The sequence below is a fragment of the Bufo bufo genome, chromosome 2 (assembly GCF_905171765.1).
Source record: "Bufo bufo chromosome 2, aBufBuf1.1, whole genome shotgun sequence".
NCBI lineage: Eukaryota > Metazoa > Chordata > Amphibia > Anura > Bufonidae > Bufo > Bufo bufo.
Genome location: NC_053390.1, coordinates 214,519,520 through 214,591,608, shown reverse-complemented (window position 1 = coordinate 214,591,608; position 72,089 = coordinate 214,519,520). Strand labels below are relative to the sequence as shown.

Below are 72,089 nucleotides of genomic sequence, written 5' to 3'. Positions count from 1 at the left end.
CAGCAGAAGGTGTGGGACAGAGAGTACAGAGTACAGGATGCAGCAGGGGGACATATTCCCCAATAAGCCACCAAACAAAGAACTCTAGAACTGAACAAAGCAAACCCAAAATAAGCAAAATAGAAAATACATCACTGTGAATGTCCCTGGTGCCTCAGCAGGGCCAGAGGAAAGATCAGTTCAGGGCCCTGCCATGGAGGGGAAACAGCCAATACGTTGAAGTAGCAATAAGTGTGCTACGAGGTACCAGTACGCCCCTCACCCACAGCAGATCACCAGCCATGAGGACACAATAGACAGAAGTGCGCAAGCATTTTTTTAATTGTGGAGAGACCGCCATAACATAGCAGGTGATAACTAAATGAAGACACGCTACTCCAATACTGAACAGCCATTCTGAAAGCGGGCCATGTGCCCGTTGGAGCGTAGCCTTCCTATATGTTTAGAGTCTATAACAGAAGATGGTGGAAGCTCTCTATGGGGGTCAGAGACACCAGACTCCTGCCTCTATGGGCACCTCTCTGTGGCAGAGGAGGCATAAATGGCAGATCACTCAGTGTTCTAAAGGTGTAGGTAGCAGAACCTTTGCGCACCTGTAGCTGGAACAGGTATACCCAAGAATAAGGAAGCTGGCGCTCACACAGCAATTCTAGTAAAGGATGGAGGGCTCTCCTCTTGGCCAGGATAGTGCTGGAGAGACCTGTTAGGAGTTGGATTTTAGTGCCATTAAACTCAATGTCATTTTTAATCCTGGCCTGACCCATTATGTCCTCCTTTGCAAGGGCCCAGCGTTCCTGGCGATCACTATAGGAGAATCCGGCGGTTTGTCTAGGAGGGTGTTGAAAATGGATTGCAGGGTCTGTGATATATCTGCAGGGCTGATCCCTTCAGGGAGTCTGCGCACTCTAATATTGTTACGCCTATATCTGGTTTTGTCCACTAAATCAAAGAGTAGCTGGATCTACTGGGTATGTTGATCCAGTACAAGCTGGTGAGAGTACTGGACTTGGGATAAGGCAGCAGATTTAGCGTCCAAGGATTGAACTGTAGCAGTAAGTTGAGAGAGGTCCTCCAGTGCCCTGATCTCCATTTTGCATACCGCCTCCAGTCTGGCAATATAGCCCTCCATATTGGTCTTGGTGGGGAACGAGTCCATTTGAGCCTGTAATGCTGCAATGTCTGGAGGTTGCTTGCATCAGGATAAGAAGTCAGCGGTGAACAGGGTGACCACGTTGAAGGACTTGGGGATGAGGACTCCTGAAGCTGCGGGTGGGCAGCGCATGACTGGGTCATTACAGGACTCGTAGACCAAGCGCTGTTGGAGGACTGGTCCATTAGAAAAGTCTGGATCTAGTTGAAGTGGGTATAGTGGGGGTCTAAGATCTCAGACAGGTTTTTTTCATCATGAAGGTAGGCTGTTAAGGCTTTAGGTCACTGTTTATCAGGTCGGAGGCATATCAAGAGATGGGAGAGCTCGGTGCCATGTCCAGGTCCGTGCTGTGAGACATTGTATGCCTAAAACCAGGCGAGCTCGATAAATATGCATCTAAAAGTTGCAGCCATATACATAGGTTTACGTTTGTGAAAAGGTGTACGTCTACCCCCTCAATGTGACTATCTTTTTCAAAATTGTTACACTGCCCAACACAAAGCAGACGAACAGAACTATGCCACCCCTTAAGTACAGTAAAAATAATGTTTTTCCACCTAATTCATGTGTAAAAAAAACAAAAAAAAAAAACTGACCTATATAAATAGGCTAAAAAAATGTGCAAGAATTAGTTTAAAACTGTAAATTGTCGAACAAGGCACAAATGCCTTCAAAACAAATGCAATTTCATTAGTAAATGTGCCTAAAATAATTAGACAGTATAGACAAAAACTGAAGAAATACAGTGTATTAAATTACCCCTAGTGTTCGGTCAGTGATTTTGAGCCAAAACCAGGTGCGGCTCTAATCACAGAACAGGTGCAGATCTTTCCCTTATACCTTATCTTGGTTTAGAGTCCATTCCTGGCTTTGGCTCACAATCACTGACAGAAATCACTTATCAAATCACTGGCTGTGTGAATGAGGCTTAATACAGTTTTAGCAAAGTGAATGAGATTTGATAAATCTCATGTACACTTTCCTTTTTTTCTTCGGTGTGGAAATTGACCTGCTCTGTGAATCTTTTAATCTGCAACATGTCAATTGTGAACACAGGAGGGAAGGGGAACAGTAACTGGCTTGGAAACTAGGGAAGAAACAGGTCACCTAGACGACCCTAATCCTGGCCCTGACTATCTATCAATATGAATAGACCTTGAAGGTAGAAATATTCATAAGCAGGATACCTAGGCCCTGATTTCCCTATAAGGCCCTGGAATAAGTATAGGACCAGAGACAACCCATTCCTCCCCAGATGGACGAATGGAAGTCTCTGTCTCAGGCCCAGATATAACAACAGGGAATATAACAAATACAAACAAATGCGACACTTAACTTCAGTAGAGATGGAAGAACAGGAACACCAGAGACAACCTCACACCAGCTCAGCCAAACCGAAAGGAAGTTATCTACCGCATAGTCAGAAGGGTGGGGTCAGACTATAAAGGGTAGAAGTGATCACCACTGAGCAACAGCTGAGAAAAGGGAAGTGGTAATTAACCCTATCAACACTGAATAAAGAGAAATCAAGGAGATTGTTAGATTCCTCCACGCTCAGCCAGTCTCTCTGATCTCCTGACACCAGTCACCTGAGGGACCGTGACAATTTCAGATTAATAGAACAGATTTTCAGTTGCAGAAGAAAGCCAGGGGATGTAATAAAAAGTACATAACAGCAATATAAAGACACAGTAGGGGTCATTTACAAAGATTGGCTTTTTACGCCAGTCTTTAACACCCCCATATATCCCCACCGCCGGTGCTACCAGAGGATTTTCCTAATTTATGATGAGGCATCGGTCTTGTCATAAATTAGATGTACCTTTTGCAGTCCGTGCACCTGGAGTAAAAACGACTCCAGACCGACTGGAGTAGTTTTTACTCCTGTTTTATGCCTGTTTTCTGGCATAAATTATAGTAAATGTGCTGGAGCTGGAGTCCTGGCCCCAGCCCGGTCCCCAACATGCCCAAGTGGCGAGGACGGTGTAAAAACACCCAGCCCGTGAAATATTGTCACACGGGAGTTAGAAAAATGCAGCAACACGGGGTCTTGAAACTTTTTGTACAAATGTTAGTAAATGACCCTCAGTATTTTCTTAATAAGATCCGAATTGTTTTGCAAGATCTAACAAAGAAGTCTAAAATGGAATACAGTGATCCCTCAAGATACAATGGCCTCAGGATACAATATTTTCAACATACAACGGTCTTTTCTGACCCATTGTAAGTTGAAACTAGACTCAACATACAATGTCAGACTCAGATCCAACTACTCAAGGTCACTTCTCTGGTAAAATAGCTATATTGGTCGCTAGTTAGCAGCTATTCCTGACAGTTATATGTAAGGACTGTGTTAGTTATCTGCTTATTTTCCATAAATATTCATTTCCTCTTCTTTTGGATAACATTTTGGGCCTTTGGAACTGATTACTCAAGTTACAATGGTTTCAACATACAATGTTCGTTCTGGAACCAGTTAATATTGTAACTTGAGGGACCAATGTATAAGGGCAGGAGTTGCTGGCAGAGGGCAGCAACGTATAAATGTATGGTGCATATTGATCCCTATATTTATCCTTTAGTGAATGCTATCTTTATGTACATACATACGTGAACAAAGCCTTTGCTTGCAGCTGTGACCACTAAGACTGGTGTTGGGGGACTCACTATACAAGCCTATTTAACTCTACTGGGGGTACTACAGGGGGACACAATAACTACTGGGGGCACTACAGGGGAACACTAACTACTGGGGGGCAATAAGGGGGGCATTATAACTACTGGGGGGGGGGGCAATACAGGGGGCATTATAACTGTGTGCACTATAGAGGGCATTATAACTACTGGGGGCTCCACATGGGGGGGTCTTATAGAAGGGCTCTATTACGACTAGGGGGCACTTTAAGGGGTCTTATTTACTTCTCGTGGGGCATTTAGGGGGTTCTTATTACTACTGGGGGCACCTTGGGGATCTTTATCTCTACTTTGGGGCATTATTACTACTGCTGGTACTGTGGGGGACATTATTATTATTGAGGGCACTACTACTAAGACACTATTAGTTATGAGGGCACTCTGGAAGAGAATTGTAATTGATGGGACTTTTGGAAGGTCTTTTACTATGGGGGAAGGGGGGATCTGTGTGGTAATGTTGATTCTTCACTATAGTATGTGGAGGCATTAGGGAGCACAGCTGGCACAGTATTGGGGGTAGCAGCTGGATAACACTGTTGGGGCGCCAGGAGGGGGGGATGAAGGAAAGTGAGAAATCTAGGATATCTGTGCATCAAACTGCAGAGACAGGACATGGCTGAAAGATGTTGATGTTGTCATGGTGGTTTTCTCCCAATAGAGATTAGGAAAGACACCACTGAATATAATACATATACTCTGTACTCTCCTGTATGTTTGGTAGTGCTGGATATAATGTCCATCCAAATATGCCATATTAGCACTGGAAAGAGGGAGTGGGTTGGTTGGATTTAGGTGGCGCACAATGGTACTTCATAATTACCACACAGTTGGCGAGCCTGTCTGTTTTAAAATGCCAGGGCTGAATTTCAGTCCCAGTCTGACTCTGATGGTACCCACTTGTACTGATCTGTTTTGACTTTGGTCACCTCTTTAAAAATTAAGGGGAATAAAAATTAAGGGGAATAAAAAAAAAAAACATTTTTAAGTATGCACTTGTTTTCCTCAGTTGTAATTTATGGTGTTATATTTGTATCCTATAAATCTCCTAAATATACTTTCCAGTACAACTCTGCTGAGTGGTATAAAGAGATTTGGTTTTCATAAGAGCTTCTAGATCAAACTGCCTATGTCATCTGTAGTAATTGGTCTCTGACCACACCTAGTCCATTAACTGTACAGACAGAATACACGATCATTATTGTGGGATTAGCAAAGAGGAAGAGGATCAGACTGCATTACCCCTGCCAGCCCTGGACACAGAACAGCAGGGAGTACAAGTCAGGCAGACCCAGGAGAAGAAGTCTGTAAGGTAAGGACTAGTACATAGTAATAATGTTATATTATCTCTGCTGGAAAACTTATGGTGTGTCTCACCATCAACTTTTTAGTAGTAAGAAGTCAGGCTCTTGTATTAACTCTATATTTACTATATGTAGCTGATCTTTATCTATTATACACTTTATTTTGCATGTTTAAATGGGAAACCGTGCTGCTTTATTTTACTTTTAATAACAAAGCATGCGGATTTTAAAAAGTAAAATTTGTATCTATCATTATCTGTCGTCTCAATATATATATATATATATATATATATATATCTCATTGTCAGCTCATTTATTTATCATCTCATTATTTATCTACTTATATCTATCTATCATCTCATTGCCTAGCATCTAATTATCTATTATCTATCTGTGTCTATGTATCGATCACCTCATCTATCTATCATTTAATTTATCTACCATCTATCTATCATCTTATGTATCTCTTTATCTACCAATATCTATCTATCTATTTATCTATCTACTCATATCTATCATCTCATTATTTATCTATCATCTATCTATCTTCTAATTATCTCATTAGCTATAATCTCATCTGTTAATCTATTTTCCATCTTTCTATCTATAGATCTATTTTAGATGTTCTTTTGATAAATGTCTTGCAGAATTTGCTCCTTTATCCCTGCACAGTAAGTGCATTAGGAGCAATTATAGCATTAAAAATTAATATCTGTGCCCTTACTTTCTGTGTTTATTGCCTTCTGATGTCAATAAACCTTCAACACAACAAAGAACATTGCCAGAAAGTCAGTAATACTGTAGACATTATGGTCAGCACTCCAGCCCAAGGACAACAAACAAACCCCTCATATGGCTAGATAATAATAATTGCATTTACACAGACCATATGAATCTAGAGTGAGCATTGTCTCCTGGACACTTTGAACCACGGATCTGGGTTGGTACCATGTACACTTGGTGTGACTGTGTGGCTGGTTTGGGGTTAATGGTGCACTTTGCTGACTCTGGTTTGTTCCTTTAGGCTCTGCTCTCCATATGGCTCCCAGGGATTCATTCGCTGTCCACTACCTGCGGGTGCTGAAAGAGATGCTGGCGTTCGTGCTGTTCAGCTACACGGTGCTCATCGGGGCTCTGTTTGTGGCTGGATGGACAACTTACCTTCTAGTCCTTAAATGACCACCTTCAATAAGACAATATGATGCACTTTATTATGCGTACAGATGTGTCCAGCTCCTGCACAGCACAATCCTTAATGAAGTGAAATGTATTTACCTGCTTCATGTTTGCCCTTGTACTGGTCACTGTAATATGGGATGTCGTGATCAGATTAATAATGTGGCAAGCTAAATACAAGTGGAGATTATAGTTTTTAGAAGACTATTCATCTTGTAAAGTGCTTCAACATTCATACATAACAAGGGTTATACCCATCTCAGACATTGATGGCATATTGCTAGAATATATCTCAGGACTGAGCTGGATTTCATGTCCTGTAATATTATTCATCTGAATCCACCTTCATATCATCAAAGATCTACATTTCTGTCATTAACATGTTCTTGTGACTTGTATAAGGGGTATTATATAAAGGTGGTAATAGATGCAGTGGGTGCACATATAAATTATAATACTGTACAATACTGGGATTATATATTTTTATGTATTCATCCTGTCACACATTATATAGATAACAGGCACCACCAAAATGTAGCCATTCGCAAGACATACTATTATTACCATTATAACACTGCAGTATTTGTAGCTGTGGCTTGTGGCTACTTTGTTTGTTTTAAAATTATTTTTATTGTTTTTACAACAATTAGGGTGTACATTCTTTGTTAGCCCTACAAGGGCGCCAATAAAAGAATACTTCTGATACAGTACAATCAAAAGAGAGCAAACAAATCACAGAATAACAAAAAAAAAAAGAGGAGGGGGGGTAGGAGAGCTTGAGGGAAGAGAGGGTGGGGGGGGGGGGAAGGAAGCATCCGTGGTGTTGCTGAATGGTAGGATTTGTTCCGGAAAAATAGTGCAATAATGCATTAACGCAATAATACTTTTGATGTTTACCAGTCATAATGTTATGTAATCAGTTTGAGAAACCTCAAAAAATTTTCCAAGGCCTCAAAATTGACTCAAATCTATGTGGTGTTCGGGCTTCCCAGTGAGCTATCTGTTCAAGGCGGTACAATTGATCGCATCTACTAATCCACTGTTTTATTGGGGGTATTTCAGTCTTTTTCCAGTAAACTGCTATGAGTATTCTGGAAGCTGCCAATAGAATCTGAATCAGCCTTTGCGAGTCTCTAGGGCACTTGAGATTCCCGAACACCCCAAAGAGACACATTTTCGGAGAGGCTGGAAACGGTATCTTACAGATCTCAGACAAGATCTTACATATCTCACGCCAATAGGAGGCAATTTTGGTGCAACTCCACCATATATGGCTGTGGGTACCTACGTCCTGTTCACATCTCCAACAATTTGGGCTGCATTCAGGGAACATGCGGTTAATTTTTTGTGGCGTATAGTACCATTGAGTGAGTACCTTATAGCTGTTCTCCTGTAGTTTGACACACCTGGACACCCCATGAGGAGCTTTCAAAACATTTTGTATTTCTTTTGCTGAAAGGCTTGTGGCTACTTTGAAGAATATTTTGACATAAACTAAAATGAAGCCTTTATCCGCTCATAGATTCTCAGCAAACAAGGAGGAATGAGCGACTGGAATGGCATGGATACTGATAGTATCATTATATTAGTAATTGTTACTGTAGCAATTTCTTTTCTGCATTCTGCAAATTTTTGCTTTATAAAATAAAGAATTGCCATTAATTGAACACTTCAATCAACCTAATCTTGAAGTCATACACTACAAATATCAATTGATGAAATTTAGAAAGGTGAACGTGATGACAATCTCAAGGGGGCAAAATCTGATATTAGCTGGGGGTAAGATCAGGAGGAAATATTATTTTACTAAAAGAGTGGTTGAAGCTTGGAACAAACTTCCAGCAGATGTGGTTGGGAAATCTACAGTAAGTGAATTCAAACATGCCTGGGATAAAGACACGTCTATCCTAAGATAAAAATAATTAATTATAAAAGGGCAGACTAGATGGACCAGGTGGTCTATTTCTGCTGACAATCCTCTATGTTTGTATGTATTAGCTTCATGTTCTCAAATCTGACTATTCAACAGTGTCCTTGGTTGTTAGTAATTTCTTTTAGCATAAAAAATGACATATGAAAAAGTGCATCATACTGTATATGTTAATAGGGGAGATATGTCAGCACTGGTACAAATAAAGAGTAAAGCGGTGGTCCATAGCAACCAATTGTTAGGAACCCTTTTGAAAAAGAAGAAATCTGGTTGATGTGCGCAACTGTTTTATTTTCTATTCACCATATTCTTTAATTCTATCATTTGCCATGCCGTCTTATGGAAAAAAGAAAGTACTGTGCCAAAGAAAAGGTAACACAGTGTGCCATTGCCACCAGTCAGCCTTCGGTTGGTCAAATTCAGACCCAATTCTGCTGACACTGTCTGCATTGTAATTTAAAGTGGTTGTCCAGGAGTTTAAGAAATTAAGTTAGGAATGTTGAAATCCTGCACTGGTCCAGGGCTTACACCCCGGTCCCCACAGTTTTTTTTTTTGCTGCAGTGGTGACGTGACCAAGTCACTGCTAAAGCTAATCACTGGCCTCGGTGATACTACCATGTAAAGTTTGAGACAGCTGAGGCCAGTGATTGGCTGCAGTGGATGTATGGCACATCACCACAGCAGGAAAACAAAGAAAGACTGGCAGGAAAAGAGTGTCAGTGCTGGAGAGGCGGAAGATTTAAAAGGGTTTTCTGGGAATAAAATATTGAGGACCTATCCTCCGGATAGGTCATCAATATTCAATCAGTTGGGTCTGACTCCAAGCACTAACCAGGCATAGTGCTGTTCATTGTATAGTGGCTGTCAGTGGCGTAAGTACCGGGGAAGCAGGGCCCAGCGTAAGTTTTTCAGGCCGGGCCCCTTCACAGCAGCAGCAGCGGTGCAGCCACAACCCCCCCCCCCTCCCGCGGGCCCTTTCACAGCAGCAGCGGCGCCGCCCTGATTTCACTGCCTGCCTGTGCCTACCAATACAGGAATCAGGCCAGTACAAGCCGGCAGCGAGCAGGCTGTATTACACCCGCCCACAGTACTGACTTGACTGAGGGAGCGGCTGCGGCAGGTGGGACAAACATTGCGACAGCTAGGAACAGCAGCACCACAGCGCAGATCGGTGACCGATCACTGGGCCGGCCTGGCAAGGTATGTGACAACAGGATGGGGCCATGTGGTAGGCAGGCACTATAAATGAGGGGGCATGTGGCAGGCTTTGTAGATGGTGGTCATGTGACAGGCACTATAGATGGTGGTCATGTGGAAGGCACTGTAGATGGGAGCATGTGACAGGTACGCTACACTATAGATGGTGGTCATGTGGCAGGCACTATAGATGGTGGGCATGTGGCAGTGGCAGGCACTATAGATGGTGGTCATGTGACAGGCACTATAGATGGTGGTCATGTGGCAGTGGCAGGCACTATAGATGGTGGTCATGTGACAGGCACTATAGATGGTGGGCATGTGGCAGGCACTATAGAAGGGGGGATGTGACAGGCACTATAGAGATGGTGGTCATGTGGAAGGCACTGTAGATGGGCAGCATGTGGCAGGCAGAGTATATGGGGGCATAGGGCATGCATTGTCTTTTCAGATCTGTGGCACACACTTAGTACATTGAGGCATGTAGACATATTTAAAAGGGCCATACGGCCATCTAGTTCTACTGTAATTTTTACGACAACGAGGGTGAGGAAGGACATGGTCTGCCTGCACTACCAAAGGCTTTATGGAACAACTTAGAACTGCTGAGTTAGCTGATTTGCACGGTGGGGAGAGAGGTGGTGGTCAGGGGCTGCGCTGACAAGGGCAAGGCAAGGGGGGCACATAGGCAGCGGACACAGACATTGTCACTCATTGTTCTAACGTCCCTAACAGAATTAATGTACAGCAAGAATCTGAACCATGTCTATACCTCCCTGAGTCCCTGGCTCTTTCAGCACAGCCCCTGACCCTTATCTGCGCCCCTCTGGGGCTTGTCTGTGCCCGCACTGGCCTGTGGCCCCCAGCCCACTGTCTGAACCTCCCCGGCCACTGTCTGCACCCCTTGCCCTTATCTGTGCCCCCCCCCCCCTGGCTTTTGCCTGCACCCCTGGCCCCTGTGTGCGCCACCCTGGCCCTTTCAGTGCAGCCCCTGGCCCTTATCTGCACCCCCTGGCCCTGGCCTGTGCCCCCCGGCCCTTGTCTGCGCCCCCCACCCTACACTACATGACAGACAGTGTGTGTGTGTATATATATATATATATATATATATAATATAATATAGGAAAAGGATGGCGTGGCAGCCTGGTCTGGTCTAGATCGTAACTAGCCAAAGGAGTGGGGTTTACACAGGAGGAGGGAGTTGCAAAGTGCATGCGGGAGGGGAGGAGGGGGGGGGGGGCACAGGCCAGGCTTCTAGCTATGCCCCTGGTGGCTGTGCTTGATATTACAGCCAAGGATCATCTACTAGAACAGGACTGAGCTGCACATAGGCCATATGACCAATAAATGTGACGTCAGTGACCTAGGAAGAGGCCACAGCTCTCCCTGGAGCAGAGTGACCTCTTCAAAGAGTTGATCCACGGAGGTTCCGGAGTCGGACCCCCACTGATCAGATATTGATGACCTATCCTGAGTATAGGCAATAAATACCATGCTTCCGGTAAACCCCTATAACAGGTGAGTAATAGTTATTGCAGTGATAGTAAAATCTAATTCCCCATAGCTTCTCCTAATTGAAAGTCTATAAGTTGATGTTCTAAGATCAACCAATTAAACTTCTAATTCTCTCCCATAGCCCTGCTCTGTGTTCAGACTGCCCTTACTATTAACAGTATATTAAAGTGACACATAATACAATTAAAAATAGATACCCTATACGTTAATATTTTAAGTTTTTACTATTTAGATATTCTATTAACCAAGTTTACATTTAGGGAAGTCTTTCACCACCGTTGATGACTCCAAAGCCCACAGAAGAGAGCAGGCGGCACAGGCGCAAACAGATGGGTGATTGCCACCTGCGTGAGATTTCAAGCGCTGCGTTTCTGACATCAGGAGCGGAGGGTTTATAACGGAAAGAGGTACTGGCAGACTCCCTTTAAGATTTTGTTAGTAGAATTCTAAAAAAATAATGGGAGTTCTATAGGAACTTCAACCCAGAATGAGGACCACACAGATCAGTCTTTAGAGTCTTTTATGTTAGAGATGTCTCTATAATAAAGACTTGGTTTCACAAAATATAGTTCCCATGTTCACCACACATTTTCACCAATTTGGGATGCAAACTGTAAATGCAAAAATTGATGTGTTTTTGTTTAGTAAAGAAAGTATCATCTGTATGTAAACTGTGGTCAAAATTAAGCCCTAACTGCTCATGGATGATGGACATTTTGGATCTGACTAGCGTGAAGATACCAGGCATTATGGTTTCCACTGCGATACAAGTTTAACCCAAATTTTTCAGGTTACTGCCTCTAAATTAACAAATCAGTTTTCTAAGCATCTGATGTTCTAGTTAGGCAGCTGTCACGATCAGTGTGGGGGGAAACTCCACACTGAACACAGGAGGGAAGGGGAACAGTAACTGGGCCTGGAAACTAGGGAAGAAACAGGTCACCTCCTAGACAACCCTAATCCGGGCCCTGACTACCTATCAATATGAATAGACCTTAAAAATAGGAATATTCATAAGCAGGATACCTAGGCCCTGATTTCCCTATAAAGCCCTGGAATAAGTATAGGATCAGAGACAACCCATTCCTCCCCAGATGGACGAATGGAAGTCTCTGTCTCAGGCCCAGATACAACAACAGGGAATATAACAAATACAAACAAACGCGACACTTAACTTCTGTAGAGATGGAAGAACAGGAACACCAGAGAGGATCTCACACCAGCTCAGCCAAACCCAAATAAAGCTATCAACTGCATAGTCAGAAGGGTGGGGTGAGACTATAAAGGGTAGAAGTGATGACCACTGAGCAACAGCTAAGAAAAGGGAAGTGGTCATTAACCCTATCAACAATGAATCAAGAAGAAATCAAGGAGGCTGTTAGATTTCTCCACGCTCAGCCAATCTCCTTGATTTCCTGACATCAGTCACCTGAGGGACTGTGACAGCAGCATTTTGTATAGGAGCCACCAATACAAAGCTGTCTGGAAGTACAAAAAATCCCCTGTGAAAATAATAATTACATACAAATGAAGGCACTAAAAAAAACACATGCAGTTCTAAAGATGGATTTTCAAGAAGTTTGAAATGGATAGCCTATGCTCAGGATATGTCATCAATATCTGATAGGTAGGGGTTCTGACACCCAACACCAATCAGTTGTTTGAAGTGGCACAATGCAATATATTATATAGCGGCTGTGCTTGGTATTGCAGCCCAGGCCCCTTCACTTGAATGGGACTGAGCTGCAAACAGGCCATGTGACCTATAAACATGACAGCACATGGCATAGGAAGAGGCTATGGTGCTCACTGGAGCACCATGGCCTAGGAAGAGGCTATGGTGCTCACTGGAGCACGGCGTCCCTTAAAATAAGCTGATCAGCAGGCTGGCCAGGAATTAGATCCCCACTGATCAGAAATCCCCTTTACCTTAAAATATGAAGCATATGTTTCTCAGAAGTGTAGCTTGTAGCTTCTGAGGCCCTGTTCAAATCATTAACAGGACCTCCATCCCTCATGCTTTGTTTATAGTACGGGTGTTCTTATGTGGAAGAGTGACCTTAGTGACCACCCATATGCCTTTTTACTGCGGTCACTGAGGGGCTTTAGTCTAAGCACTGCACGGGTCCCCCGTGCAGCGGGGAGCGGGGGCCCGGCTCTCACATGAGAGACGCCGCCCTGCTCTAACAGCCCGGACCGGCAGGATACTAAGTACTAACTATGTATTTTAAGAATTTTTTACCGTTGTTTCAAATAAAATATCTTTCTATCTTCAATTCCGGGTGATAGAGTGCCTGTTCCACCAGAAGTTATACAATTTTACAGTTCCTTAAAGAGTGTGGGGTAGCCCTGGAACATGAGCACCTAGGTCCACTAGTAGACTAGGGTGAGCTGCTAATTGCAAATTATATAACCTTATCTTCATTTAGCATGAGCAAGGGCTTTTTTTTACTACCAATGACATACCGGGCTTCACATGGGTATTCTAGGTGGAGTCTTCCGCCTACCAGTGATACCTTTAACGTCACTGGCACAAACAGGGCGGTCTTATAGCCTTCCCTAGGCTGTGTTAGAGCCTAGGGCAGCGCTATACACCACTCATTTGTGCTGGTGACGTCAACGGGATCACTTCTAGGCAGAAGCCTCCACCTAGAATAGTGAAGAGGTAAATAAAACGGCCCTTGCCCTGCGCGATGCAGTGCAGGGCAAGGGGTAGCATCGGAGCAAGAAATTCTCCGATGCTCCACTCATACATGCTAAATGAGTGAAGATGAGGTCAGCACTGAACCCGGACAACCCCTTTAAGGGTGAGGAATTGTCACTACCAGAGCTTTGAGACGTTCTCACAGCTCTGTTTCTCCACCCCTGTGATGATGTCACTACTAGAGCTTGGAGGAGTTCTCTCTGCTCTGTTTCTCCGCCCCTGTGTTGAGGTCTTTACTTTCTGTTTCCTTCCTCCCAGCTGTCCCTCCTGTGTTTGATTTCTCTGCCTTTAAATCACCCCTCCTCCTTTGTAGGGTGCGGATTATATTTTTCATTTGAGCTGTATCTCTCGCTTCAGTATCTTCACTGGTGTGATATCTTTCAATGGACCTGAGTTCTGCTGAAGCAAGTACTTCGGATATTGTCTGCTGACTTTGGATCTGTTTTCACTGCTGCTGCAGCTCCTTCAGTTAAGTGTGCAGACAGTGTATGTTTCTGTTTGTTTGCTGACTGGATCCGAGGTGACCCCGGTTCCGTCCATATTCTGAGCAGGGCACCGGTGGCCGTGCCCCTTCCACTATTGTAGGGGTTACAGTGGTCATCAGCCTTAGGTACGCGGGCATGTCTCGATCCACCATCTGGATCTGGACATGTGCTTAGCAGCATAGGGAGAGCTTTTAGGGTCTGACAGGGGTCTCCCTTTATCCTCCCTAGTTTGGGTCCGGTCAGTAGCTATTCACTGTGTATGCTCTTGTTGCTCACATACAGCCGTGACAGGAATGTCATGAATGTATGAATTATTCCCTGCTGCTAGTAAAGGGCAAGGTGCAGGGATTCAGGCTTTTAGCCCATTTTCCACATATTGTGCATCTGACCAACCTCTTACTTTAGCAAATAATTTACCATTCCTATAACTTTTTATATTTTATTTGAATGTTTACATTTATACTGTGGTTCACCTCTATATAGTCAGTGCAGGTAGCTGGAACCACAATGTGATCATGGAAAATTTACAAGCTTCTTTATGTAACTAATTTAATGATTTTAACAGCACTGGTTTTCATGAAGTATAAGAACAGAATTTTATTTTCATTGGATATTTTTTAGAAACATTTCCAGTATTATACAAATAATGTTTATAAAATGTATGGAAAACGACTCGTATAATGCTACTGTACAAAGCATTAATGTATTTACGCCATAAAAAGTGGCAGATTATGGCACATGCCATGGGGCTTAGTGGAGGGGCGGGGCTTCTATTTACTATAACTTTTGCCAGAAAGTAGCGTTAGTTATAACAGAAGTCTACGCCAGCCTGTAGCTGGCATAGATTTCAGTATCTGGTGCCCGGCAGGTATCTGCCTTTTAATAAATTAGGTGCATCTCACACCAGTGCAGAGAGATCAAGACTGGCGTATGGATATGGATACGCCAGTCTTGATAAATGTCCCATATTGTGTTTCAATATATCTTGATCTCCAGAGGCTTAACCCCTTCAGGACCCTGCCATTTTTCACCTTAAGAACCAGGCCATTTTTTGCAAATCTGTCACTTTATGTGGTGATAACTTTAAAACGCTTTTACTTATCCAGGCCATTCTGAGATTGTTTTCTTGTCACGTATTGTACTTCATGACAGTGGCAAAATTGAGTCAAATATTTTTTTTATTATTTATAAAAAAAATGCAAAATTTATAAAAAATTTGGAAAAACTTGCAAATTTCCAAATTTTAAGTTCTCTACTTTCTCTAGATAGTAATACCTCCAAAAATAGTTATTACTTTACATTCCCCATATGTCTACTTCATGTTCGGATCATTTTGTAAATGCCATTTTATTTTTTGGGGATGTTAGAAGGCTTAGAAATTTAGAAGCAAATCTCGAAATTTTTCTGAAAATTTCTAAAACACACTTTTTCAGGACCAGTTCAGGTCTGAAGTCACTTTGTGAGGCTTACATAATAGAAACCACCAAAAAATACCCCATTTTACAAACTACACCCCTCAAGGTATTCAAAACTGATTTTACAAACTTTGTTAACCCTTTAGGTGTTCCACAAGAATTAATGGAAAATAGAGATAAAATTTCAAAATTTCACTTCTTTTGAATCCATTTTTTCCAGTTACAAAGCAAGGGTTAACAGCCAAACAAAACTCAATAATTATGGCCCTGATTCTGTAGTTTACAGAAACACCCCATATGTGGTCGTAAACTGCTGTACGGGCATACGGCATTGCGCAGAAGGAAAGGAACGCCATATGGTATTTGGAAAGCAGATTTCACTGGGATAATTTTAAGATGCCATGTCACATTTGAAGACCCCCTGATGCACCCCTAGAGTAGAAACTCCAAAAAGTTACCCCATTTTGGAAACTACACCCCTCAAGGTATACAAAACTGATTTTACAAACTTTGTTTACCCTTTAGGTGTTCCACAAGAATTAATGGAAAATAAAGATGACATTTCAGAATTTCACTTTTTTGGCAGATTTTCCATTTTAATCCATTTTTTCCAGTTACAAAGCAAGGGTTAAAAGCTAAACAAAACTCAATAATTATGGCCCTGATTCTGTAGCTTACAGAAACACCCCATATGTGGTCGTAAACTGCTGTACGGGCACACGGCATTGTGCAGAAGGAAAGAAATGCCATATGGTTTTTGGAAGGCAGATTTTGCTGGACTGTTTTTTTTACACCATGTCCCATTTGAAGCCCCCCTGATGCACCCCTAGAGTAGAAACTCCAAAAAAGTGACCCCATTTTGGAAACTACGGGATAAGGTGGCAGTTTTGTTGGTACTATTTTAGGGTACATATGATTTTTGGTTGCTTTATATTACACTTTTTGTGAGGCAAGGTAACAAGAAATAGCTGTTTTGGCACCTTTTTTATTTTTTATTTACAACATTCATCTGACAGGTTAGATCATGTGGTATTTTTATAGAGAAGGTTATTAAGGACGAAGCGATACCTTTTTTGGGGTGCGTATGACTTTTTGATCACTTGCTATTACACTTTTTGTGATGTAAGGTGACAAAAAATAGCTTTTTTTACACTGTTTTTATTTAAAAAAATGTACGGTGTTCATCTGAGGGGTTAGGTCATGTGGTATTTTTATAGAGCCTGTCGTTACGGACGTGGCAATACCTAATATGTATACTTTTTTTATTTATTTAAGTTTAACACAATAATATAATTTTTGAAACAAAAAAAAATAATCATTTTTAGGCCCCTTTCACACGAGCGAGTTTTCCGTGCGGGTGCAATGCGTGACGTGAACGCATAGCACCCGCACTGAATCCTGACCCATTCATTTCAATGGGTCTGTGTACATGAGCATTGTTTTTCACGCATCAGTTCTGCGTTGCGTAAAAATCGCAGCATGTTCTATATTCTGCGTTTTTCACACAGCCCTGGCCCCATAGAAGTGAATGGGGCTGCGTGAAAAACGCATTGCATCAGCAAGCAAGTGCGGGTGTGAAGCGTTTTTCCACTGATGGTTGCTAAGAGATGTTGTTTGTAAACTTTCAGTTTTTTATCACGCGCGTGAAAAACCCATCAAAACGCATTGCACCCGCGCGGAAAAAACTGAACAACTGAACAACTGAACGCAATCGCAGACAAAACTGACTGAACTTGCTTGCAACCGTTTTTTTTTTTTTTACGGTGTTCATCTGAGGGATTAGGTCATGGGATATTTTTATAGAGCAGGTTCTTACAGACGCGGCAATACCTAATATGTATACCGGTCCTTTTTTATATTTACTTGAAACTTTATTTTTTGGGGGGAAAACTTTATTTTTTCAACTTTTTTTTCACTTTATTTTTTGTTCCACTTTGGTACATCAACTTTTGGGGGTCTGATCACCTTTACAATGCATTACAATACTTCTGTATTGGAATGCATTGGCTGTATGTGTAATACAGTGTGTATTACTCATACAGCTTCCTGCCTGTGAGATCCAGGGGGCTGGATCTCACAGGCTCTCCACTGGAAGGCAGCCCCGATGCCTAAGGAAGGCATCACGCAGCCTTCTATGCCATCGGTTCCTCGTAACAGCAGCACAGGGACTCGATGGCAGCTCCGATCCCCGCCCGACATCGCACGTGCCACGTTCAGCGCTGACTGCGTCTGCGGCACATAAAGGGTTAATGCGCATGCAGCAGGGGTCCGGCTATCAGTGACTGCCGAACCCCTGCCGCTGATCACCATGGAGTACATGTGCGTCACGGGTCTTTAAGTCCCGGAAAGAAATTACGTACATGTACGTCATGGGTCCTTAAGGGGTTAAACACCTGAAAGATCGAATCATACACAATTCCCTTATATACCATCCTCTTACAAGCAGCACCAGTCTGTAGCAGGTCAGCAGCATGAAATTCAATAACAGTTGAACTTAAAGGGGTTGTATATAGCACTGTAAATCTAATGGGCAGCAATATATAACTAAGGGCTCTTTCACACTTGCGTTATTGTCTTCCGGCATAGAGTTCCGTCGTCGGGACTCTATGCCGGAAGAATACTGATCAGGATTATCCTAATGCATTCTGAATGGAGAGTAATCCGTTCAGGATGCATCAGGATGTCTTCAGTTCCGGTACGGAACGTTTTTTGGCCGGAGAAAATACCGCAGCATGCTGCGCTTTTTGCTCCGGCCAAAAATCCTGAAGACTTGCCGCAAGGCCGGATCCGGGATCAATGCCCATTGAAAGGCATTGATCCGGATCCGGCCTTAAGCTAAACGTCGTTTCGGCGCATTGCCGGACCCGACGTTTAGCTTTTTCTGAATAGTTACCATGGCTGCCGGGACGCTAAAGTCCTGACAGCCATGGTAAGTGTAGCGGGGAGCAGTGTACTTACCGTCCGTGCGGCTCCCCGGGCGCTCCAGAGTGACGTCAGGGCGCCCCAAGCGCATGGATCATGTGATCGCATTGGACACGTCATCCATGCGCATGGGGCGCTCTGACGTCATTCTGGAGCGCCCGGGGAGCCGCACGGACTGTAAGTATACCGCTCCCCCGCTCCCCGCTCCTACTATGGCAACCAGGACTTTAATAGCGTCCTGGGTGCCATAGTAACACTGAAAGCATTTGGAAGACGGTTCCGTCTTCAAATGCTTTCAGTACACTTGCGTTGTTACGGATCCGGCAGGCACCTCCGGCAACGGAAGTGCATGCCGGATCCCAACAACGCAAGTGTGAAAGAGGCTTAAGCTAAGCAAGTTTTAGGCAAAAAAATTAAAATGTCCTAATTTCCCTGGTTCTCTTCTGGCCCTTTGTTTACCTTCAGTAACAACAATCTCTGCCCCTCCCCCTGCTCTGCAAAGGGAGTAAATACAAGTGCTGCCCTGAGTGACATGTCTGCCTGCTAGAATACTCAGCAGCATGTTGTATGTGTAGGACTACAAGTCCCAGCTGTACAATGACACACAGGATCTTCCCCCAACCTGTTCTTGTGCAATGCTCTGTAGAACTCATCTGTCAGCTCCTTTTCCCAGCATTTGTCTCCTCACTGCCTGCAGCTATTCAGTAAAGCCTTTATCCATGAGTCTGCGCTACTGAAGGGGTTAAAGTTTTTTCCTGAAGAATCCAGGGAGAGAGCAGGCAGCAGCAGCCGGCAGTGTGGGGTGTGGAGCCGGCAGTGTGGGGTGTGGCCAGCACAGTGACATTTCGTGTACAGACACATATCTTCTCTCTCAGGCTTGTGCATGAAACATCATCATAGCAGGAAGAGAAGCTGACATCACAGGTCATGTGACTGTCAGTTAAATCTGAGAAAGCAGCAACTGTAGATGCAGTAAGTGCATAGTAAAGCTGTTACATTTGATTAGTTAGAAACATTCAAAGAACAAAAAAATAACTCGGACAACCCCTTTAAAAGAACGCTTTTGTCAGAAAGTTTTTTTAAAATAAATATTCATATCAAACATTTTTTTAAAGAATTTTTGTTTTTATTTCTCATTTCAGCAGTACTATACAATTGAAAATGAAATACAAAATATTGTCCTTCTGTAGCAGTCAGCACAGAGACAGAAAACTCCTATACAGATAGGCAGCCCATTGTCAGTTTAGGGGAAAAAGTAGACTTAGCAGTGTAATGTTCTAATTGAGTCACTCATCCCGTTCCTTCTTTGTTCGCAGTGAATGGTTTGACTGAGAAAGTCAAGCGAGACTGTTTGCATGTTAAAGGGGTTCTCCGGGAATTAAGAAAATGAAAATACAATAAATATTACTTATTATAAATGGATGGACAGGACAGACTGTGGTAATGTGGGGCTGTGGTAATGGAGACTACATGCAAGTGCTGCTGCTCATTATCCACACCCCCACCATCCTCTCTGTACTTCATGTCTCCTCATAAACTCCGTTCCTACAGAGATTCAGCTAAAGATCATATTAAACTGTATTCAGGCCCATAATCCTTGACAAGTAGATCACAGAGGAGGATGAGGCAGCTCTTATCTCAGTGTTTAGAAGTAATTTGTCCTGCTGTGTGATTAGGACAGGTTTTGTGTGTACTAATAGGACGGCAGCCATTTTATTTCTCCTAATGATTGCTTCCCCCACAAAACAAGCCATTATAACTAATGAAAGGTATTTGGGAATATATTAATAGTAAAGTAAAATTTTTGTATTTTCATTTTCTTAATTCCTGGAGAACCCCTATAATAAACAAAAAGGAATTTAAAGAGTCAGAATTGTAAGTAGAATACATGAAGTGACTTCAAAAAATTATATCCAGAAATCCATCTGCCGGTTTATTGTCATAAAAGAAAACAACAACAATACATAGAATATTAACATAGGCTGTTAAAACCCCTTAGTGACCACCCATACGTGTTTTTACTAACGTAAACAAAGGGGGTTTTAGCTAAACGGCTGGCTTTAATCAATCATTACATGTACTTAAAATGGTGTATTAAAAACTATAACTTGTCCTGCAAAAAATAAGACCTCCTACAAGTACATTTATGAAAAAACAAAAAAGTTCTAGCTCTTGGAATGCAATTTTTTTTAAAAATGTGCTTGGTCACTAAGGGGTTAAAATTAATACATGCTAAAAAATTGATGGTCATGTGCCTTTAAATCTTGTAATAGACTATCTGCAGGTTAACTACTATATTAAAATTGCTATCCCTCAAGTAGTGTTACCCTATGCAAACATGTAGACTGCTTGCTCACTTCTAAGTAGGGATGTCCCGATACCATTTTTTTAAGACTGAGTACGAGTACCGATACTTTTATTTAAGTACTCACCGATACCAATTACCGATACTAATTTTAACAATAAAATACACACACATGTATTTTCTGACCACTGACCAACCAAAAGGCCCAAAAACAGAACTATAACATTCCAAGGAGACGTTATACTGTATGGGGGCAGCCACAAGGAGACGTTATACTGTATGGGGGCAGCTACAAGGAGACATTATACTGTATGGGGGGCAGCTACAAGGAGACATTATACTGTATGGGGCAGCTACAAGGAGACATTATACTGTATGGGGGGCAGCTACAAGGAGACATTATACTGTATGGGGCAGCTACAAGGAGACATTATACTGTATGGGGCAGCTACAAGGAGACATTATACTGTATGGGGGCAGCCACAAGGAGACATTACACTGTATGGGGCGGCCACAAGGAGACATTATACTGTATGGGGCAGCCACAAGGAGACGTTACACTGTATGGGGCGGCCACAAGGAGACGTTACACTGTATGGGGCAGCCACAAGGAGACGTTACACTGTATGGGGCGGCCACAAGGAGACGTTACACTGTATGGGGCGGCCACAAGGAGACGTTATATTGTATGGGGCAGCTACAAGGAGACGTTATACTGTATGGGGGCAGCTACAAGGAGACATTATACTGTATGGGGGCAGCTACAAGGAGACATTATACTGTATGGGGCAGCTACAAGGAGACATTATACTGTATGGGGGCAGCCACAAGGAGACGTTACACTGTATGGGGCGGCCACAAAGAGACATTATACTGTATGGGGCAGCCACAAGGAGACGTTACACTGTATGGGGCGGCCACAAGGAGACGTTACACTGTATGGGGCAGCCACAAGGAGACGTTACACTGTATGGGGCGGCCACAAGGAGACGTTACACTGTATGGGGCGGCCACAAGGAGACGTTATATTGTATGGGGCAGCTACAAGGAGACGTTATACTGTATGGGGGCAGCTACAAGGAGACATTATACTGTATGGGGGCAGCTACAAGGAGATGTTATACTGTATGGGGGCAGCTACAAGGAGACGTTATACTGTATGGGGGCAGCTACAAGGAGACATTATACTATATGGGGGCAGCTACAAGGAGACGTTATACTGTATGGGGCAGCTACAAGGAGACATTATACTGTATGGGGGCAGCCACAAGGAGATGTTACACTGTATGGGGCGGCCACAAGGAGACATTATACTGTATGGGGCAGCCACAAGGAGACGTTACACTGTATGGGGCGGCCACAAGGAGACGTTACACTGTATGGGGGCAGCTACAAGGAGACGTTATACTGTATGGGGGCAGCCACAAGGAGACGTTATACTGTATGGGGGGCAGCCACAAGGAGACGTTATACTGTATGGGGGCAGCCACAAGGAGACGTTATACTGTATGGGGCCAGCCACAAGGAGACGTTATACTGTATGGGGCAGCCACAAGGAGACGTTACACTGTATGGGGCGGCCACAAGGAGACGTTACACTGTATGGGGCGGCCACAAGGAGACGTTACACTGTATGGGGCGGCCACAAGGAGACGTTATATTGTATGGGGCAGCTACAAGGATACGTTATACTGTATGGGGGGCAGCCACAAGGAGACATTATACTGTATGGGGGGCAGCTACAAGGAGATGTTATACTGTATGGGGGCAGCTACAAGGAGACGTTATACTGTATGGGGGCAGCTACAAGGAGACATTATACTGTATGGGGGGCAGCTACAAGGAGACATTATACTGTATGGGGCAGCTACAAGGAGACATTATACTGTATGGGGCAGCTACAAGGAGACATTATACTGTATGGGGGCAGCCACAAGGAGACGTTACACTGTATGGGGCGGCCACAAGGAGACATTATACTGTATGGGGCAGCCACAAGGAGACGTTACACTGTATGGGGCGGCCACAAGGAGACGTTACACTGTATGGGGCAGCCACAAGGAGACGTTACACTGTATGGGGCGGCCACAAGGAGACGTTACACTGTATGGGGCGGCCACAAGGAGACGTTATATTGTATGGGCAGCTACAAGGAGACGTTATACTGTATGGGGGCAGCTACAAGGAGACATTATACTGTATGGGGGCAGCTACAAGGAGATGTTATACTGTATGGGGGCAGCTACAAGGAGACGTTATACTGTATGGGGGCAGCTACAAGGAGACATTATACTATATGGGGGCAGCTACAAGGAGACGTTATACTGTATGGGGCAGCTACAAGGAGACATTATACTGTATGGGGGCAGCCACAAGGAGATGTTACACTGTATGGGGCGGCCACAAGGAGACATTATACTGTATGGGGCAGCCACAAGGAGACGTTACACTGTATGGGGCGGCCACAAGGAGATGTTACACTGTATGGGGCGGCCACAAGGAGACGTTACACTGTATGGGGGCAGCTACAAGGAGACGTTATACTGTATGGGGGCAGCTACAAGGAGACGTTATACTGTATGGGGCGGCCACAAGGAGACGTTATACTGTATGGGGGCAGCCACAAGGAGACGTTATACTGTATGGGGGGCAGCCACAAGGAGACGTTATACTGTATGGGGGCAGCCACAAGGAGACGTTATACTGTATGGGGCCAGCCACAAGGAGACGTTATACTGTATGGGGCCAGCCACAAGGAGACGTTATACTGTATGGGGCCAGCCACAAGGAGAGGTTGTACTGTATGGGGGCAGCCACAAGGAGACGTTATACTGTATGGGGGCTGCCACAAGGAGACGTTATACTGTATGGGGGCTGCCACAAGGAGACGTTATACTGTATGGGGCCAGCCACAAGGAGACTTTATACTGTATGGGGCCAGCCACAAGGAGACATTATACTGTATGGGGCCAGCCACAAGGAGACATTATACTGTATGGGACGGCCACAAGGAGACGTTACACTGTATGGGGCCAGCCACAAGGAGACGTTATACTGTATGGGACAGCCACAAGGAGACATTACACTGTATGGGGTCAGCCACAAGGAGACGTTATACTGTATGGGGCCAGCCACAAGGAGACGTTATACTGTATGGGGCCAGCCACAAGGAGACGTTATACTGTATGGGACAGCCACAAGGAGACATTACACTGTATGGGGTCAGCCACAAGGAGACGTTATACTGTATGGGACAGCCACAAGGAGACATTACACTGTATGGGGTCAGCCACAAGGAGACGTTATACTGTATGGGACAGCCACAAGGAGACATTACACTGTATGGGGTCAGCCACAAGGAGACGTTATACTGTATGGGGCCAGCCACAAGGAGACGTTATACTGTATGGGGCCAGCCACAAGGAGACGTTATACTGTATGGGGCGGCCACAAGGAGACATTATACTGTATGGGGCAGCCACAAGGAGACGTTACACTGTATGGGGCGGCCACAAGGAGATGTTACACTGTATGGGGCTGCCACAAGGAGACGTTACACTGTATGGGGCTGCCACAAGGAGACGTTACACTGTATGGGGGCAGCCACAAGGAGACGTTATACTGTATGGGGGGCAGCCACAAGGAGACGTTATACTGTATGGGGGCAGCCACAAGGAGACGTTATACTGTATGGGGCCAGCCACAAGGAGACGTTATACTGTATGGGGGCAGCCACAAGGAGACATTATACTGTATGGGGCCAGCTACAAGGAGACATTATACTGTATGGGGGCAGCCACAAGGAGACGTTACACTGTATGGGGCAGCCACAAGGAGACGTTATACTGTATGGGGGCAGCCACAAGGAGACGTTATACTGTATGGGGCCAGCCACAAGGAGACGTTATACTGTATGGGGGCAGCCACAAGGAGACGTTATACTGTATGGGGCCAGCCACAAGGAGACGTTATACTGTATGGGGCCAGCCACAAGGAGACGTTATACTGTATGGGGGCAGCCACAAGGAGACGTTATACTGTATGGGGCCAGCCACAAGGAGACGTTATACTGTATGGGGCCAGCCACAAGGAGACGTTATACTGTATGGGGCCAGCCACAAGGAGAGGTTGTACTGTATGGGGGCAGCCACAAGGAGACGTTATACTGTATGGGGGCTGCCACAAGGAGACGTTATACTGTATGGGGGCTGCCACAAGGAGACGTTATACTGTATGGGGCCAGCCACAAGGAGACTTTATACTGTATGGGGCCAGCCACAAGGAGACATTATACTGTATGGGGCCAGCCACAAGGAGACATTATACTGTATGGGACGGCCACAAGGAGACGTTACACTGTATGGGGCCAGCCACAAGGAGACGTTATACTGTATGGGACAGCCACAAGGAGACATTACACTGTATGGGGTCAGCCACAAGGAGACGTTATACTGTATGGGGCCAGCCACAAGGAGACGTTATACTGTATGGGGCCAGCCACAAGGAGACGTTATACTGTATGGGACAGCCACAAGGAGACATTACACTGTATGGGGTCAGCCACAAGGAGACGTTATACTGTATGGGACAGCCACAAGGAGACATTACACTGTATGGGGTCAGCCACAAGGAGACGTTATACTGTATGGGACAGCCACAAGGAGACATTACACTGTATGGGGTCAGCCACAAGGAGACGTTATACTGTATGGGGCCAGCCACAAGGAGACGTTATACTGTATGGGGCCAGCCACAAGGAGACGTTATACTGTATGGGGCGGCCACAAGGAGACATTATACTGTATGGGGCAGCCACAAGGAGACGTTACACTGTATGGGGCGGCCACAAGGAGATGTTACACTGTATGGGGCTGCCACAAGGAGACGTTACACTGTATGGGGGCAGCCACAAGGAGACGTTATACTGTATGGGGGGCAGCCACAAGGAGACGTTATACTGTATGGGGGCAGCCACAAGGAGACGTTATACTGTATGGGGCCAGCCACAAGGAGACGTTATACTGTATGGGGGCAGCCACAAGGAGACATTATACTGTATGGGGCCAGCTACAAGGAGACATTATACTGTATGGGGGCAGCCACAAGGAGACGTTACACTGTATGGGGCAGCCACAAGGAGACGTTATACTGTATGGGGGCAGCCACAAGGAGACGTTATACTGTATGGGGCCAGCCACAAGGAGAGGTTGTACTGTATGGGGGCAGCCACAAGGAGACGTTATACTGTATGGGGGCTGCCACAAGGAGACGTTATACTGTATGGGGGCTGCCACAAGGAGACGTTATACTGTATGGGGCCAGCCACAAGGAGACATTATACTGTATGGGGGCAGCCACAAGGAGACGTTATACTGTATGGGGGCAGCCACAAGGAGACGTTACACTGTATGGGGGCAGCCACAAGGAGACGTTATACTGTATGGGGCCAGCCACAAGGAGACGTTACACTGTATGGGACGGCCACAAGGAGACGTTATACTGTATGGGACAGCCACAAGGAGACGTTACACTGTATGGGGTCAGCCACAAGGAGACGTTATACTGTATGGGGCCAGCCACAAGGAGACGTTATACTGTATGGGGCAGCCACAAGGAGACGTTATACTGTATGGGGGCAGCCACAAGGAGACGTTATACTGTATGGGGGGCAGCCACAAGGAGACGTTATACTGTATGGGGCGGCCACAAGGAGAGGTTATACTGTAAGGAGTCAGGACAACAATTTTTGAAGCCCCTCCTCAGTATAATAGTCTTGTGGCCATCATACAGTAATGTATATTTCTTCTTGCCCTAATGCCTGCTTTTAGAGATCAATGTGCAGCTTGCAGGCAGAAAGGGAGGGACCAGGGCCATAGAAGACAGACACTATCACCTTTGGAGGGACTCGCTCCTGGCAAACACAGCTCTGCTGCAGTGAATGCAGTGGAGCAGACTGATGTAATTACAATGTATAGTTATTGCAGGGACTCAGAGAATCGTCTGAGAGTTTATTAGTTAAAAGAATCGAATGAGTCAGAGACTGTGTCACCGAGTCCCTGCCAGACTTCCTGCTCTGCTACATGCACCTGTACACACACAGCTCCACTACATGCTATGCTAATAATGCCCCCCCCTTCCCCCGGACGGACTTATAACTAATAAACTGTCAGACGATTCTCTGAGTCACTGCACAGTGCTGGCTGCCTCTGATTGGTTGGAGGGAGGGGCGGGGCGGAGCTAGCTTCCACTGTAGGCTCCTATTACACTGCCTGCTGCTGCCTCTGAAGCTGTTAGCTGTGCGAGGTGCAGGGGCAGGCCGCGGACAGACACAGAAGCGGTGCACAGGTATCGGCAGTGGTATCGGGGACATTTGCACGAGTACATGTACTCGTGCAAATGCCCGGTATCGGTCCCGATACCGATACTGGTATCGGGACATCCCTACTTCTAAGCTTAGGAAGCTGTAAGGCCCCTTGCAGACGAGCGTTCATCCCGCAGCGAGTCCGCAACGCAGCTCCAGGTCTGACCTCTCAGCACTGATGGGATTCACATAGCATTATATTGATTTATGATGCTATGTAATCCTTACAGTTCTGGAATGTATTGGATAACACTGGCATAATGCTGCCTGTGTTATCCAATACATTCCAGAACTGTAAGGGTTACATAGCATCATAAATCAATATAATGCTATGTGAATCCCATCAGTGCTGGGAGGTCAGGCCGGGTGCTGCGATGCGGACTCGCAGCGGGAGGAACGCTCGTCTGCAAGGGGCCTAAGAGTTGCCAGTAAAAATGTATTTAAGTTAAAATGTAACATTAGCTTCAGGAAATCTGCCATGATGTTCTGCAGCACAATAACCTAACTGATACCAATAAACTAACCCCCAAATTGCTATCTTTCATGTTTTTATGGTCAAGAACCCCTGCTACCTTATAGAAATCTTCCATATTAACAAACCTTTTAATGGCTGTCCCCTACGCTTTCATCATCTTAACAACCACGGAATGTGTGGAGTAATTAGTAAGGCCTCATGCACACAACCGTGTCCGTTTACCAGGGGCCAAACCGCGAATCCGCAAATATGACAGCTGTGTGCATCCCGCCCTTTCCCGTTCCGTAGTTCCTGCACTATTGTAGTAATGTCTATTCTTGTCTGCAATAGGGACAAGAATAGGACATGTTCTATATTTTTCGTGGGGTCGTGGAACGAACATAAGGATGCGTACAGCACACGGTGTTCCGTCCTCATCTCTTGCAGTCCCATTAAAATGAATGCGGATCGGATACAGACAAAGATACGGTCGTGTGCAAGGTGTGTTCTCATAGCCTCTTCCAGTGCAGGCTTCTCCCAAATTGTGGCCAGTGTCTTTCTTCTAAAGTTCTCTTTTTACATCTCTATTTTTTTACCTTTATACTTTGTTTTCACTTTATATTTACCATGCAATGCTTAAAGGGGTTATCCCATCTTAGACAATGGGGGCATATCGCTAGGATATTATCAGGGGGAGAAACAGAACTGGATCGCACATCCACAGTGCTATGCTTTGATCTAATTAAACTCGCTTCGCAGCGCCATATTAAAGTGTACAGCCCCCCATACTTCATGCTGTACAAGAGGCATTAGTGTACATTTTGATCAAAAGGCATAAGCCCACTCACCACGCCAAGGTCGCCTCTTTGAGTGGGACCTACTCTGACAAAAAGGCGCAGCGACAATGCGGTGACAAAGCGGCACTGCCCTAGTAGGCGGCGGGACCCAGGAGTCAAACAGCACCTCTGCTGTCTGACAATGCCACCCATGGCACTGGGTCCCACCAACCCACCAGCACAGTGCCACAAAAACAAAGGCCACCACGCAGTACTGCACCATGTGAACAGTTGTCTAACAAAACATGTCCATTGCTATCAGGAGCTGCATGTCAATGACCACTTTTATGCGAACTACTGTGATTAAAACCACCTGTGCCGAATGGGAGGAGTGCCGATACCAGTAATATCGCTAGGATATGCCCCGGGTCCCACACCTACAAGGAGAACGGAGCGGAGAAAGTGGAGGAGGGCGCACTGCACATGCGCAGTTGCCCTCCATTCATTTCTATGGAGCCGCCGAAAATAGCCGTCGGCCCTATAGAAATGAATGGGAGCGGTGGCCGCGCATGTGCGGTGCGCTCCCATTCACTTCAATGGGAGAGGCGGGGAGCTGCGCCTGGTGGTGGACGGACCCCGGCTCCGTTCTCCTTGTAGGTGCGGGTCCTAGCGATATGCCCCCATTGTCTAAGATGGAAGAACCCCTTGAACTCCTGTTTCATACTATTTTATCATGACCTTGGCATATGCCTTTTAATATTTTGTACTGGTACATTACATTACTAATAAACATCTATTAAATAATTGAAGCTTTTAATTTTGCCTTTCTCACCATGTCAATTATGTTTGTGGTTTTAGCTGCGGATTTCACCCTTTTCCAATGAAGGATGTGATCTGCAGCAAAACGAGTCACTAAGATAATTATATATTCATTTCAGTTGTTTTTTTTTTAACAGCTTGCCGACCTAGGACAAGAATGCTTGTCCTAACTGGCCGGTACTTAATGCCTTAGGCCCCTTTCACACGGGCGAGTATTCCGCGCAGATGCGATGCGTGAGTTGAACGGGGCTGTTCACATGAGCGGTGATTTTCATGCATCACTTGTGCGTTGCGTGAAAATCGCAGCATGCTCTATATTCTGCGTTTTTCACGCAATGCAGGCCCCGTAGAAGTGAATGGGTTTGCGTGAAAATCGCAAGCATCCGCAAGCAAGTGCGGATGCGGTGCGATTTTCACGCACGGTTGCTAGGAGACGATCGGGATGGAGACCCGATCATTATTATTTTCCCTTATAATGCACAGAATGCATAGTAAAATAGCGCTGGAGGGGTTAAAAATTTTTTTTTAACTCACCTTAGTCCACTTGATCGCGCAGCCCGGCATCTCTTTCTGTCTCCTTTGCTGAACAGGACCTGTGGTGACGTCACTCCGGTCATCACATGATCTTTTACCATGGTGATGGATCATGTGATGACCGGAGTGACGTCACCACAGGTCCTGTTCAGCAAAGGAGACAGAAAGAGATGCCGGGCTGCGCGATCAAGTGGACTAAGGTGAGTTAAAAAAAAATTAACCCCTCCAGCGCTATTGTACTATGCATTCTGTATTCAGAATGCTATTATTTTCCCTTATAACCATGTTATAAGGGAAAATAATACAATCTACAGAACACCGATCCCAGGCCGAACTTCTGTGAAGAAGTTCGGATTTGGGTACCAAACATGCGTGATTTTTCTCACGCAAGTGCAAAACGCATTACAATGTTTTGCACTCGTGCGGAAAAATCGCGGGTGTTCCCGTAACGCACCCACACATTTTCCCGCAACGCCCGTCTGAAAGAGGCCTAAGGTTAACCGTCTGCCCAATATGCGCTGCCGCGATCATCAGCGGGCCCCTGCTGTATCCGCCAGCATTGGTGAAAACACAGATGTCGTCGGATTAACCCTCCCCCCCATTTTTTTGGCACCTTTCATCACAAAAAGTGTAATACCAAGCGATCAAAAAGTTATATGTACCCAAAAATAATAGCAAACAAACCGTCATCTCATCCCGCAAAAAATTTGTTCGAACATAAAGCAATCGGCCAGAAAATAAAAAAGATATGACTTTCAGAAAATGGAGACATAAAAACATAATTTTTTTGTTTAAAAAATGCTTTTATTGTTGAAAACCAAAATATATTAAAAAAACAAACATATTCGGTATCGCCGCATCCGTAACAACCTGCTCTATAAAAATATCACATGAGTTAACCTGTCTGGTAAACACCAGTCCCCCATACATCACTAAAAGTGTAATACCAAACGATCAAAAAGAAGTATGTACCCAAAAATAGTAACAATCAAACCGTCATCTAATCCCGCAAAAAATGGGACCCCAAGGCCCCTTTCACATGCGTGAGAATTCTGCACGGGTGCAATGCATGATGCAAACACATTGCGCCTGCACGGAATCCGGACCCATTCATTTAAATGGGTCTGTGTACATGAGCGGTGGTTTTCACGCAGCATGTTCTATATTCTGCAATTTCCACGCAATGCTGGCCCCATATAAGTGAATGGGGCTGTTCATAATGTATGTCACTGCATGCATACCATGTTTCTTTTTGTGGATTTGTGCACATTATATAATCTGTTTATTATTAGAGACCCGGGCATTTGTACCTACATCGGGACTATATCGAACAACTATAGTAATTTGTATGTACTGTTGTTTCCCAAGGACATCTTCTCATTGTTCTTTATACTGCTAAAACTCTCAATAAAAATCTATCGAATATTATAAATGAATGGGGTTGCGTGAAAATCGCATCAGCAAGCAAGTGCGGATGCGATGCGATTTTCACGGATGGTTGCTAAGAGATGTTGTTTGTAAACATTCAGTTTTTTATCACGCGCATGCAAAACACAATAAATCGCATTGCACCCGCGTGAAAAAACTCAACACGATCGCAAACAAAACTGAATGGCTTTGTTTGTGAAATTGCGCAGTTTTCACTGAACGCATCCGCATTGCATTCGGACATGCTCGTCTGCAAGGGGCCTAAGACAACTCCCCCAAAAAATAAAAAAGGAGACATAAAAACATGATTGTTTTTCTTTCAAAAATGCTTTTATTGTGCAAAACCAAAATAAATATAAAAAATAAACAAATTAGGTATCGCCACTACTGTGATTCACCCTGTCAGGTGAAAACCATAAAAAAAAAATTTTTTATAAAAACCGTGCCAAAAAATACATTTTTTGTCACCATACATCACAAAAAGTAGTATGTACCCCAAAATAGTACCGGTCACCTCATGCCGCAAAAACTGAGCACCTACATAAAATAATTGCCCGAAAAATTTAAATAATATGGTTTTCACAAAAAGGAGACACAAAAACATGATTTTTTTCAAAAATGCTTTATTATGTAAAACTGAAACCAAAGAAAAATAAAAGTAGACATATCTGATATCGCCTCCATAACAACCTGCTCTATAAAAATAGCACATGATCTAACCTGTCAGGTGAACACCGTAAAAAAATAAATAATATTTACTTGTCAATGGTTTTTTATTATACTGGAGCAAATAATAAAGATAAAATGCATTCTGTCATCACATTTTGTTTTACATAGTAAATCAAATAATAGATCAACAAGGTATAAAGGAGGGTGGGGGATGAAGGGGGGGAGGGAGGAAAAGGAGGGAATGGGGTGAATGAGTAGAGTGTGGATATCATAAAGTCACAACATTACATATGAACATAATCACAGTAGACAAGCCATTATGAGAATGCCTAGATGGGGATAATTCTAATTTTAAGGGGACACCTTAAGGTATGGATTGGTTCGGGTTCTTCTGTTTATCAGGATGGTCTCTCGGGGTGAGCCTGGACGACCTCCCATTTGGCCCATTCTTTCTCAAATTTATGTATCCTAAAATCTTTATACGCCATTATTTTTTCATAAACAGAAGTGGTGGCCACTGATTCTATTATTTCTGAAAGGGATGGTATCTTTGTACTTTTCCAGTAAGTCACTATACGTAACTTTGTAGCAAGAAAAATGTGTAAGCTGATCACGTAAGCTGATCACATTTTAATGCATTAAAATCTGGATATCAAATAGTGTCAAGGAGGGCCCCAACGTTGTCCAGCACCCTGTCACCCTCATTATTCTAATCCAATAAGAATGCCAATAAGAAATACAACTGGCTTAGTTATAGGGGTTTCACCAAATAAACCCTGTAAAACTTGTAACTATGTTGTTCCAATACAAACCTTTGAGAATTTCGACCATTCTTGTAGCTTCTCAATTAAGAGCTATATTAATTGTAATACCACTGGCGTGGTATATATTATCCGCTGCACAGAATGCGATCTCATATATGTAGGAAGTATCGTACGTAAATTTAAAAATAGGATACTGGAACATCTTAGGGCTCTTTCACACTTGCGTTATTGTCTTCCGGCATAGAGTTCCGTCGTCGGGGCTCTATGCCGGAAGAATCCTGATCAGGATTATCCTAATGCATTCTGAATGGAGAGTAATCCGTTCAGGATGCATCAGGATGTCTTCAGTTCCGGTACGGAACGTTTTTTGGCCGGAGAAAATACCGCAGCATGCTGCGCTTTTTGCTCCGGCCAAAAATCCTGAAGACTTGCCGCAAGGCCGGATCCGGGATCAATGCCCATTGAAAGGCATTGATCCGGATCCGGCCTTAAGCTAAACGTCGTTTCGGCGCATTGCCGGACCCGACGTTTAGCTTTTTCTGAATAGTTACCATGGCTGCCGGGACGCTAAAGTCCTGACAGCCATGGTAAGTGTAGCGGGGAGCAGGGGAGCAGCATACTTACCGTCCGTGCGGCTCCCCGGGCGCTCCAGAGTGACGTCAGGGCGCCCCAAGCGCATGGATCACGTGATCACATGGATCACGTCATCCATGCGCATGGGGCGCTCTGACGTCATTCTGGAGCGCCCCGGGAGCCGCACGGACTGTAAGTATACCGCTCCCCCGCTCCTACTATGGCAACCAGGACTTTAATAGCGTCCTGGGTGCCATAGTAACACTGAAAGCATTTGGAAGACGGTTCCGTCTTCAAATGCTTTCAGTACACTTGCGTTGTTACGGATCCGGCAGGCACCTCCGGCAACGGAAGTGCATGCCGGATCCCAACAACGCAAGTGTGAAAGAGGCCTTAGCTATATTACAAATCCAACTGCTATAAATATTTCCAATGTAGCGAGAGACACTGTGCAGGTTCATGCCCGCAGGACAAAGGGCTTTTGTGCCTTTGCAGTGGAAAGGGTCTTTGCACCTTTGAGAGGTGGTGACCACCGCAGAAAACTCCTCCTTCGTGAGGCGTATTGGATATTTAGGCTCAACAGCAGAGTTCCTGCGGGTCTAAACTTGAAAAAAGAGCTCATGTATATTTACCAATAATATGTGGCAAATGTAAGGGAATAGATGCTTTCCCAAGCTGGTCAAATGGATCTCTGTATAGAGGATTTCTATGGTGTAGGGTTTAGGCCATATAAGTGTTAGTTACCGTTTGTTGTTCACACAGTGCGGTTTTTTTCTAGCCAGAGTTTTGAAGCCCAAATGTGGAGACAATTGTTGTCTCATGATTAGATAAAACAAGGGTTAATCTGGTGAAAAGACTTCAGCGTGGTGTGATAAGCATCTACAATTTGATGAGGTGTGTTTAGGTAACAGGTGAAAATCATGATGGAGTGACCAATGGAGGAGGCTTTTCCCTCCCCTTGGTTTTTGAGAGGAGGGACTAATGCACATTTAAATTCATGCTCTCCATCGTGATACTTTGTTACGACTAAGGACGATATGTCTGAAACGCGTTAACAATCACTGTATGCAAAGTGGACGTGTCTGCTGTACCATTTATTATACAAAATAAAGGAGAAGTTTTAGAGGACTATCATTGAATCTGAAGCCGTTTTTCCTCATATCTTCTGCGCTGCCTTAATTGGGACTCACCCAAGGCTTCAGGAGTCGGGAACAATACAGACCGGACAGGTGAGCTGGAAAAAGTATGTGTGCAATTAAAGACAACAGAGTCTAACCTGGCCTGAACAGGTTCTGGCCATGAAAATTGGCATCAAAGTGGGCAGATGGACACGTTTCACTGATTTGAATAATTGTTTTTAAGGGGTTAAATGAATTCGAGCCACTGATCTCGCACAGTGGAATTCAGTGCAAAAACTACTTCAAATCAGTGAAATGTGTCCATCTGCCCACTTTGATGCCAGTTTTCATACCCAGAACCTGTTCGGGCCAGGCTGATCTCCACTGTTTCTGACCCGGGCCATCACCCACTGTATGTTGGCAGTGAGAGATCACTGCACGAATTAATTTAACCCCTTAAAAACAATTACTTATTGAAATCCGTGAAACGTGTCCATCTGCCCACTTAGATGCCAGTTTTTATGTCCAGAACCTGTTCGGCCAGGCTTAACTATTTACCATTTTATTTTCTATTATGGTGATAAGGTCTCCTTACAATTCATTAAAAAAATAGAAATGATGTGAATAAGAAACTGATGACTAAGGCTGGGTTCACATCACTTTTTTATATTTTTTTATAATGGAACTCTATGGGGAACGGATGCCACTGTATGGCATGAGTCTGAAGCATCCGTTTAACACATACATTTTTTGTAAACGTTAAACGGACAGGAAAAATGTGATGGGAACCGAGCCTAAGAAACCAATTTCAGCCTGGTAATGAAGAGGCAGAGATTTCCCTGCTTTTCCATCTTTTGAGACCCTTCCACCAAGACACAGAAGTCTTCAGTCTATGTCAGCATTTCACATTCACCTCCAAGAGGTCATGATTTGAGTAAGTCCCATACAGAGAACGTCACTGGCGATGTGCTGCCCATACTTCTAACATGAAAAACACTGCTCTGGGTCATCGTGAGATTTATTCAATGCTCCCATAGTCCTGCAGTTAGGGTTGCCACCCGGCCGGTGTTTTAGTGGCCCTGCCGATGCCAGTAATCATTTTCTACCAGCAATGTTAATTGCTGGTATTTTCCGACAACGACTGCTACTAATGAGCGCTTCCATTGTGGAGCACTGATTAGTGCAGCCTTAAACCCCCCTCCCCTGTGTTAATTATATTTTTAAAAAAAGCACTCACCTCTATTTGCTCACGCTGCTGACTGGAAGCTCAGGACAGGACCTGCGAGACGTCATCCCGCTGGAGTGCAGGTCCTGTCCTGAGCTTCCAGTTAGCAGTGAGCGTTCACAACAGCGAAAACAAATGGAGGAGGTGAGTGCTTTTTATTTTTTTTGGCAGAAGCAGAGAAGGGGGAACTATTGGAGGCGTTAATTTTCCTGAAGGGCACTAATGGGGCATTATTCTTACTGGGGGGCACTAATGCGGGCAAGTTTTTTTTTACTGGGGGGCACTATTGGGGCCATTACTCTTATTGGGGGGCACTAATGGGGGTGTAATGTTATACTTCCCTACTTCGTGAGATTTCCCTACCCTCCTCACTTCCGGTCGCACCGGACATGACGTGAGGATGCGTGCAGCGCACGACGGGTTAGGGAAATTTCACAGCAGAGTGCGCATGCACGGGAGCCTCGCCGACGGTTAGGGTAGGGAAAAATGACGGACCAATGCGCAGGCGCCGTGATCGGATGGATGTTCTCACCTGGACACCGGCTGACACTGCGCATGCGCACCCTGCTGTGAAATTTCCCTAACCCGTCGTTGTGAGCCTGCCCAGCTGCACACCTCCTCACGTCATGTCCAGTGCGACAAAGTGACGAGGGTAGGGAAATCTCACGAAGTAGGGAAGTATAACGTTACACCGGCATTACTATCCCTGGGGGGCACTAATGGGGGCATTATTAATTCTGGGTGGCACTCATGGGGGCATTACTATTACTGGGGCCATTATTAATTCTGGGTGGCACTCCTGGAGGCATTACTATTACTGGGGCATTATTAATTCTGGGTGGCACTCATGGGGGCATTACTATTACTGGGGCATTATTAATTCTGGGTGGCACTCATGGGGGCATTAATATTATTGGGAGCCACAATACCTGTTAAGCCACGCCCCCGCAACCACACGCCCTTTGGGGTATGGCTTAACTTGGCCAGTATTTTTTGTTGGGAAAGGTGGCAACCCTACCTGCAGTATATTCTGCACCTGCTGGTTCAGGTTCTCCCAATGTGGCCCCATGTTTTGTGCAGATATCCATATTGCGACATCTAACCCAGACTCCACGAGACAACCGCCCTGTGGCATCCTCCTCCATCTAGTATACTGTCAGCCAGTTCAGAACAAGAGCGCGAGCATCACGTGACCCAAACCTCTCAGGAAGTAGGGTAACGTAACGTTACACCCCTACTCTCTACGCGTGGAACGCAAGCTACTTCCGGTTCCGCGCCCTCTACCTCCATACCTATTTCCGCTGACGTTACCAGTTGCTGTACGGAAGGTGGTTCTTATTTCCTGCTGCCTCCGGTAAGATGGCGACGTTCAGTAGAAGACTCTTTTGGAGTTTCTCCCGTTTCCTCAGGTACACCGGGCGGCTTACCGAACCGACATGTTCTGCGCTATGTAATGTAGACGGTAGACCATGGTGTAGTTATGGCGTGCTCGTCCTACCTTGTGTCTGTCATGGGGGAGCTTCTTGTTTTAGTTCTGTAAGAGGTTATGTATCTACCCATGACACTTACCTCTGATGTGAGACTGTAACTCCCATCATCCCCCTGACCGGCTACTGTAGGTTGAGCATGCGCATACTGATAATGGCAGCAGTTCAGATGTCGCTGTCACACAGACTCTTCCAGCATGGCCTCAGTATTCGGTCTTTGATATCTTCCTGTCTCTGTCTCTAGACAATCCAGCCCCATATTCTACAGAAGGCACGTCTTCAGCGTCTTTAGAGGTTCATGGCGTCAAGTTCTGTCAGTGGGATTGGGGGCCAGTCTCTGTGCTATCCCAGTGGGACAGGTAATGTGGTTTTCATTTATTCAAATCGCAAAATCAACCAACAATATATTATGTAAGAGAAATGTTTTGCAGATGATCAGATCCCAGTGTGTGTAGGACAGGGATCAGCAACCCCAGGAGGGAGGGAAACCCAAAGGGAGGAGAATAACACCATGTAGATAACGCAGGAACTGATCACAGATGAGCGAGCTGTAGGGTGGGCATCACACACACTACTTCAAAGGTCAGCAACCTCTGGCTGTTGTTAAACCACAACTCCCAGCATGCTCTATTCAATTCTATGACAATTTCTAGAGCAGCTGAGCAAATGTGCATGCTGGGAATTGTAGTTTCACAAAAGCTGGAGTGCCAGAGGTTTCTGACCCCTGGTGTTGGACATCAAGTGGTGCAGAGGTACGCATCGGTCGACTCCTAGCACCTCTGCCGATCAGCTGTTTAAGGAAGCCATGTTGCTCACTTGAGCCCTGGTGAGCGCTGTGGCCTTTTCGCAGTTTACCAACCACAGCGCCGTACATTGTATAGCGACTGTGCTTGGTATTGCAGCTCAGCCCCTTTTACTTGAATGGGGCTGAGCTGCCCTTAGGTCACATGACCTAGGAAGAGGCCTAAGCGCTCACGGAGCACTGTGGTCTCTTCAAATAGCTGATCAGTAGGATACCGGGGGTCGGACCCCTCCGTTCTGATATAAGGCCCCATTCTCAGGACTGTATTTTTTGGATACGGACCCATTCATTTCAGTGGGGCTACAAAACGCAGACAGCATTCGTATGTTCATTCCGCAGTCCCACAAAAAAGATAAACGTGTCATTGTCTGTTTTGTGAACAAGAATAAGCATTGTTAGGCTACTTTCACACTAGCGTTTTTTGCGGATCCGTCATGGATCTGAAAAAAACGCTTCCATCACGATAATACAACCACGTGCACCCGTCACGAAAAGGATCCGTTTGTATTATCTGTAACATAGCCAAGACGGATCCGTCATGAACACCATTGAAAGTCAATGGGGGACATATCCGTTGTCTATTGTATCAGAGAAAACGGATCCGTCCCCATTGACTTACATTGTGTTCCAGGACGGATCAGTTTGGCTTAGTTTCGTCAGACGGACACCAAAACGCTGAAAGCAACGGAGCCAAACAGATGCATTCTGAGCGGATCCTTTTCCATTCAGAATGCATTAGGGCAAAACTGACCCGTTTTGGACCGCTTGTGAGAGCCCTGAACGGATTTCACAAATGGGAAGCCAAAACACTAGTGTGAAAGTAGCCTTACAAAGGGTCCGCAAAATACATAGGGTTGCGTGAATGCCCCCTTATCCTGAGGATAGACCATCAATATGGAAAGCCTGGAAAATGACATTTCTAGGAACTGGAGAACCCTTTATAGGTCGCCATCTGATGTATGATTTATACTAAAACACAGATTCTGCTTTTTCTCCTCATATATTCCTGAAGAGATCAGAGCCTTCACTGTCAACTGAGCATCTGATAAGAAGGGCGGCCTCCCTGGTAACAGACAGTACACAGACCCTCCTGTCACAGACAACATATGCTCTTATTGACTCCCTCACAGAATACACGAAGGTAAAAAAAATAGCAAATGATGGGACCACTGATTGTTGTATGTTTATTTTTGTTTATTATCCAGATTTTCACTTTTTGATTTATTTTGTCATCTTTTTTAAAGGAAACCTTCCCTATGCACTGAACTACAGTACTGGCTGAAAAGTTCAAAAGACGCGGATTCACAATATGTTGTTTTTTGCCTTGTCCTTTCTGCCATTCAACCACAGACTACCTGCAAAAGGCCCATGTGCCGAAACGCTTAGGAGTCCTATTTGGGACAAGCCTGAGTCTTAGGGGTCTGTTTGGGCTGACTGTGCGGTAATGCAAGTGAGTAGAAAGATAAAAATGACATATTGTGAATCTGTGTCTTCAGAGGTATTCAACCATTACTGTAATTCAGAGTGTTTTCTGTTGTGACAGATTGTATTTATCATCTTGAGGAAACTCTTTTTAGTTGGCACAGACTATTGACCCTATTAAAGATGGGGCTACACAGCGTTCTTGCCCGCGACACCCATCGTGCTACCATAGATTGCTGTGTAACAGTGCAGCTCCAAGTGGCGGGGGTTGCAGCACAACTTGTCAGGATACACTTATACACAGCCCTCTATGGTTGCATGATGGGTGTTGCTCTCAAAATCACTGTGAATAAAAGCAGAAATATGATGCTTGAGGGCATACAGTGGATATAAAAAGTCTACACACCCCTGTTAAAATGTCAGGTTTCTGTGCTGTAAAAACATGAGACAAAGATAAATCATTTCAGAACTTTTTCCACCTTTTAATGTGACCTATAAACTGTACAACTCCATTGAAAAACAAACTGAAATCTTTTAGGTGGAGGGAAGAAAACAAAAATAACTAAAATAATGTGGTTGCATAAGTGTGCACACCCTCTTATAACTGGGGATGTAGCTGTGTTCAGAATTAAGCAATCACATTCAAAATCATGTTAAATAGGAGTCAGCAACTCAGCATACACCTGCCATCAGTCAGAAGAAGGGTACAAAAGATTTTCCAAGGCATTAGATATACCATGGAACACAGTGAAGACAGTCATCATCAAGTGGATAAAATATGGCACAACAGTGACATTACCAAGAACTGGACGTCCCTCCAAAATTGATGAAAAGACGAGAAGAAAACTGGTCTGGGAAGCTACCAAGAGGCCTACAGCAACATTAAAGGAGCTGCAGGAATATCTGGCAAGTACTGGCTGTGTGGTACATGTGACAACAATCTCCCGTATTCTTCATATGTCTGGGCTATGGGGTAGAGTGGCAAGACGAAAGCCTTTTCTTACGAAGAAAAACATCCAAGCCAGGCTACATTTTGCAAAAACACATCTGAAGTCTCCCAAAAGCATGTGGGCAAAAGTGTTATGGTCTGATGAAACCAAGGTTGAACTTTTTGGCCATAATTCCAAAAGATATGTTTGTCCCAAAAACAACACTGCGCATCACCAAAAGAACACCATACCTACAGTGAAGCATGGTGGTGGCAGCATCATGCCAAGGGGCTGTTTTTCTTCAGCTGGAACTGGGGCCTTAGTTAAGCTAGAGGGAATTATGAACAGTTCCAAATACCAGTCAATATTGGCACAAAACCTTCAGGCTTCTGCTAGAAAGCTGAACATGAAGAGGAACTTCATCTTTCAGCACGACAACGACCCAAAGCATACATCCAAATCAACAAAGGAATGGCTCCACCAGAAGAAGATTAAAGTTTTGGAATGGCCCAGCCAGAGCCCAGACCTGAATCCGATTGAAAATCTGTGGGGTGATCTGAAGAGGGCTGTGCACAGGAGATGCCCTCGCAATCTGACAGATTTGGAGTGTTTTTGCAAAGAAGAGTGGGCAAATCGTACCAAGTCAAAATGTGCCATGCTGATAGACTCATACCCCAAAAGACTGAGTGCTGTAATAAAATCAAAAGGTGCTTCAACAAAGTATTAGTTTAAGGGTGTGCACACTTATGCAACCATATTATTTTATGTTTATATTTTTTCTTCCCTCTACCTAAAAGATTTCAGTTTGTTTTTCAATTGAGTGGTACAGGCTACCACTGGTGCCTCGAATCCAACCAGGGACAACATCTGCATGGATTTGTATGTTCTCGCTATGTTTGTGTGTTTACTCCAAAAATATAGGCAAATTGGCTTCCTACGAAATTGACCTTTAATATGTGTTGTGTATTGCGGTGAGCGTCTAAATGGCAGCCACTGACTTTCCCTGTGCTTTGAGTCTTTGTGAGAAAAACGCATTACAGATGTTTGTCAGTGTCTTAAAGTTATCGTGTATGTCAGGAAACCTGTACTGTTGAAAAATGTCGGTTCTCCCCATAAGAGTAACTTTTATCTTTTTATTGTTTCTGATTCAGCAACTTATGATCATAAGCTGTAGTTTTGGATGGGTATCTAATGGCATTATGTAATAACACAAAACCTCATATTACAAGGGAAGGAAATAGAGGTAGTAGATTGTGAAATCTTTTGCATAATGTAACATTTTTCATTTCCTGTAGCAATTGAACTGGTCTATAGAGCACATGCGCATTGACATTTTTCCTTATGCATATAGGCCGTGTACACACTTCTATCCATACATAAAAAATATACATCTCTTCTGGATAAGATGAACTCAAGTGAAGAAAGTGCAATTTGGCAGGTGATCATTGGGGCACGTGTGCAGGTACGTTTGGCTGAAGTTTGTTGAATCAGTACAGGGCTCCACAGGTGCAAGAAATCCAGCAGGTTGGGCTTTCTTAGCATTATGGTATTGTAAGTTACAGGTTGCAACAAGACCCCTTTCACTTTCTTTAGTTGCGATGTAGGTGTTGCCTCACTGCAATATTTGGCCATGGTCACGGTGTAGCCCTAGCTACAGCTTGTGTGAAGGGGAGATGCATACTATTCACATATGGGTTAAAAGGGTTTTTTCCGAGACCTAAATACTGATGACCTATCCTCTAGTCATCAGTATCTGATCGGTGGAGGTCTGACACTTGGGACCCCTGCTGATCAGCTGTTTGAGAAGGCTTTCCCTAGGCCATGTGACGACACGTTCATCGGTCACGTGGCATAGTCATGGCTCAGCCCCATTGGAGTAAATGGGGCCGAGCTGCAATATGAAGCACAGCCGCTATACTATGTACGGCGCTGTGTTTGGTTAGCAGGGGGAAGGCTGTGGTACTCACAGGAGCATCGGTGCCATCTAATAACAGTTGATTGGCAGAGTCCCAGATGTCAGACCCCCACTGATCAGGTACTGATGGTCATCTGTATTTAAAGGGGTTTTCCAATCACAGGCAATGGGGGCATATCGCTAGGATATGCCCCCATTGCCTGATAGGTGCGGGTCTCAGAGATGGGAGCTGGGAAAGGTGGTGGAGGGCATACTACGCATGCGCAGCCGCTCCCATTCATTTCTATGGGGCCGCTCGGCTATTTCTGTCGGCCCCATAGAAATGAATGGAAGTGGTGGCTGTGCAAGTGCGGTGCGCTCCCATTTACTTGTATGTGGAGAGCGCTTGGCAGTGGCCAGACCCTGAGAAACCCGGGGTCCTCCAGCCATCCCTCTCCACGCTCCGTTCTTGGCATAGGTACGGCTCCCAGAGGTGAGATCTGCACCTATCAGACAATGGGAGCACATCCTAGCGATATGCCCCCATTGTCTGTGATGGGAATACCCCTATAATTCTGGGAAAAACCCTTTTAAAAATAGTCCGATAAGGCCTGATTCTTGCATTCCTAGATGACCAACGACCATATAAGGATGTTTTCCACCATGTCACAGTTTTGAGGGGATAATTAAGTGATGTTTCTGTCTACACCTTCACCTAAATACTATTATAGTAATGTTTTGCTGCTTGTTGGGAAGTGTTCATCATGAAACTACCCTGCTTACGATGTGCACGGTAACATATGTGAAGCCGACTTGTGATAATTCTATCCTTGAAATTTTTTTCTTATGTAAAGATGAAAAAGTTACAAGAAGAATACCTGAAGTATGAGGCCAGCTGGGCACGTGCTGTCAGTCTTTCAGAGATGGCAGCAGAAGCTGCTTACCACGCTGGTGAGTATTCAGTGCACATTCATTTTTTTACCCTTTTAGCAAAAAGTGTTCAGTGAAAGGGGTTTTTCCCACAATACAAACTTATCCTCTTTCTACAGAATAGAGTTAGATAAGTATCTCATCGGTCCAGCTGATGGTACCACCACTGATCACAAGAACAGTAGACTCATTCTCCTGAATAAATGGAGTGGCAGGTCATAAAACCCCTTGTTCTTGTGATTGGTGATGGTCTGACCACAGGGACTGCCACTAATCAGTTACTTATCCGCTTATCCTGTGGAGAGGATATAAGTTTGTATTGTGGTCAAACTCTGTTACGTTTGTAACTTCTGTACTAGCTCAGCCCTGTCAGTCAATCTGAGTAATCTCGGGACATGTCACTTGGGTTTTCTTGGTAGAATTTTAAATAGATGTATATTAGAAAACTGTATGGAAAAAATAAATAAAAAAATGGACAATTGTGTTAGTGTAACTGTCATTTATTATTTCTTATAAGGGTCCATTCACACATCCGTAAGTGTTTTGCAGATGCGCAAAACACTGACACCGGCCATGTGCACATGGCCGGCACTATAATAGAAAATGCCTATTCTTGTCCGCTATTGTGGACAAGTATAGGAAATGTTCTATTTTATTCTGGAGCCGTGGACCGGAATCTTTTCCGGCCCCATTGAAAATGGATGGGTCCGCATTATTGCAGAACGGATCCGGACCATTCATACGGATGTCTGAATGGAGCCTTATGTGTAGAAACAGTAATAGAGAACATTTAATTCTTATATTACATTTTATTCTTTTTCATTTAGTGAACCTGTACATTTATATTAGAGAACTTTCCCTGAAATGTCCCTTAGCAGTGCTACTAAGGCATGTCTGTCTTCACAATGCACTGCAGTACTGACTGTGAAGATGGCTGTGAATTCTGCCATCACTTCCCTGTCATACATAGGATATCCATGATCCTAAATTGTACGCTATATATGCTTTCTGACATCTGTCATTTTGACACAGCCAGCGCTGACGGTGAATAATTCTTCTGTATTCCTGGCACACTGTGTAACTAACCAATCACCAGGAGATGCATAATAGCGGGCAGTAAGTGCTTGCTATTGAGAATGCAGGGAAATGGGGAGAAGCTGTTCTACAGTATATAGGTGCAGTAATATACTATAACTAACTGGAACTTTGAAGGGAAGCATACTTACCTGCCCCCTATCACTTGGTTCTGGCTCTGTGGGTCCCAAGCAGTTTTCACTGTGCTTCTGCTCCCACTTGTTAAAGGGTAACTGTCATGTTTTCATCAAAAAATTTATTTTAGCATATGTTACTACTGCAGCAGCATTATCCATAAAGAAATCTTTAGTTTCTTCACATACCACAGTTTTCCTTGAGTTTTTCCTTTAGTTACGGCTGTTTAAACATTTACAATATGAGGACCTTCTCAAGATGGCTCCTCTGCCAGTTCTCTGAGGCCAAAACTGCTTTCCCTCACTTCCCATACATAGTTGCTGTAGCCAGCAGCTCCCTGCCAGCCAATCAGATTGGATTACTGAGAGACACGCCTCCTCACTCTGAAGCCTAATACAGCCATGCAGTGTGAAGGACCGCCCCTCTTCTGTTTTAGATTAAAGGGAACCTGTCATTAACTTTATGCTGACCTCACTGAGGGCGGATTTCAGCGGTCTGTCACTCATGAGCTAAAAGTAAGTGGTTGCCGAGAACCACCGTAATCATTGTAGCCCAGGGCTTGAAAAGAGTCAAATCTACTTGAGAAGAGTCACGGTTATTCATAATGTCCTGCACTGTCACCCATCTGCTGGTGATTGGCAGTTCTCTTCTAGGGAGAAAACTAGGTAGAAGCCTGTCAGACATCAGCAGGAAGAGCAGGAGCCTATGAATAACCATGACTCTTCTCAGGTGGCCGTGACTCTTTTCCAGGCCCGGTCTGCAATGATTGTGATGTTGGTTCTCGGCAACAACTTACTTTTAACTGTTAAATGACAGACCGTTGAAATCAACTCGCCTGTCTGTACTTTATTCTGCTGTTAGTATGGACAGCATAACGTTGATGACAGGTTCCCTTTAAGTTGGGAGACAGATGAGCCCTAGCAACGGTCTTTTAAGGGAGCAGTGGAAAGGGACAGAGGACATTAATGAAAGCTGTTATTATAAGGTAATTACAGATCTTTTGACAATGATTGACAGACTAACTCAGCTATACATGCCTAGCTCTAATAAACTAGCAAATAAAATAAAAAATATGACAGTTACCCTTTAACTTCCATCATGGATGTGGTCAGGTGCGCCGCTGCAGCCAATAACTGGCCTCAGCTGTGATGTGTCCCCAAGTGGCACGTTAAGCAGCAGTGATGTGCCGCTTGGAGACATGTCACCTCTGATGCCAATAATTGACTACAGAGGTACACATGACCCCATTCATGCAAGAAGTTCACATGCAGAAACCAAAGCACAGTGAATACCGCAGGTAAGTATACTGGGAGGGGGATTTAATTTAGTTCTGGCTTGTCTAGCTTCATATTCACTGTGGAGATGAATCTGTTTCTAATGTGCAGGAGCAGACCATGCCGCTGTAACGGTAAGGAACCACATACAGTTGGTGCAGATTCAAGTGCAAGAGACCCGTGAGCTTGCTCAAAAAGCAGAGGCCCTACTGACTGCCTCTCAGTCAGAAGAAATTATGAAGACTATTACAGAAGACAAAAACCATTCACCTGATGGAGGCAGTCCTTCTGAAGAAGTTCCTGAAGCTTATATGCGTGAAGATTGAACCATTTTTTATTATTTTGTTTTTTGCTTCTCCCAAACACACAGAACAAACTACTAATTTTACGTTGTACTACTGATCGGCTATGTACTAATAATGAGGACACAGTCCCTGCTGGATTCCCTGCCAGTGAAAATGTATCTGCCTCAGAAGATCCCTCCCTGTGCTGTGATCTATTCATGGAAACTGTCACATTGTGCATCCCTTGGTGCTGAAGCCGTATATGATGTTTTCTTACTATTTCTTCTCTTCTTATAACCTATGTCCTTCCTTCACCCGCACAAGCACAGTTTGCTATAAAATGTGGGTGTTTTGCTGAAGACAATGAGGGCAGTTGCACTTATATGGTACAGTTTGTGTCCAGTCCATATGACCGCCTCACACAAGAGACTATGGGGGTCATTTATCATGACAGCCCCCCCCCCCCCCCCCCCCGCGCCTCCCTAGGCCAGAAGCTAGCTTGCACGGACGCATTTTGTGACTTTTTGAACATCTTTGTGTTTCAGTTTATACTCGTAGCATTTCTACACCACCCTTGCCACTGGGGAATGGTAGGAGCATGCACATTCACTATCATTTCCACCAGTTTCCTTGCGTAAATGACAATTGAAATCTATTCCATCCAGGGGCTGGAGTATATTTTAATCTAGGCGCACGGCGTGTTGAACGATGTGCCTAGTTTATGATGAAACCTGCACCTCGTCATAAATTAAAAGGGTATTCCCATCTTGGACATTGGGAGCATATCATTAGGATATGCCCCCAATGTTCGATAGGTACAAGTTCCACCTCCGGGATCTGCACCTATACTTACAATGGCTGCCCTCCATTTAATTTCTATGGAGCGCGCACTCGGCTATTTTTAAAAAGTCCCACAGAAATTAATGGGAAGCGCACCGCCACTCCATTCACTTCTGTAAGACTTATTATTTGGCAGTCTCATAGAAATAAATGGAGGGCGGCCACGCATGTGCGGTGCGCCCTCCAGCACATTTTGAGCTCCGTTCTAAGTATAGATGCGGGTCTAAGAGGTGGAATTCTAACAATAGGCCCCCAATGTCCAAGATGAGACCCCTTTAAGGTTGCACAGGCAATATAAAATACCTTTGTAAAATGCTGATCTTTGATAAATGACCCCCCTTTTTGGGTCTAGTGAAATTAGGAACTGATGAGCCCCTGACTGTATTTTTTCTTTCTTCTACAGCTTATGGTGTGCATTTATTGTTGTGTTCATTATGGCATAAATGAGCTGAATGCTAACCACTGGAAGTATTTTATTGATTGTTTTATTAAAATGGAAATTGTATGTGACATCTCTGCTTTAACATCTTGCTGCTTATATGCGATTTTGTAGTTGTCGGTAAAGAAAGCTGCAGTGTTTTTCACCTACACTAGGAGGCAGAACAAAGCAGACCTCATGAACATGATTTCGTCTTGTTGCAACTCCTTTTACATAGACAGCACTTAGAGAAGAATGTTTCTTGAGCGTTTGATTTAGACTAGATTGGCATGTGGGTTACTGCAGTGTGAGTACCCAGTTTGTGTAAAGGGTACAGCTTATTTTGTATGACTGAAAGCTGTTCTTTATTTATGGCATTGGCATGTGGCACACTCAAACATCTACTCAAAACTGCCCCCCCAAAAAGTGGTGTGTATGAATTGTACCAAAATTGAGCACATTTTGCACCTTCCTCAGTGTTAGTTTTTTTTTTTTTTTTTAAAGGAATTTAAAGTTATGCCAACTTTCTTTATGTGCACAATTTTTTAAACCACTGCACCATGGTTCCTAGGACTACACCATCTAAATATCCACACCCAAAAAGGAACAAAAATACAAAAAAGGGTCCAGTGTGTTTCCGGAATATAAAGGGAAAATGGGAAATAACCTACAAAACATCAGCATAAATTGTATATATTATAAATATAATAAAATTATACTTTGTATAGAAAAATACCAGTATTTCTTTGTAAAGCATTCATGTAATCCAGTATAGAGTAATAACTAAATGTATACTGTTTGTGCTGTCCGACCTGAGGATAGTATGTTATCGTACTGTATCGTGCACTGATGTCACTAGCGCCTAATGAGCTGTTGGGATGCAGTTTGCTGAAATAAAACAATTCCCTAAGCTGCAAAAGGCCTCGTCAAACCTGATTACACTTAGGCCCCTTTCACACGAGCGAGTTTTCCGTGTGGGTGCAATGCGTGATGTAAACGCATAGCACCTGCACTAATTGCTAACCCATTCAGTTCAATAGGTCTGTGTACATGAGCATTTTTTTTTTCATGCATCAGTTCTGCGTTGCGTGAAAAACGCAGCATGTTCTATATTCAGCGTTTTTCACGCAGCCCTGGCCCCATAGAAGTGAATGGGGCTTCAGTAAAAAAACGCATTGCATCCGGAAGCAAGTGCGGATGCAATGTGTTTTTCACTGATGGTTGCTAGGAAATGTATGTAAAGCTTCAGTTTTTTTTTATCACGCGTGTGAAAAACGCATTGCACCCACGCAGAAAAATATGACTGAACTTGCTTGCAAAATGGTGCGAGTTTCACTGAACGCATCCAGACTTAATCCGTCACGCTCGTGTGAAAGGGGCCTTAGGCTGCTTGTACATGTGGCCCCGGTCGTGAGATATGCATGCATCTAACCATTAATTGCCAGGCTGCACCTGTAATGCTCATCTGGCACCTGCTTAGCAGAATGTACAGGTGCAATCCAGCAATTAGCAGTGTGCTGCATTGTGTACTCGCAGCCTTGTGGTGTGTTCCCACGATGGTGATAAACAGCTGTGTTGGCCGATTTCAGATCCAATTGAAGTCTATGGGGGCTATTTTTTATTTTTTTTATGGCCAGTGAATAGCGGCCCCCAAAAAGTAGGACTCAATTGAATTCAATGGGCTTGTTTTTAACAGCGAGGTATGCCCTTGCCTGTACAGTGTTTATGTATAATCTGATTTTATTAAAGTTTTATCAATGCAATTCTCGTATAGTTAAGCAAAAGACAAGTAACACACTAATCTGTATATAGATATGTAGAGTCGTTGGCGCTGGCAGCAGCCGCTGAGCGTTTCTCTCACTGCGCCTGTGCCAAATACTGAACGGTGCAAGATTTACACTGCACCCACAGTCGGCGGGAGGAGAGCAGCGCTGCCCTGGCCCTGTCAATCAAGAGAAGAAGGCCATGAAAAGGCGGGCAAACGGAGCCTCCCGGCAACACCCCCACCCCACGCTCCTAGAGGCTAATTAGCATATTATAAAGTTTGTTTTTCTCAATAAAGGCTTTAGGCAGTGAGATGGCACTAATAAGGAGTCACACTGAAACCAGAGGATTCTAATAATTAATGCGATTTATTGAACATAGTCTAAATCAGTGGGGCCCAACCATTTTTCATCTGAGGGCCGCACTAGACTTGGTATAAATTTTGCGGGCCGGAACCAGGTAGCTTTGCCAGAAAGAAATGCAAATGCTATGAGGGGGCACGTGTGAGAATTACTACTGTGAGGAAGGCACATATCAGGGTATAACTACTGTGAGGGGGCACGAGTGAGCATTACTACTGTGAAGAGGGCACATATCTGGCATAACTACTGTGAGGGGGCACATCAGGGCATTACTGTGAGGAGGGCACATATCTGGGCATAACTACTGTGAGGGGGCATGTGATGTATACATGTGTGTAATGTATGTAGTGCAGTATGTGATGATCACACACTGCACTACATACATTACACACATGTATACATCACATACTGCGCTGTCACCTTCTTGTTTGATTCTACCTTGATGTCTGGTCTTTAGGCTTCCGTCAGATCCTCCACCGCCATGCTTGCGCCGTGTGCCTGACACCACCAGGAGCTGGCCCCTCCTCCTTTCATCTCCCGCCGGCTTCTCCTACAGCAGGGCGCTCTATCGCTCCAGTGCCCGCCCAATCTTAACAATCAGGGGCGTAGCTAGAAATGACTGGGCCCCATAGCAAAAAAACTTATGGGCCTCCCCTCCCGGATCTCCCACCCCCACATACCTATTGGACCTCCCACCCCTTCCAGAGCTCCCACCCAAACACCCATCCAGGACCTCCCACCCCAACGTCCCCCTAAGTGTCCTCCACAGATCCCCCCCCCCTTCAGTGTCCTCCACAGATCCCCCCCTTCAGTGTCCTCCACAGATCTCCCCCCCCCCCTTCAGTGTCCTCCACAGATCTCCCCCCCCCCTTCAGTGTCCTCCACAGATTTCCCCCCCCCCTTCAGTGTCCTCCACAGGCCTACCATAGCATGGTGTGAGACGCGTCTCTGTGCGCTCCTGCCACTATCCTGTTTCAACCTCCTGACAGGCACAGTCTGCCAGACGTGGACACACTGAAAGGGGTCAGAGGGAGAGAGGAATATGGATTAATATTTACTGGCAGCCCTGATTGTCATTTGATTCACCTTTTGGCATGCACATCAGTGTACATGCAAAATAAGTTCCTACCCCCCAGCCATCTGATTGTCACCTTGCCAGGAATAAAGCCCCAGGGGTCCAGGCTTCAAGGAGGCCCCAGGTGGAGAATGTCACACCTCAATCAATCAGCCAGTTTGGAGGCAAGCTAAATCCTGCAGAAAAAAAACCCAGCAGGAGGTATCAGCCCTTGCCAGGATCAATGTTGGCACCTACATTTCATAAGGAATTAGGAATCGCCCGGCCATCGCAGGCGCAAACCGGATACATATTTATGTCCCGGTGGCCACGATGTACGTGCCCATAGTCTTTGTTTGATGAAGGGGTGCCAGGGAAAGGAGATATCCATATCTCCCCACAGAAACCAAACAACAGTACCATGTTTGGACTCTAGTTGTAGCCAGAACCCAGGCGGATCAATAGGGCCCGGAACCATCTTCCTGCGACATTCTGGTCTGGGGCTATGAGCCCTATGGGTCATTTGCTCCCAGCACCAGAGAAGGAGGGGTGGACCCTACCCATAGGCAGGGATGGGAGCAGCCAGCTACAGGTCATAAGCCCATGCAAGCCAGAGAGCGGTGTCTTTTTCTGAAAGGGGGTCACATCGTGCAAATGTGTTTGGAGAGACCTGGAAACTGCTGACATCACCGCCCCCCACGTGACTGCAGCTAAGGACTATTCCACCATCATAGAACCTTCAATTACCTGGTAACTGACTTTTACTCTGCTTAACCACTGTATATATTCTCTGTGTATATTGTGTTATATCTAGTGTGCCCTTACGGCGATTAAATATATAATTAAATTTTGTGCTGTCTTGTATCTCAATCATAAATCCCCACATTCGTGTTTTGGCCTAGTTATAAGCTACTGCGGGTTTGTTTCTCACCCTATATAATCCAGTTAACGGACCGGGCTTATATCAAACGAGAAGCTGGTGGCAGATTATCCGAGCTGAGACGGCGCTATTTTCACTGCAGCCGTGAAAAGGCTCTCTCAGCTTGTTGCCTCTTTGTGCCAGCGTGGACAGGAGGTGCATGTGTAAACTGTACCAACCTGACCTTACCTGCTCCTCTGGAGGGTGTAACGTCACGTTTTTGGTAACCCGTGACTATACTGCACTCGTGAGTTCGACGTAGGTGACGTCAAGCGGGCACGAGGTGTGGTATTAGTCACAGGAGTCTTCTGAAGCACCTCTGGAAAGTTCAAGATGCCCAAGAAAGGGAAGAGCAGCGGGCGCCTGGACAGAGTGGAGTGCGGCCAAAATGGCAGAGGAGGAGGAGGAGAAGCAGCTTGAGGGAGTGAGCCGGAGTGCAACAGCATGCCTCAGCAGATTCGCCAGAGAGTCGGAGAGGGTAAGGGACTGGTCTCAAAGTAAAGTTGCTGAGACCATGTCCTCCTCTGAACAAGAGGATCATTCCTCGGATGAGGAGGGAGATGCAAACAAGGAACACAAGCTCCCTGTGCAAAAGGGGCAGACACAGGGGAAAGTTGACTCTCCTAACCCCAGTGAACAAGAGCCGACTCTTAAAGATATTATGAAAGCAGTAGCTAGCTGCAACACAACCCTTAAAGTCCTTCATCTTCAAGTGGGCAGTCTGAGGGAAGACCTCTCCCTAATGAGAAATTATATGCACAAAATTACTGAGAGAACCTCAGAAGTGGAAAAAAAATAAAAAATTGTGTCAGCAATAGAGGATGAAGTGGGGCCTCTCAAAATGGCAGCTAAATCAACTGCGAGGGACATGGCTGCTCTATTCGCCAAGGCGGACGATTTAGAAATTAGATCACGCCGCAATAATATAAGAATCGGGGGGGTACCCAAAAAAACAGAAGGGGCGAACGCCACAGAGTATATAGAAAAGTGGATACATCCAAAATTTCAGGACAAATACTGTACCCGTTATATGCTGTAGAAAGAGCTCACCGGGTGCCCACAAGACCTCTACCTCGTGGTAGACCACCGAGGCCCATCATTGCTAAAATACTGCACTTTAAAGATAAAGATACCATAATAAGACAGACATTCTCAGGAGCATGCTGATCTGGCCATAAATGGAGTAAGGATTTCCATCTTTCCGGATTATTCTGCTGGGTCCAGAAGAGACGGATGAGTTTCCTGGATGTCAAAAGGAGACTTAGAAATTTGCAGGTCCAATACTCTATGTTGTTTCCGGCTAAGCTGAGAGTGGTGGCTATGGGATCTGTAGTTTACAGAACTGTATTTCAGCGGGTCAGGCTACAATCACTAAATAGCGAGCTAAACCCTTTTGATCAAGAACAAATTAACAGGTTGTGGGTAGCTTATTTCATTTGGTTTAAAACTTAACATTTAATTATGTCAATAATAAAAAGATAGGCCCTTAAATATAGACACTTAAGAAGAGAATATATCTGTAACCACTGGTTACACTAGTCTCCTGAAAAAATAGACGGAGACGGGAAGGAACCATAAACAGGGATAGCGTAAGGAATAGATAGGGTGAAGGGTACGTGAGTACCAAGACAGAGGGACACACTGCTGGGACTATACCCTAGATGTCCCTAATCTGTCTAAGTCACACCACTATCTAATGCAAAATACCTGCATTCGCCCTCCCTAAAGATGGACTGCCCAGCTTGGCCCGATAGACAGAATAGATGGTCCTGTGATGAAATGAATTGCTCTATCGGGTATGGGCACAAAAGTTGGCAAAATGGACGTAGTGATTGGATTCCAGGTAGGATGGCAATGCCGTTGTAAGGGATCGCAGAACCTGGTCAATGTCAACCACAAACAGATGGTAATAATCAGAATAGATACAGTGTCCCGACGCGTTTCCTCAGTGATGTCTGATTCATCAGGGGACAAAATTATATATAAGAGGCTCCCTGATATAAGGGTACCTCTTCCAACCAGAGCACGTGACACAGGATGGTATCTAGTTCCAAGTCTTGAGTCCTGTGTAGACCCCGACTATATACCAACCACCATCCGGTTATATGTCACAATCCGGATAGTGAGTCAAGAGCAATCCTGTGTCACTTAATCACAGCGGTTATAAAGATACATAGACTGCTGTGACTTAAATCCAAGTATAGTGAATACACCACATATAAGATTACATATAAATCACAATGAGTCAAGGTGTCAATTTCGTTTGCAGTGTAACAGATCCATGCTAGTTGTAACCCCCAGCATAGGTTAATGATCTGTACAGTGCTAAATACGAGCCATACCGAATCACTATGATGAATAAGTATGTCAGCGTGGTACACTTATCTGTCCAGTTCTAAATGACAACCGTTCCCAGATATCGCTAGGTGGAAGGTGCTCCTTGGCGTCCCGCGTGTAGCAGTGGCAATGGAGCCGCGTTCGCGGGTTGTTTAAAAAGGCCAGGTAGCCCCGCCCCTACTCTACGCCCCCTCAGCGTCATGCGGTGCCGTCATCATGTGATGTCTCAGCTGTTCGGCTTAAGTTCACATGACCGCACCTCTTCCTATGATGCGGTGTATAGAGGCGTGTACTGTCGCCAGGCAGCCATCCGGCTAACCAGCTTCCTTGATGAAGCCGAGATCCAAACAAAACAGGTAACCCAGCAACCGGCCGTCTGACTAGTAACTGATCCTACGGCGAACACTCTATCTTGCGCATGTGTGAGGCGGGTGTGTTATGGTGCAAAGATCGGGTCAAAGGGCAAGTTTGCCCCAACTTTTGCTACCACCTAAGTACAATATAGTGTCCACCTGTGTGCCTAGTTTGCAGTTCACATAGTGGAGTCTTGAAGTTTCTAAGGTAGTTCCTCAAAATTAATAGCGTTGCCAGCAGTGGCTGTCGCACCCCTTCAAAGGAAAAGGGGCTCATCCTCCGTAAATAACCAAACCAAGTTAAAAATAAAGGAAGCTTATTTTATCCTACAGTTCATATTTGTTGTTAATGTTATGTGGGCACAAGAGGTGGAAGATATGGTCGGATAGTATGTCCAGTTGTCAGGGAGAGACACTATGGATCTATATAACAACTGAACGACAGTTGTTCGTTCAGACCCGTAGGCACAACTGTTTTAAGATGGAAGATCCACCATGTCTCTCTCTGTAAAATCCTCTCCGACCATATCCGACCATATCTTCCACCATATCTTCCACCTCTTGTGCCCACATAACATTAACAACAAATATGAACTGTAGGATAAAATAAGCTTCCTTTATTTTTAACTTGGTTTGGTTATTTACGGAGGATGAGCCCCTTTTCCTTTGAAGGGGTGCGACAGCCACTGCTGGCAACGCTATTAATTTTGAGGAACTACCTTAGAAACTTCAAGACTCCACTATGTGAACTGCAAACTAGGCACACAGGTGGACACTATATTGTACTTAGGTGGTAGCAAAAGTTGGGGCAAACTTGCCCTTTGACCCGATCTTTGCACCATAACACACCCGCCTCACACATGCGCAAGATAGAGTGTTCGCCGTAGGATCAGTTACTAGTCAGACGGCCGGTTGCTGGGTTACCTGTTTTGTTTGGATCTCGGCTTCATCAAGGAAGCTGGTTAGCCGGATGGCTGCCTGGCGACAGTACACGCCTCTATACACCGCATCATAGGAAGAGGTGCGGTCATGTGAACTTAAGCCGAACAGCTGAGACATCACATGATGACGGCACCGCATGACGCTGAGGGGGCGTAGAGTAGGGGCGGGGCTACCTGGCCTTTTTAAACAACCCGCGAACGCGGCTCCATTGCCACTGCTACACGCGGGACGCCAAGGAGCACCTTCCACCTAGCGATATCTGGGAACGGTTGTCATTTAGAACTGGACAGATAAGTGTACCACGCTGACATACTTATTCATCATAGTGATTCAGTATGGCTCGTATTTAGCACTGTACAGATCATTAACCTATGCTGGGGGTTACAACTAGCATGGATCTGTTACACTGCAAACGAAATTGACACCTTGACTCATTGTGATTTATATGTAATCTTATATGTGGTGTATTCACTATACTTGGATTTAAGTCACAGCAGTCTATGTATCTTTATAACCGCTGTGATTAAGTGACACAGGATTGCTCTTGACTCACTATCCGGATTGTGACATATAACCGGATGGTGGTTGGTATATAGTCGGGGTCTACACAGGACTCAAGACTTGGAACTAGATACCATCCTGTGTCACGTGCTCTGGTTGGAAGAGGTACCCTTATATCAGGGAGCCTCTTATATATAATTTTGTCCCCTGATGAATCAGACATCACTGAGGAAACGCGTCGGGACACTGTATCTATTCTGATTATTACCATCTGTTTGTGGTTGACATTGACCAGGTTCTGCGATCCCTTACAACGGCATTGCCATCCTACCTGGAATCCAATCACTACGTCCATTTTGCCAACTTTTGTGCCCATACCCGATAGAGCAATTCATTTCATCACAGGACCATCTATTCTGTCTATCGGGCCAAGCTGGGCAGTCCATCTTTAGGGAGGGCGAATGCAGGTATTTTGCATTAGATAGTGGTGTGACTTAGACAGATTAGGGACATCTAGGGTATAGTCCCAGCAGTGTGTCCCTCTGTCTTGGTACTCACGTACCCTTCACCCTATCTATTCCTTACGCTATCCCTGTTTATGGTTCCTTCCCGTCTCCGTCTATTTTTTCAGGAGACTAGTGTAACCAGTGGTTACAGATATATTCTCTTCTTAAGTGTCTATATTTAAGGGCCTATCTTTTTATTATTGACATAATTAAATGTTAAGTTTTAAACCAAATGAAATAAGCTACCCACAACCTGTTAATTGGCTATGGGATCTGCCAGATTCTTTGAGGATCCAGAAGAGGCGGCGACGGGCTGGATTACCAAGAAAGTCCGTTGAAAGAACAGAAAAAGGACACCTGAGCAGAAGGGACTGGAGAGGAAGCACCTACGATGTTCAGCAGGAAGCCCACGTTTGGGACTTTTTGTTCTTTAAGTATGTTTCCAGTTCTTATGAGGCAGGAGCGTGAGCTGAACACAGTTAGTGCAGCTTGCTTATAACAGGAACTGCAGAGCGGAGAATGTTAGTTAAAATGGTGGGCAATTTCGCCTGGAAGTGCCCTCAGAGAGGGATGGTTAGTTGCTCTGCTTTCAGGATCAGATCCTATATTTTCATGGTGGGAATTGGGAAGGGTGGGTGCTCACTCCGGCAGAGTTATAGGGGCGACCTTTCTTGTGGGGTTAGTGCAATATCGGCCTGTAAAGATGAGGGGTCAGGAAGATGTTTTAATTAAAGAATATGACACATACGACTAAGCTGCTTAATTGGAATGTGAGGGGTATGGCTGAAGTCAGGAAGCGTCATAGTATTTTTAATTACTTATCAAGATTTCAGCCAGCTATATTTTGTTTGCAGGAGACGCATTTAACTAAGAATACACTACACTGGTTAAGCAAGTCGTGGGTGGGTTATGCGGCTCATGCTGTATTCTCTTCACATTCCAGGGGAGTAAGTATATTAGTGCATAAGGATATTAGGTTTGAATGTATTAAAGAATTCTTGGATGAGGAAGGAAGGTTTATATGTATACTATGCAAAATTGAGGGTATTCAATTGATACTGGTGGCAATATACACCGCTCAAAAAAATAAAGGGAACACTTAAACAACACAATGTAACTCCAAGTCAATCACACTTCTGTGAAATCAAACTGTCCATTTAGGAAGCAACACTGAGTGACAATCAATTTCACATGCTGTTGTGCAAATGGGATAGACAACAGGTGGAAATTATAGGCAATTAGCAAGACACCCCCAATAAAGGAGTGGTTCTGCAGGTGGTCACCACAGACCACTTCTCAGTTCCTATGCTTCCTGGCTGATGTTTTGGTCACTTTTGAATGCTGGCGGTGCTTTCACTCTAGTGGTAGCATGAGACGGAGTCTACAACCCACACAAGTGGCTCAGGTAGTGCAGCTTATCCAGGATGGCACATCAATGCGAGCTGTGGCAAGAAGGTTTGCTGTGTCTGTCAGCGTAGTGTCCAGAGCATGAAGGCACTACCAGGAGACAGGCCAGTACATCAGGAGACGTGGAGGAGGCCGTAGGAGGGCAACAACCCAGCAGCAGGACCGCTACCTCCGCCTTTGTGCAAGGAGGAACAGGAGGAGCACTGCCAGAGCCCTGCAAAATGACCTCCAGCAGGCCACAAATGTGCATGTGTCTGCTCAAACGGTCAGAAACAGACTCCATGAGGGTGATATGAGGGCCCGACGTCCACAGGTGGGGGTTGTGCTTACAGCTCAACACCGTGCAGGACGTTTGGCATTTGCCAGAGAACACCAAGATTGGCAAATTCGCCACTGGCGCCCTGTGCTCTTCACAGATGAAAGCAGGTTCACACTGAGCACATGTGACAGAGTCTGGAGATGCCGTGGAGAACGTTCTGCTGCCTGCAACATCCTCCAGCATGACCGGTTCGGCATTGGGTCAGTAATGGTGTGGGGTGGCATTTCTTTGGAGGGCCGCACAGCCCTCCATGTGCTCGTCAGAGGTAGCCTGACTGCCATTAGGTACCGAGATGAGATCCTCAGACCCCTTGTGAGACCATATGCTGGTGCGGTTGGCCCTGGGTTCCTCCTAATGCAAGACAATGCTAGACCTCATGTGGCTGGAGTGTGTCAGCAGTTCCTGCAAGATGAAGGCATTGATGCTATGGACTGGCCCGTCCGTTCCCCAGACCTGAATCCAATTGAGCACATCTGGGACATGATGTCTCGCTCTATCCACCAACGTGACGTTGCACCACAGACTGTCCAGGAGTTGGCAGATGCTTTAGTCCATGTCTGGGAGGAGATCCCTCAGGAGACCGTCCGCCACCCCATCAGGAGCATGCACAGGCGTTGTAGGGAGGTCATACAGGCACGTGGAGGCCACACACACTACTGAGCCTCATTTTGACTTGTTTTAAGGACATTACATCAAAGTTGGATCAGCCTGTAGTGTGTTTTTCCACTTTAATTTTGAGGGTGACTCCAAATCCAGACCTCCATGGGTTGAAAAATTAGATTTCCATTTTTTAATTTTTGTGTGATTTTGTTGTCAGCACATTCAACTATGTAAAGAACAAAGTATTTCAGAAGAATATTTAATTAACTCAGATCTATGATGTGTTATTTTTGTGTTCCCTTTATTTTTTTGAGCAGTGTATATTCCCCTGCCGTTTGCATTGACCCCTTTGAGAATGATACCTTTTTGGCGTATTACCCAGGGTTACCATGGGTTCTCATTGGAGACTATAATTGCATACCAGATGATTGGTTGAATAGATGTAGAGTGGAGGGGTCGGGGAGCTCTCAGGGAAGCTCGGCGTTACATAATATCATGAAAGAAGTAGGACTGATTGATATATGGAGGGTGCGTAACCCTACAGAACGTAAATACTCTTGTTGCTCCTCAACATATCAAACCCTGTCTCAAATAGATCTGGCCTTGGTAAATGATGTTATGTTTCCGTCTATCCACTCCTCTGAATATATGCCTAGAGCGTTATCGAATCACTCCATAATGAAGGTGGAGATGGGGTTCGGGGGGGGGTCCAGACCGGGGCCAAAATTGTGGAAGTGCAATGCAATGTGGCTGCAAATTTTGGGTGACCTGTCAGGTATAACGGGAATCCATTAAAGATTATTTTAGGTTTAATACAGGTACGGCGTCCCCGCATGCTGTTTGGGAGGCGATGAAAGCATACCTGAGGGGTTCATTGATTAAAGCTATAAGTGTCCATAAAAACAGGTCTAAGGAAGCGGATGTCAGGGTTCATAAAGCAGTAGTGTAGGCGCTGAGGACCTATGGGGTAGCACCTTCCCTGATTACTAGTAGAGTATTGAGAGAGGCACAGGAACAATTGAGAACGTCATCTACTACAGACAGCAGACAGGAAGAGTATATTTCAGCACCAGTAAGGGCCTTAATTTGGGTTGAGGATCGTCCAGTGTCTTGACGGACAGCCAATTGGATCCTCCGCCTCAGTGCTGATGAAATTTTTTTGGGTCTTCCACTTGACTTTTTTGTTCCATAACCCTCAGGATCATTTAAGAAATTCCAAATGACTGTCTTACTGCGTCTCACCTCAGCAGCGATGGCGCGCGCTGTGAGAGACCCTGCTTATGCAGTTCAACAACCCGACCACGTTCAAAAAGGGAGAGTTTTTTTGCCTTTGCCATCACAACGTGTGACTACCTGACAGAGAATGACAATGAATCCACATCTTTGCACAGATTTGGCCTTTTAAAGGCATGTGGTCCTAAAATTTGGATCAGCTGAAAAACAGCCTGTTTCAGTTTAATCGTTATTTTTAATTAATTGAATGCTAAAATTATTTTTTGTCTCACTCTCATTTCTTCTTGTTGCATGTTGAAGCTCTACTTGGAACGGAGCTACACTAGGGGAGGGTATGTCAGCTATATAAGCACAGCAGACGCCAAACTCTCCCTCTCTGCCTGCAGTGAGTCCATACTAAAGTATTTCTTAAAGTTGTTTTGCAGATGGCGTCTCCCAATGGCGACCGCTTTGGTAATTGAGATCTGCACACCTTCTTGAAGGTGGGTGCTCACAGAGGAATAAGTAGATATCTGAGAGAAATTCTATGGCACACCAATTTTGTCTGATATTACAGTGTAGTTTTATTCATTCTTTTTTAACACTTTGTGTCACATTACATCCAATATTATTCAAGGCATAGCATGCGATTATGTACAGTTGTCCCGACGTTTCGGTCACTAATGACCTTTATCAGGGGATCTGAAGAAAAATATATCATAGGGAAATGTAAATATTAAGTAACACAAAATGTAAAGCTAAGATCAGGAAACGAGAAAGGGGATATAATACATAGGCTGGAGAATGTATAACAGAACCAATGTGGTAAAATCTAAAATATGAAGGAGGGCAATGTGCAATATACTGCATAATATAGTTCACCATATAACATAGATCGTATACACTCTTGTAGTTATAAGCTTATTGCGACCATATAATGATTATATATATATATATATATATATATATATATATAAAAAAAAAAAAAAATTGTGGGTACAAAATATAGAGCAGTTGAGAGCAACCTAAGTGAAACAGATCAAAATCAGCCTGCTATGAGGCAATATAAATAATAAATCTGTCCAGGATCCATGGTTATATAGCAGAACTGGTATGGTCAAAAATAAGTAAAAGGCATGTGCAATATACCGCAAGATTTAGCGTATCGAGCAGCTAAAGCGCTATCGCTATCAAAAAACATAATTGTGGATTATTGACCAACTAGGCGTATATACATCATGGGTCCATGAATAATCGTGGGTCATGTGATCGGCGTCATTGCGTCACAGGCGGCGTGCGCATGCACAGTACGGATGGCCAGTAAAAGAGGGCAAGAAGGAAATGCCCATACTTATAAAGCTAAATACAACTGTCTTATATGAGCCAATCAGAGTAGATGGGCGAAATAAGTACCAGAAGGGGTACTGGTAGTATGAGTGAGAATATATAAGAAGATAGGATGTATGTACAGAAAGATATGGACATACTAGTGGAATGATAAGGGACATGGTGCATATGTATAGGAATAGATAACCATATTTAATAATAATCATGATCCAAACCAATGAATAACACCTATTCTAGCAAGTAACCTAGTTCTATGCATCTATAGGTAATAGTATATTGGGGTAATACACTGCTCAAAAAAATAAAGGGAACACAAAAATAACACATCCTAGATCTGAATTAATTAAATATTCTTCTGAAATACTTTGTTCTTTACATAGTTGAATGTGCTGACAACAAAATCACACACAAAAAAAAAAATGGAAATCAAATTTTTTAACCCATGGAGGTCTGGATTTGGAGTCACCCTCAAAATTAAAGTGGAAAAACACACTACAGGCTGATCCAACTTTGATGTAATGTCCTTAAAACAAGTCAAAATGAGGCTCAGTAGTGTGTGTGGCCTCCACGTGCCTGTATGACCTCCCTACAACGCCTGTGCATGCTCCTGATGAGGTGGCAGACGGTCTCCTGAGGGATCTCCTCCCAGACATGGACTAAAGCATCTGCCAACTCCTGGACAGTCTGTGGTGCAACGTTGGTGGATAGAGCGAAACGTGATGTCCCAGATGTGCTCAATTGGATTCAGGTCTGGGGAACGGGCGGGCCAGTCCATAGCATCAATGCCTTCGTCTTGCAGGAACTGCTGACACACTCCAGCCACATGAGGTCTAGCATTGTCTTGCATTAGGAGGAACCCAGGGCCAACCGCACCAGCATATGGTCTCACAAGGGGTCTGAGGATCTCATCTCGGTACCTAATGGCAGTCAGGCTACCTCTGGCGAGCACATGGAGGGCTGTGCGGCCCTCCAAAGAAATGCCACCCCACACCATTACTGACCCAATGCCAAACCGGTCATGCTGGAGGATGTTGCAGGCAGCAGAACATTCTCCACAGCGTCTCCAGACTCTGTCACGTCTGTCACATGTGCTCAGTGTGAACCTGCTTTCATCTGTGAAGAGCACAGGGCGCCAGTGGCGAATTTGCCAATCTTGCTGTTCTCTGGCAAATGCCAAACGTCCTGCACGGTGTTGGGCTGTAAGCACAACCCCCACCTGTGGACGTCGGGCCCTCATATCACCCTCATGGAGTCTGTTTCTGACCGTTTGAGCAGACACATGCATATTTGTGGCTTGCTGGAGGTCATTTTGCAGGGCTCTGGCAGTGCTCCTCCTGTTCCTCCTTGCACAAAGGCGGAGGTAGAGGTCCTGCTGCTGGGTTGTTGCCCTCCTACGGCCTCCTCCACGTCTCCTGATGTACTGGCCTGTCTCCTGGTAGTGCCTCCATGCTCTGGACACTACGCTGACAGACACAGCAAACCTTCTTGCCACAGCTCGCATTGATGTGCCATCCTGGATAAGCTTCACTACCTGAGCCACTTGTGTGGGTTGTAGACTCCGTCTCATGCTACCACTAGAGTGAAAGCACCGGCAGCATTCAAAAGTGACCAAAACATCAGCCAGGAAGCATAGGAACTGAGAAGTGGTCAGGTCACCACCTGCAGAACCACTCCTTTATTGGGGGTGTCTTGCTAATTGCCTATAATTTCCACCTGTTGTCTATCCCATTTGCACAACAGCATGTGAAATTGATTGTCACTCAGTGTTGCTTCCTAAGTAGACAGTTTGATTTCACAGAAGTGTGATTGACTTGGAGTTACATTGTGTTGTTTAAGTGTTCCCTTTATTTTTTTGAGCAGTGTATATGTTGCGGGTATCTATGCTATAAGGGTGAAAAAAAGGGGGGGTTGGAAAAGGGTGGAGGGCTTAAAAGATTCGCAATGAGCCATTTCAAGCTTGTACAGGGATAAGAGGACACCAGCTGGATTGAGGTAACATCAACACAGTTGCGCTAACAGGTGGGACGCCACCTTGGTTCAATACGGCACTGTGCCTCTTTGTCCTCTTTGTCTTCTTAAGGACTTGTGACACTCATGTATGCGCTGCTGAAAGTCAGCAGTAATACCGTATGGAACTACGATTTTTTTAAGAGTGTGATTATCGAAAAAGCCGTCTAACTAAAAAGTGTCACTGAGACACACGATTATCCAAGAGGATTATTCACTAAGAATCAAACAGATGGATTGCGGTTTCCTACATTTTGGATCCTGATTACCAACTGCTTGTTGACTGATACGTTGTATCCCCTTCTAGTAACTGGATACACATTGTTTCTATTGCTGCTATTAATTAGATATAAGAACTGCGGTCACCCATACATTTATATTTTGATTGCTGCTATTTATGTGATTATATTTGCATGGAATTTTATGCTGCTGATTATGTATTGATTTTATCTATATATTATTGCTATTTTAGGGAGTATAACCTCCATTAAATATTTCTCAATTGACTGCATATTTGAGTGCCTGGTCTTATCTTTTTGCTATTTATTTTCTTCTGTGACTGGGTGGGTCACAAAGACCAAGAGCACCTTATCTTAATTACCCATCTGTAGTGATCCACAGACACTTTGTTTAAACTTTGATCTATGTTATATGGTGAACTATATTATGCAGTATATTGCACATTGCCCTCCTTCATATTTTAGATTTTGCCACATTGGTTCTGTGTACTTTCACACTAGCGTTTTTCTTTTCTGGCATAGAGTTCCGTCACAGGGGCTCTATACCGGAAAAGAACTGATCAGTTATATCCCCATGCATTCTGAATGGAGAGTAATCCGTTCAGGATGCATCAGGATGTCTTCAGTTCAGTCGTTTTGACTGATCAGGCAAAAGAGAAAACCGCAGCATGCTACAGTTTTATCTCCGGCAAAAAAAACTGAAGACTTGCCTGAATGCTGGATCCGGCATTTTTCCCCATAGGAATGTATTAGTGCCGGATCCGGCATTCAGAATATGCGCAGACCGAAAAAAATAAATGCCGGATCCATTTTTGCCTGATGACACCGGAAAGATCCGGCATTTCAATGCATTTTTTTGACTGATCAGGCATTTTTAAGACTGATCAGGATCCTGATCAGTCTTACTAATGCCATCAGTTTGCATACATTTTGCCTGATCCGGCAGGTAGTTCCGGCGACGGAACTGCTTGCCGGATCTCTCTGCCGCAAGTGTGAAAGTAGCCTTATATATTCGCTATACATTCTCCAGCCTATATATTATATCCCCTTTCTCGTTTCCTAATCTTAGCTTTACAATTAGTGTTACTTAATATTTACATTTCTCTATGATATATTTTTCTTCAGATTCCCTGATAAAGGTCATTAGTGACCAAAACGTCGGGACAACTGTACATAATCGCATGCTATGCCTTGAATAATATTGGATGTAATGTGACAGGCAGAAATGAATCAGAGCTCCATTCAGGCTATGTTGGCACTCCAAAAGTAAATAGGCAAAAGAGGGGCCCCTGCGGAAGGGGGGGGGGGGGGGGGGGGAGTGTGATTATTTTTAAATTTAACATTTAATATGGTCTAGAAATAACAGAATAATAAGACTCACTACAATGCACAAACATACATACATAGAGGGACCAAATTAATGGTACCCTGGTAGCTGGTAGAGACAACAAATCTGCTCCGTCTATTGAAAGGCGTTAGCAGTCTTAACAGACCCTTGTAGATACTGGGATTAGTCCGGGATGATAAGGTGCAGGAAATGATGGATGTAAGCCGCACGGGAAGTTGTAAATTTGCTGTGTTGCTGTGTAGAAGAAGCAGCAGGACTTGTCCTGTATGACCCTACCAACGGGGGAAGGGGCTATTTTACTTCTACCTACCTACACAGAGCACTCGCCCCGAAAGGGGCGACCCCGTCCGGATGCCTGTCCCTATCTTGGACCTTATCCCTAAATCTACAATCTAATTGCCAGTGCAAAAATGATGGTGCTTCCAATGACCTCCCGACGTGACACGTTTCTGTCCGTGACTCTTCAGGGGAGTAAATGCAGGAAGATTACGGATAGATAACCGCAGGTGTGTAGCCTGAGACTAGATAAACACTGGGAAGAAAGCAAGCAACAAAGGCTTGTATCCGCTATCCCATGGTGGTGGGATGTGGTCTTGCAGAGGAGGGGTGGTCCTATGCTGGACGATCAGGGGGATACAATGATCCAGTATCTAGTGAATCCCCTATGGTTGGGGGAAACAACGATATCAACCAGCCGCAGTAGTGTACCTGAGTAGTGGACTTTAAATAGTCGTGCCTCTCCTCCGCCACGCCCCCTCCTCACAGACGTCATCAGGACGCGACGCCAGGCCGGAGCGCCGTAAATCTCCCGGGCACGAGGCCCGCGCTTCAGGTGGATTGCCTGGGCAGAGGTATCGTGCCCGAGATCAAGCACAGACGCAGCATATGATGTCACACGCCGGCGACGCCACGTGGGAGGGGCGGTACTAGCGACAGAGGGTAGGCAGAACCACAGATCTCCCGGCCATACAGATGGGCCGGCGATCACGTGGGATGCAAAGTGTATGCATTTCCATAGTAACAATAAGAATATGTTGCCGTAGCAGGCAAGTGACATTTGGCGCAGGGAAGAAGGTAACAGGCCATGTATGCTACAGACATTGTTAAAGTTAATGCTGCGTAGGCAGCATTCAGCGAGGCGATGCGCAAACAATGGTGCGCATCAACAATGCAAACAGCGTGCCGTCGAGGCACCACATTCAATCAGACAATGCGCAATTTAGGTTTCATAAATGCATATGGATACGCAGTCAAGGCGCAACCACAGCATAATATACAATAAAACAATGTGCAATTTAGGTTATACAAGTGTGTATGTGAATGAATCCACAGTCAAGTGTGGAGACCGTGCGTCACTGAGGGCGCATGCGCACATTAAGGATCAAGGTATTAGCGCAATTGTGAGTGTGAACCCACAGTATTGGGTGGACAGACGAGGCAGTACAGTGGACATGAATGCAGTATTTGAGATAAAACAAAGTATAGTTTAGTCTTTCATTCATGCCACATGGCGCTGACGTTTTTAGGTTAAAAATCCAGCGTGCTTCATGTTGGAGGAGGTTCTTGTCCCAGTTACCCCCTCTCGGCGGGGGTTTTACAAGGTCAATGCCCATGAATTTTAACTGAGCTTTTCCATTATGGTCAGTGTGCACATGTTTGGACACCGGGGTGTCTCTCTTGTGAATGACATCCCCCATGTGCTCGCCAATCCTCCTCCGGAATTCACGTATGGTCTTGCCAACGTATTCTAAACCACACTCACAGAGGATGCGATATATCACCCCCCTAGATTTACAATTAATGAAATGTGGAATAGGGTACGTCCTACCCGTGACCGAGCTGGTAAAAGATTTTGTGGTCCTAATGTGCTTACAGGCAACGCAATTGCCACATTTGTGGCTGCCTACTAAGTTTGACTGCAGCCATGTTGATTGTGTCTTAATAGGAGAGAAATGGCTGTGAACCAACTTGTCACATAGGTTAGGGCCACGTCTATATGTAATCTGTGGGTGATCTCCCAGTACATCCTGAAGGTCGGGATCCATTTTAAGGATCCCCCAATGATGTTTTAAAATCTTGACTCTGTCAAAAGTAGTTATTACTCGTAACAGTTTAGTCGCAGAACTACTCGGCTGTTTAGGGGTTAGTAAGGTAGGTCTTTGTTGCGCCAGAGCTGCTTTGTAGGCGGATCTTAGGGCATAGTCCGGATAACCCCTTTGTAAGAATCTAGCCCTCAGGTCAGCTGCTTGCGCCACAAAGTCTTTTTTGTTTGAGCAGTTTTTGCGCAAACGAAGATATTGACCTCTCGGTATCCCTCTCCTGAGTGGGAGGGGATGACTGCTCTCCTATCTCAGAAGAGAGTTCGTCGCATTGGGTTTTCTGTGGATAGAAGTATCCAGTTCCCCTCTATCGTTTTTGGTGATTTTGATATCCAAAAACGATAGACTGGTGGGGTGTGTCTCATACGTGAACCTCATACCTATGTCATTCTCATTTAAACAGGATACAAAAGACTCAAATTGAGTAGGGTTGCCACTCCATGTGATGAAAATGTCATCAATATTATGCGCCCACAGCCCAATTCTAGATAGATCATCCGGATTTCTGTCCCCGAATACCAGGGTCTCTTCCCACCAGCCCAGGAATAAGTTGGCATATGAGGGGGCACAAGGGCTCCCCATCGCGGTACCCCTGAGCTGGTGGTAGATTTTGTTATCAAAAGAGAAGAAGTTCCTGTTCAGGGTAAATTCAAGGATCCGGACGATGAATTGGCTGTGGGCGCGATACTGACAACCCCGATATTTCAAGAAGAATTCCACCGCTGCCAGTCCCAGATGATGTGGTATAGAGGAGTACAAGGCCTCTACGTCGATACTTGATAAGAGACAGTCGTTCTCAAGCGTTAGACCCTCCAATTGTTTTAGGAGGTCCGTGGTATCCCGGACTAATCCCAGTATCTACAAGGGTCTGATAAGACTGCTCACACCTTTCAATAGACTGAGCAGATTTGTTGTCTCTACCAGCTACCAGGGTACCATTAATTTGGTCCCTCTATGTATGTATGTTTGTGCATTGTAGTGAGTCTTATTATTCTGTTATTTCTAGACCTTATTAAAGTAAAATTTTAAAATAATCACACTCCCCCCTTCCGCAGGGGCCCCTCTTTTGCAGATGTAATGTGACATAAAGTGTTCAAAAAGAATGAATAAAATTACCACTGTAATATCAGTCAAAATTGGTGTGCCATAGAATTTCTCTCCGATCCCAATGGCGACCAGCATAGGAAATCCTCCCATAAACAGAAGCACCTAACTTGTGCCAACTGTGAGATGCCGATGCTGGACTCCTTTGAATATAATAGGTGTCCTTTATGCCGTCCTCCCCCAACGCAACCCACAATGGGTGACATGTTTGGCTGGATGAAAGAATTTATGGGTAATTCCATTATGGAAATCAAGAGTGCCCTTTCTTCTAAGAGGGCCAGAGTTTCATCGCCAGGTCCTGTACCTATGGCTGAAGACGTAATTTCGATAGAAGACCGTTCCTCCTCCTCTGATAAAGATGATGCCACTTACCTTTTTCCTGCTGAGAAGATGCAAAGACTTCTACGCTCCATCCGATCAAGGGATCATGATGTTGAGCAAGGGGACCGTCCACCTCTAGGGGGCCAAGGGCCTTTAAAGTGGATAAAAATGTAAGGAAACTTATGTTAACTGAATGGAAGCATCCTGAAAAAGGTCTGGTTCTCACTAAGATTTAAACTGATGTTTCCTCTCCAGGAGTCGGAATCAGAACTGTGGGTACCGCCTCCGAAGGTAGATATGGCGATCTCCAAGTTGTCTAAAAGGACCTTAGTTCCTTCTGATGACGGAAGCAACCTTCAGGATCCATTAGATCGTAGGGCTGAATGCACTCTGAGGCGCAGCTATTCCGCAGTTGCAGCCTCTGCTTCAGTTGCAGTTGCTTCCTCAGAGGTTGCGGAGTTTGTTCGGTCCCGTATTCTCAGAATCCAGTCGGACCTGGAATCTGGAGTCTCCAGAACGGACGTACTAGATCAGTTCAAAACCTTGCTCCTAGGAACTGACTTTTTGTGTGACGCTTCCACACAGCACCTGAAGTTAGCCGCCAAAGGCATGGTTCTCTCTTCTGCCGAAAACGGCTCCAAATTTAATGTGTGGCTTACCATATGAACCAGGAAGACTCTTTGGTTCAGAGTTGGATAAGTTAATGGAGAGCCTTGCAGATAAAAAGGGGAAGTCCCTCCCCCAACAATCCTTTCGGGGACGGAATAGGCCCAGAAGTTCAAGAACCCAGGCCCCCTCCAGGTCTCAGAGACGTCAAGAGTCGTCCAGATGCGGACGGGGTCACGATCATGGAAAATCCAAAGGAAAATCCCAGCAGACGTGACTTGAATGCTCGTAGAATTTTATTCTCATATAACAATATGTCCCATAATAAAGGAAGCGTTCGGCTAGACTGCCCTTTTCAACAAGTAGATGTACATTGTAGGTAACAGATATATATACACACATCAATGATTGAGGATAGGAACCTCCCTATGACGTCAACGCCCAGAAAAGGCGGTATATTCAAGATAACATAGTAACATAATCAAATCAATCAATCAAGAAGACGGCACAGGTATCAAAACACATATCAATAATTATTAAATGTTAATAAATACCAGTACAGCAGAGAAAATCCTTCATTAGGTAGTCGATGTCTAGAAAATAATAATACATAGATTAATATTTGATGGTAAACAGAAAATGCACAGGTAAACAAGATCAGACCTCAAATATGCATAATTTCGTAATCTCTGTTGAGACCCCTTGGATGTAAGGTATCTAGGGTATGGATTATTATTTTCTAGAAATAATTATGTTTGGGTACAAAATAGATTTTCTGTCCCCTCCCCGAGAGAAGTTTGTTTTAACCAAAACTCTAAACCAGACCAAACAGTCTATCTTAGAAGATTCGATCCTCCTTTATGTACAAAAAAAAGGGCCCAGGAGGAAGTTCCTCCTCACGAACAGGGGCTGGGAGTATACTCCCCCGTTTTTCTAGTCCCAAAGCCGTCGGGCGATTGGCACATGATCATAGACCTGCGTTATCTAAAATCGGTTTATAAGACCAAAGCGCTTCAGAATGGAGACCATTCGATCACTTATCAGCATCCTAAACCCTGGCGATCTAATGATCACCTTAGATCTGAAGGATGCTTACCTTCATATCCCCATTCACCCAACTCACAGGAGGTTTTTAAGAGTTGCGGTCTCCATAAGAGGGATGGTAAAACATTACCAGTTTGCTGTGCTGCCTTTTGGCACTTCTTCCGCTCCCCACACTTTCACAAAAGTTGTGGCTCCGGTTGTCGCCCAACTCAGGCTTCAAGGGATAGAGATCGTGCCATACCTAGACGACTGGCTTCTAAAAGCCGCCACTCTAGACGTTCTTTTATCTCATCTTCAGCTGGCTCTTCAGTCTCTCCAGCGCTTGGGCTGGCTCATAAATTGGGAAAAATCGGAGATCGTTCCATCTACTTCCAGGATGTTCCTGGGTTTTATTGTGGACTCCGAACGGATGACTCTCTTTCCCTTTCTCCAGAGAGGAAGGATCGCAGTTCCTCAGGGCACCTCGGCGGGTGTCCATCAGAACTCTCATGAAGATGTTAGGCCACATGTCAGCATCTGCGGAAGCAGTTCCTTGGGCCCTATGGCACCTACATCCACTTCAGGAAAAAGTGTTAGCAGTCTGGAATCGCAACCCCAAGGGGTTGGACAAGACGGACTCCCTGTCTACCGAAGTCCGTTCCTCCCTCAGGTGGTGGAGGAACCTATCAGATGGGAGGTCCTTGATTCAACCTTGTTGGATCACGTTGACCACAGACGCCTCCCTTCTAGGTTGGGGAGCCCATCTGGAGGAGAATCCAGTACAAGGTACCTGTAGTCCGCAGGAGAGGCTTCTCATCCAATCTGAGAGAATTGAGAGCAGTTCGTCTCGCTCTCTACCACTTTGCTTGTCTTATCCGCGGAAAGGCGGTAAGAGTCCGCTCGGACTGGTCTAATTCTTGCTTGGGCAGAAACCAGTCTATCCCCCCTTTTGGCTGTTCACATCAGAGGAGATCTCAACGTAGTCTGGTCTGCCAGTTCCAGGCGAATGGTCATTGAATAGAGACGTTTTTAACCCAGATCACTCTCCGGTGGGGTACTCCAGAGATAGACTTGATGGCGACCCACTTGAACACCAAGGTGGACAGATTCTGCTCCCTCTACAAGGAGGACAATCCTCTAGCAATAGACTCTCTGTCCAGAACATGGAGGTTCAGGCTGGCTTACATATTCCCTCCAATTTCCATGATACCAAGGGTATTGACGAAAATCAAGCAAGACCAGACCCCGGTCATTGCAATAATACCATTCTGGCCGAAGAGGTCATGGTTCACCCAGCTCATGAAGATGAGTCAGGGCACATATTGGAGACTTCCCCTAACGCAGGACCTTGTGTATCAGGACACAGGTCCCTGCCTAGATCTGAGGAAACTCAAATCGGACAGCCTGGAGATTTATCAAATTTTATCTCTATTTGCCATTAACTCTTGTGGAACACCTAAAGGGTTAACGACGTTTGTAAAATCAGTTTTGAATACCTTGAGGGGGTGTAATTTCCAAAATGGCGTCATTTTTGTGTGGTTTCTATTATGTAAACCTCACAAAGTGACTTCAGACCTAAACTGGTCCTTAAATAGTGGGTTTTGGAAAATTTCTGAAAAATTTCAAGATTTGCTTCTAAACTTCTAAGCCTTGGAACGTCCCCAAAAAATAAAATGGCATTCCCAAAATGATGAAGAAGACATATGGGGAATGTAAATTAATAACAATTTTTGGAGGTATTACTATGTATTATAGAAGTAGAGAAATTGAAACTTGGAAATTTGCAAAATTTTCTAAACTTTTGGTAAATTTGGTATTTTTTTATTAATACATTTTTTTATTTTTTTTTACTCCATTTTACCAGTGTCATGAAGTACAACATGTGACTAAAAAACTATCTCAGAATGGCCTGGATAAGTAAAAGCGCTTTAAAGTTATTCACACACAAAGTGACACTGGTCAGATTTGCAAAAAATGGCCTGGTCCTTAAGGGGGTTAAAAGAGGTTGCCCTCAAAAGTTTGACAAATTATGGGGCGACTGGATGTCAAACAGTGCTATTTTGCTATAAATTGCAAGGTGGCGACCCGACACCGGAGTGAGTAGGTGTTGGGTGGGCTAGTTGTTGGGAGGGGAGGTTGGTTTCTGGACATCTATACTTGTCTATTTATAAAAAGATTTTGACAATGTACAGAAGTATGAGTCATGCTGATTTGTTTTGAATCATGTCATGATTTATTATGCATATGTCATATGTCATGTATTGGTGTCTTTGTCATATAAATAAAAAAGATCTGATAAAAAAAAAAAAAGCTAGACTAATCTTAATTGCTCCCTTTTGGCCAAGAAGATCATGGTTCCCGCTGCTACTCAGCCTGTCAGCAGGGGATTACTGGATACTGCCTTCTCTCCCAGACCTTCTCCACCAAGGTCCAGTCTTTCTCCCCAGGACAGCACAGCTGCATCTGACGGCTTGGAACTTAAACAGGAATTACTGAGAGAAAGAGGTCTTTTTGAGGCGGTAATTTCCACTATTTTATGTACCGTATTTTTCACCCTATAAAAGACGGCCCATAGGAGAACAATAAGAATGCCTCATATCAACCCCCAATATGTCAGCCATCAGCCCCCAATATCTCAGCCCATCAGCCCTAGCGCAAATAAAATAAAAAAAACTCACTTACCTCTCCTGCTCCTGGACGCCACCGCTCCTCAC

At 44.7% G+C, this 72,089-nt stretch overlaps 1 protein-coding gene across 1 annotated transcript; it reads left to right on the top strand.

Moving 5' to 3' along the window:
• Nucleotides 1-36,786: 36,786 nt before the first annotated feature.
• On the top strand, nt 36,787-46,248 carry DIABLO (diablo IAP-binding mitochondrial protein). The gene is made up of 6 exons (XM_040416154.1): nt 36,787-36,925; nt 37,248-37,362; nt 38,818-38,946; nt 41,508-41,618; nt 42,905-43,001; nt 45,575-46,248. The coding sequence occupies exons 1-6, from the start codon at nt 36,876-36,878 to the stop codon at nt 45,787-45,789; spliced, it is 717 nt and encodes a 238-aa protein (XP_040272088.1). The 5' UTR covers nt 36,787-36,875; the 3' UTR covers nt 45,790-46,248.
• Nucleotides 46,249-72,089: the final 25,841 nt, after the last annotated feature.

Bases quoted from the DNA above. Each gene is read 5' to 3' on its own strand.
- DIABLO (XM_040416154.1), top strand. From the start codon at position 36,876: ATGGCGACGTTCAGTAGAAGACTCTTTTGGAGTTTCTCCCGTTTCCTC. The intron at 36,926-37,247 runs GTACACCGGGCG...CTCTGTCTCTAG, and splicing joins AGTTTCTCCCGTTTCCTCAG to ACAATCCAGCCCCATATTCT. The intron at 43,002-45,574 runs GTGAGTATTCAG...TCTAATGTGCAG, and splicing joins AGAAGCTGCTTACCACGCTG to GAGCAGACCATGCCGCTGTA.